Genomic DNA, 72,089 nt, shown 5'->3' on the forward strand with positions numbered 1-72,089 from the left:
TCAAAAGAGAAGGAAGTTTGCACCCGAAAGGAATCAAATCATCCAAGAAGAAGTGCAAAAGCCCCTCAAGACAAGGAAGACCAAGGAAGTGAAGTTCTCGAGATGGCTTGCTAATGTAGTTGTCGTACAGAAGAAGAACAACAACTGGTGAGTATGTGTAGACTACACAGATCTTAACAAGGCTTGTTCTAAGGATCCTTTTCCTCTACCAGAAGTTGAATCCATGATACATGCAACGGCTGGCCAAGAACACTTGACCTTCATGGATGCTTCAGCAGGATTCAACCAAATCCAGATGGAACCATCCGATCAAGAAGATACAATATTTATAACACCAACAGGTATATATTGTTACACTGCAATGCCTTTTGGTCTAAAAAATACAAGTGCAGCATATCAAAGACTGGTAAACCGAATGTTTAAAAACAAGTTGGGGACACCATTGAGGTCTAGATTGACGACCTGGTGGTGAAGTCCATGAAAGTTGAAGATCATATCAAGGATCTCAAAGAAGCCTTCGACATTCTAGACGAATACAACATGAAGTTGAATCCAACTAAATTCCACATTGGGATGACGTTGGGCAAGTACCTTGGGTATATGGTAACTAAAATAGGAATAGAACCAAGCCTGGAGCAGATCAAAGCAATCATCGAGCTGAAATTTCCATCTTCAACAAAAGGCATCCAAAGGCTAACCGGAAGAGTACCCGCACTCAAAAGATTCATTTCAAGATCCTAAAAAAGGTGTAAGCCCTTCTATGATATCATAAAGAAGAATTGGAAGTTTGAATGGACCGAAGAACACAAAGAAGGTTTTTAGGAACTCAAAGGATACTTAAGTTCCACGCCATTGCTGGTGAAGCGTATAGATAGAGAACCACTTCTCCTCTACCTCTCGGTATCCTCAAGTGTGGTAGGTGCTATCCAAGCCAGGGATCTTAGCGGATACGAACATCCTATCTACTATGTAAGTAAAAGTCTTCTGGATCATGAGACCAAGTATTTTCATCTCGAAAAATTAATTCTTCCATTAGTAACTGCTTCTACTAAGTTAAGACATTATTTCGAGACACATACTATACATGTGAAAACTAATTACCTATTAAGAATGTGATGAGAAAACCAGAGATGTTAGAAAGGATGGTAAAATGTGTTGGATAAGGTGTCTATGTCCATAACTTATTTGGTGTATACTTGACCTGACCCGACATGGTCCATTTGGGTTGCACTTCACCCAAACTAATTATGGCTAACTTTATGAGAATTGTATACTTACGATTTATTAATGTATTAGATGTTATAATATATAAATATAAAGCCATGTTATTTAATTAGTTTTAATCTTGAATTAATTATGAATTAATTTAGTGATTAAAAGGAAGACTAATTAAATCATGGGCTATTATATTTATATGGTGTGGGATAATACTCATTTGTTAATGGGCTAAGCTTATATGGAAGTCCATGGATGATCCATGGAGCTTTTAACCCATGGATCCTTGGAAAGGAAAAGACATGGGTTATTAGGGTTTCACATTTACCGTGCACACTATATAAACAAGCTTATGTTGCATGAAATAGCACCCTAGAGTGTGTGTGTAAGGTGTGGCCGATTTCTAAGAGTGTGTATACTCTCTCATAAAGTTTTTCCAAGTTTGTGGTGATTTGTGATTTCCTTTTGAGGCATTCACATTATTGGTGCTTGGCTCTCAAACTCCAAGGAATCAACACTCATCAAAACGTATGTAATTCATCTAGTTCCTTTTATGTTTAAAGGTTCCCCATGCCATGCTAGATAAGTTATAAACCTTGGAAAACAAATTTTGCATATATTTAGACAAACATAGATCCAAGGTTTATTAGGGTTGCATGTACACTTATGATGTGTTAGAATGCTCAAAACCCAACAGTGGTATTAGAGCCTAGGCTTGTTGTTTGATACTTGATGCAAAATAGTGGAAAAAGTCGATTTTTTGCTGTCTGCCTGCTGAACTCGCCGATTCCATGGGGGGACTCGCCGAGTTCATGTGTGAACTCATCCTACTCGCCGAGTAGGTTCGTGCACTAGACGAGTAGGAGCCTCAGAATGCAGATTTTCGACTTTTGTTGCTGGAAATGGACTAGAAACATTACCCTAAACTGTTTTGGTACTTGAAAAATTGTTTTAGTTGGTGTAATGGTTGTTCTAATCCATTTACAATAGCTTATATCAAAATTTCATGCTTTGGATGTGTTCATGTAATCCTTGAAACTTTGATGATCATGTTCATGTTCTTATGAATTTAGAAGATGATAGGAATTATTTGCTGAACTGTTTAGGATTAATTCTTGATCATTTATGTGTTTTAATGGAGACTATAATTTGTCCTCAAGTTATGGATATCCAAAGCTCACTTCTTTTAAATACACATTTAAACACATAAGTTACATAAAGATGAAGAGTCTTCATTTTTATGAACCTTTAATTCATAAGTTATGAAATGAAAAGTTTTGGATAGTTACAAAAGTTGCCCTCAAGTTTTGGAATTTGTAAAGTTTCACACACTTTAATAAACTTTAATTCCAACCCTTAGAGTTTTAATAGTAAAAATTCAACACTTATACTATTTATAACATTAGTGGTTAATTATATATATATATATATATATATATATATATACATACATATATATATATATATATATACGTATGTATATGTATAAGAATAAGTCGTTCTACCTTTAGTAGGCCTGATTCACGAAGCCAGTCTATAAGGGGGTATAAGGTTGTTGGCTATAAAATGGTAGCTTAATGGGTGTCCACTCTCACCCACCACTTCCTTGATTGGTGGAGGGTCGTTAGCCGAACAGTTAGGACAATGACTTTAAATCCTCATTAAAAGTATAATGATTATTATAAAGTAACTAAATATTTTAATTCCCAATCTTAGTTACTTTAGGAAAAAACATGGTTCTAGTCCATGGAATTCACACTTTGTACCTTACCAAGTCGTTGGTGGAGCGTGTGTGGTTAACCGGCACACTAACTTGGACTAGTAAGGATCATGAACGGTGACTTAATGTTTGTCATAGATCAATGGAGTGTGTGTGGTTAACCGGCACATTAATTAGGTGATAATATTAACGGTACCAAGTGAATTAGTATGGTTATTCACACCTTGTTTTGTGATCCTCGGCATCCCAGTCACAAAATTTGAGAGGGCACACTCGCGATTGAAACTGTTGGGTTTTGAGCAATCTAACACTTCCTAAGTGTGCATGCAACGCTAATAAACTTTGGATCTATGTTTGTCTAAATACATGCAAAATAGTAATTTTCCAAGGTTCATAGCCTATCTAACATGGCATGGGGAACATTTCAACATAAAAGAGTTAGAAGAGATTACATACCTTTTTGATGAGTTTGATTCTTAAGGAGTTTGAGGGCCAAGCACCAATAGTGTGAATGCCTCAAATGGAATCACAAATCACCACAAACACTTGGAAAACTTTGAGAGAGTGTATACACACACTAATTTCGGCCACACATAAGCACACACACTAGTTCACTAGTTGCCATTTCATGCACCATAAGCATGCTTATACAGTGTACATGGTTAGGGTGAAACCCTAATAACCCATGACCTATCCTTTTCCGGGGATCCATGGGTTAAAAGCTCCATGGATCATCCATGGACTTCCATCCAAGCCTAGCCCATTAATAAATGAGTGTTAGCCCACACCATATAAAACCAATAGCCCATAATCTAATTAGTCTTCCTTTTAATCTCTAAATTAATTCATCATTAATTTAAGACTAAGACTAATTAAATAACATAACCCAATATTAATATATTATAACTTATAATATATTAATAAACATATGTGTATAACTCTCATAAAATTATCCATAAATTGTTCGGGTGAAATGCAACCCAAATGGACCATGCCGGGTCGGGTCAAGTATATACCAAATAAGTTACGGACTTAGACACCATATCCAACAGACTCCCACTTGGATAAGTCTAATAACTCTATTTGCCTATATAACTTTAGGAAGCAACCAGCAATCGTAGCTCTCGAAAACTCTGTTGAACTATGAAGCACCATTTTAAGACAAGTGATCATTTAATCCTCTGTTCTCATGATATCAGCCGGACAAACACATGGAACTATGTCTTGCTTATTGTCTGGCAGTTGTTTCTCGATTTCTGATTTGTTTGACAAAGAACTTTACTGAACACATCAGTTTATTTCTGACCGGGCCCGGTATATGGGTCAACACAAAATCATCGAGGGGCCCAGATAAGGAACAGATAAACTTCGACTCATATGCTTGTTCTACTAGTTGTTGAATTGCACACAAAGGTACGTTTTATAACATCAAGTTACTGATGCGTTTACGTGCAATCAATGCACAACCAACTCATAGGTAACACCTCATATCTCTAGGTTTGAAGACTTATATGATATTATCATCTCACGATCACTCGAGATAAATTCCATGAAGTGATACAACTGAGCGTGGGTTTATACCAATACTCATAGCTTATGACTACTCATGAATGTTGCAGCAACCATTGCCATGTCTAAACACCTTTATCCATCTACAAACCCAATTCATGACAATCTTGATTCATACCTACTTCCGACGTATGACCGATTTTGGAGGTTTGAATAAATTAATTATTCTGGAAGTCAAAACATGCAAAACTGAAACAATAGTAAATAATTGACAATGATAGAAACACTTTACTCATAAATAAATCACAAATTTTATTCATCATCAAACGTCGATTACATTTTACAAGTTTCAGGAAAACTATCTAATCTATAAAACTAATATCGTCCCTCAGCCCGATGCGCCTAGCATGCTGAAAATGCTTAACCCTCGTCAGTCCCTTCGTAAGGGGATCTGCAGGATTCTCATCCGACGATATCCTCCTTGTCACGAGGAGTCCTTCTTCAATCTTGTGTCTTATGAAGTGATATTTTCTGTCAATGTGTCGGGATCTACCATGATCTCTTGGTTCCTTGGCTAAGGCAACCGCACTATTATTGTCACAGAAAATCTCCATAGGTTCCTTAATAGCTGGTACAACTCCAAGGTCTCCAATGAAGTTCTTTAGCCATATCACCTCCTTCGCTGCTTCACTCGCTGTTATACACTCTGATTCACAAGTCGAATCAGCCACTGTCTCCTGCTTGGAACTTTACCAAGAAATTGCCCCTCCATTTAAAGTAAAGACCCAGCCCGACTGAGAGCAGGAGTTATCCCTATCAGTCTGAAAACCAACATCAGTATACCTTAATACTCTCAAGTCATCACTCCCACCAAGGGTAAGGATCCAATCCTTAGTCCTCCGCAGATACTTGAGAATGTTCTTTACCGCGGTCCAATGAGCCTTGCCAGGGTTCCCCTGATACCTGCTGACCATGCTCAAAGCAAATGCCACATCAGGGCGGGTACAAGTCATAGCATACATGATCGAGCCAACAGCTGAAGCATACGATAATTGGCTCATTTCAGCTATCTCTGCCTCTGTACTCGGACTCTGAGTCTTACTTAGTTTGGCATTGCTTTGGATCGGTAAATCTCCTTTCTTGGAATTCTGCATGTTGAACCTTTTCAACACCTTATCCAAGTAGGTACTCTGACTAAGTCCAATTAGTCTTTTACTCCTTTCTCTTAATATCCTTATCCCTAGAATATAGGCAGCCTCCCCTTGGTCCTTCATAGCAAAGCACTTCCCAAGCTAGGACTTAACCTCCTGCAAGTTTGGGATGTCATTTCCTATAAGTAATATGTCATCCACATACAATACCAAGAAGCTAACTATACTCCCACTAGCTCTGACATACACGCAAGACTCATCTTCACTTCTCGAGAAGCCAAACTCTTTGACCTTCTCATCAAAACAAAGATTCCAGCTACGAGATGCTTGTTTTAATCCATAAATGGATTTCTCAATCTTGCATACTCTATTAGGGTACTCTGCACTGACAAAACCCTCTGGCTGATTCATGTACACATCCTCAACCAACTTTCCAGTAAGGAAAGCGGTTTTGACATCCATTTGCCATATTTCATAATCATGAAATGCTACAATGGCTAGCATAACCCTAATAGACTTAATCTTTGCTACCGACGAGAAGGTTTCATCATAATCAATACCCTGAGTCTGAGTAAAACCCTTCGCAACCAGTCGAGCCTTATAAGTATGCACTTTTCCTTCCATGTCGGTCTTCTTCTTGAAGATCCATTTGCACCCAACTGTTTTACGGCCTGGTACATTGTCAACCAAGTTCCAAACTTGATTGTCATACATGGACTGTATCTCGCTGTCCATAGCCTCCTTCCATTTAGCAGACTCCGGGCCTGCCATGGCTTCCTTAACACTGCTAGGTTTGTCCAAATTTACCAGTGTACTATCGCTGATAAACGTATCACCTTCCGTAGTAATATGAAAGCCATAATAAAACGAAGGTGTGTTCCTAACCCATGTGGAACGCCTCGGAGGTACAGACATGTCAGCTTGCTCAACAGGAGTTTCCTCCTCAGGTTGATTGCTAGTGTCTGAGGTTCCTTCACTAATTGCTTCTTGAATTTCTTCAAGATCAATTTGCCTCCCACTGTCTCCTTGGCTTATAAATTCTCTCTCATGAAAGACCCCTCTTCTTGCTACAAAGACCACATTCTCACTGGGTCTGTAGAAGAGGTAACCGAAGGATTTCTGTGGGTAGCCGATGAAAATACACCTTTCACTTTGGGGTTCGAGCTTATCATGAGCCTCACGCCTCACGAAAGCCTCGCAGCCCCAAATCTTGATGTGGTTCAAATTGGGAACCTTCCCTGTCCACATCTCATGAGGTGTTTTGGTAACCTTCTTTGTAGGGACTAGATTAAGGATATGGGCGGCAGTCTCTAAGGCATACCCCCAAAAAGAGATTGGTAGCAAAACTCGACTCATCATAGAGCGAACCATGTCCAACAGTGTTCGATTACGCCTCTCAGCTACACCATTCAGCTGTGGTGTCCTGGGAGGAGTCAATTGTGAGACAATCCTACACTCCTTAAGATAGTCAAGGAACTTGGTACTAAGATACTCGCCACCTCGATCGGATCGAAGCATCTTAATGTTCCTGCCCAATTGATTTTCTACTTCCTGTTTGAATTCCTTAAACCTTTCAAAGGTTTCTGACTTATGTTTGATTAAGTAGACATACCCATATCTACTAAAATCGTCAATAAAAGTCACATAATACCGATTAGCATCCCTTGTGGCGGTTTTGAATGGCCCACATACATCAGTATGTATTAGGTCCAACAAACCCTCACCCCTTTCACAAGTTCCAGTGAAGGGTGATTTTGTCATCTTTCCAAGTAGAGAAGATTCACAACTATCATCCGATTTAAGGTCGAATGATTCCATAACTCCACTCTTTTGGAGTTGGCCTATGCGTTTCTTGTTTACATGTCCAAGACGACAATGCCACAATGATGCTTTATCTAGGCTAGTAGAAGAATCAATATACAACACATTATTTCCTAAGTTGTCTATAATCGACACAGTTTCATACACACCATCACAAGGTAACGCTTTAAAATAAAACACATTTTTAAAGAAAGCATTAATACCACCACATTCATTATCAAACGAAAAGGTAAAACCTTGTTTGTACAAAGCATGAAAAGAAATAATATTTCTTGCCATTTCAGACGAGTACACACATTTATTCAAATCTAATTTTAACCCATTATTAAGCAACAAAGTATAAACTCCAATCTTGGAACCAGGTGAAGCCTTCCTATTCCCCATGATCAAGTTTATCTTCCCGTGCTCCACATCCTCACTTCTTCTTAGGCCCTGCATATCAGAACATATGTGAATACCACATCCTGTATCAAGCACCCAAGAGTTAGAATATGATGAGTAATTAGACAATATAGTGTAAATACCTGCATGGGTGGGTTTCACTTTCCCATCCTTTAGATCTTGCAAGTACTTAGGGAAATTTCGCTTCCAGTGTGCCTTTTCATGGCGATAGAAACATTGAGCATCCTTGGGAATGGCAGAAGGAGTGACATAACCGATCTTGGTCTTCGATGAGGAGCCTTCAAGAGACTTTCCCTTGGTACCCTTCGAAGGGTGCTTCCTCTTTTTCCCTTTGCCTTGCCCGATAGCCAAAACATGGGTAGATGTTGGAGTAGGAGTAGTAGAGGCAACAACCGCCTTGCCCTTAAGACCGGTTTCCGCGGTCTTCAAGAGTCCTTGAAGCTTGTTGAGGGTAACTTCCTCCTTGTTCATATGATATGTCATACGAAATTGGTCATAACAAGAAGGTAAGGAGTGTAAAATGATGTCAATTGCCAACTCCTCAGGGATGTTCACATTTAGCTTTAGCAAACGGTCCACATACCTTTGCATCTTTTGCATGTGAGTCGTGACAGAATCACCGTCCTTCATGCGGGTAGTTATTATGGAGGATACTATTTCATACCGCTCCTGACGAGCACTCTGATGGTACCTTTCCATCAGGTCTTGGTGCATCTCAAAAGGGTAGAAATCTTCATATGACTTTTGGAGCTTGGCTGTCATCATGGCCATCATGATACATGCCACCTTAGTAGCATCTCTCTCATGTGTCATGAATTCAGCGATCTCCTCAGGAGTGGCAGTAGACTCATCAAGTTCTTTTAACTCCTTATCGAGGACATATTCCTTGTCCTCATAACGAGTAACCATCCTGATGTTCCTAATCCAATCCATGAAGTTGGAACCATCAAAGATGACCCTCCCACAAAGATTAATGAGAGAGAAAGAACCATTTGGGTTAGAGCCTGAAGCATTAGTGTTGGAAGACATCTGAAAGAAGAAGGCAAGTTTAGATTATATATATAGAATCCTTAATAAGACACCCAAATGTAATATTAAGGCTATGATCCAATCACAATATATTATACTTAGAAGAGGGATGTCGTAATCTAAGTAATAATATATTTGAAAGGTAGGTGAATGACGATTCACTAATTTCCATCATGAAAAACAAAATGAATTATTAGGTTTTAATTGGATTTGAAATTCCTAGATTCTTTTGAGATTCATTGAACTTTTCAATGGCATGTTTCAATCTCGATTGTGCCCTTCAAGTTTTGTGACTGGGATGCCGAGGATCACAAAACAAGGTGTGAATAACCATGCTAATTCACTTGGTACCCTTAATATTATCACCTAATCAATGTTCTGGTTAACCACACACGCTCCATTGATCCATGACAAACATTAAGTCACCCTTCGTGATCCTTACTAGTCCAAGTTAGTGTGCCAGTTAACCACACACGCTCCACCAACGACTTGGTAAGGTACAAAGTGTGAATTCCATGGACTAGCACCATGTTCACATTTTTCCTAAAATAACTAAGATTGGGAATTAAAAAGGTTTATTTACTTTATAATAATCATTATACTTTTAATGAGGATTTAAAGTCATTGTCCTACCCGTTCGGCTAACGACCCTCCACCAGTCAAGCAAGCGGTGGGTGAGAGTGGACACCCATTAAGTCGTCATTTTATAGGCAACAACCTTATACCCACCTTATAGACCGGCTTCGTGAATGAGGCCTACTAATGGTAGAACGACTTATTCTTATACATATATATAATAATTAACCATTAATGTTATAAATAGTATAAGGGTTGAATTTTAACTATTAAAACTCTAAGGGTTGGAATTAAAGTTTATTAAAGTGTGTGAAACTTTACAAATTCCAAAACTTGAGGGCAAGTTTTGTAACTATCCAAAACTTTTCATTTCATAACTTATGAATTAAAGGTTCATAAAAATGAAGTCTCTTCATTTTCATGTAACTTATGTGTTTAAATGTGTGTTTTAAAGAAAGTGATCTTTGGATATCCATAACTTGAGAACAAATTATGGACTCCATTAAAACACATAAATGATCAAGAATTAATTCTAAACAATTCAGCAAATAATTCCTATCATCTTCTAAATTCATAAGAACATGAACATGATCATCAAAATTTCAAGAATTATATGAACACATAAAAATTATGGAATTTTGATATATGCTATTGTAAATGGATTAGAACAACCATTACACCAACTAAAACAAGTTTTAAAACACCAAAACAGTTTAGCGTAATCTTTCTAGTCCATTTCCAGCAGCAAAAGTCGAAAATCTGCACTCTGTGGCTCCTACTCGTCGAGTGCATGAACCTACTCGGCGAGTAGGTTGAAGATACACATGAACTCGGCGAGTCCCCCCATGGACTCGGCGAGTTCATCAGGCAGACAGCAAGTTTTTCGACTTTTTCAACTATTTTGCATCAAGTATCAAACAAGCAAGCCTAGGCTCTGATACCACTGTTGGGTTTTGAGCAATCTAACACTTCCTAAGTGTGCCTGCAACCCTAATAAACCTTGGATCTATGTTTGTCTAAATACATGCAAAATAATAATTTTCCAAGGTTCATAACCTATCTAACATGGCATGGGGAACATTTCAACATAAAAGAGTTAGAAGAGATTACATACCTTTTTGAGGAGTTTGATTCTTAAGGAGTTTGAGGGCCAAGCACCAATAGTGTGAATGCATCAAATGGAATCACAAATCACCACAAACACTTGGAAAACTTTGAGAGAGTGTATACACACACTAATTTCGGCCACACATAAGCACACACACTAGTTCACTAGTTGCCATTTCATGCACCATAAGCATGCTTATATAGTGTACGTGGTTAGGGTGAAACCCTAATAACCCATGACCTTTCCTTTTCCAAGGATCCATGGGTTAAAAGCTCCATGGATCATCCATGGACTTCCATCCAAGCCTAGCCCATTAACAAATGAGTGTTAGCCCACACCATATAAAACCAATAGCCCATAATCTAATTAGTCTTCCTTTTAATCTGTAAATTAATTCATCATTAATTTAAGACTAAGACTAATTAAATAACATAACCTCATATTAATATATTATAACTTATAATATTTTAATAAACATATTTGTATAACTCTCATATAATTATCCATAAATTGTTCGGGTGAAATGCAACCCAAATGGACCATGCCGGGTCGGGTCAAGTATATACCAAATAAGTTATGGACATAGACACCATATCCAATAGAAACATGCCATTGAAAAGTTCAATGAATCTCAAAAGATCTAGGAGTTTCAAATCCAATTAAACCTAATAAATTATTTCGTTTTTCATGGTGGAAATTGGTGAATCGTCATTCGCCTAACTTCAAGTATTTTATAGCTTAGATTACAGCATCCCTCTTCCGAGTTATAAAATATTGTGTTGGATCCTAGCCTTAATATTTCATATTAGGTTTTATATTAAGGATTTTGAATCAACTAACTTGATTATCTCCCATTATAGATGTCTGGTTCAAACAACTATGATCTTCCCAAATCTCTTGGAACAACCTTTCCTCTTAAAGATGATGTCCCTCAACATCAAGCTTCTCTTCCTCCACCTCCTCTATTTATTCTCCCTAACCCACAAGTTTAAGGTCACTCAAGCCCTATTGGCAAGCATAGTCTATGTGTGCTCACATCTTGGAGATAAAGTCACATATTGACAAGCCGAGAGAGTTGGGTGTCAAAGTCTTGTGAAAGATGGATGTTCAATCACTTTCTTGGTAACATAGTGAGTCCCTTTGGGACTACTATTTGCTTGGTGTTGCGGAATCAGTAATGATTTGGAACACTAGTAAAGAAAATTTTGTTAGAAGATCAACTTCCCAAACCTTAAATGGACATTGACAATGGTAGTATTGGATATCTAGAAAAGGATTTCTCTTCCCAATGGAAAGGGATCGACCATAGTCAACTCGGTTGACCAAATGGTAAAGAGAAAGGCTAAGTCTGAGATAGTCTCATGTGCCATTACCAAAGCGTCCATATGTTTTATTGCCAAAGGGAGGGACACTGATTGCGAAGCTGCCATATTTACCTCAAAGATCATATGATTGATCAAGTCAAGAAGTTTGACTCTACTTCTGTTAAAGTCCACTGTCTAACTCTATTAAATTCCTATTTGGAGATTCTTATTACATAATGTGAATGGGTCACATGTTGATTGTTTTTAAGAATCAAAGAAAAGATAGGAAGCTTAAAGGAAGTATATGTTGATTCTGATTGCGAAGATGGGTTTCGATCGCACGGTTCGGTGATCAGCATTTTGAGCTATTGCTTGAGAGTTATGATATTACTGAGGAATAGATAACAACAAGGTTTTCATATGGATTATAAGGATAAGTTTTTCCGCAAAGGTTTTAAAATAAAAAAGGGGGGTTTTATTTTATTTATTTTAAAAATATCCTTACAATGGCATTTGTGAAAAATTGTTGCTTATATGTTTCCAGTAATAGCAATATTGGAAAGTGGATTTGATTCTTTCATTTCTGGTAGTGTCTGAATTTACCAAATGAGGAAAGGTTCTTATCACCCAAGTTTCAATTGGACCAAAACTTGGAATCATACAAGCTGTATTGTATGATGGATGAGAATTTTCATCTTTGGAAAATTAAGACTAATTCCTTATGCGAACAATGACAGGACTAAAGGGATCGAGTACACATGCTTGTGCAGTGGTCAAGTCCACCATAAAGATTGATAAGATCGATTTGTCATGATTTACTAAAGATTAGTAAATATGGTTATACTTACAAGTTTAAGTATAATCCTCAAGCATTGGAAAGTTTTCAATGTGTGGCCAAAGGAATGAGAAAGAATCAAATTAGGCAGAAAGAAAAAAGTTTCTCAAATCTGAAAAGATGGGAGAGTACTATAGTATCGTCATTTATGATCATCTTAATGATTAAGATACCATATCACAAATTCATACTCTAAGGACATCTTAGTGCATTGTTATGATTAAGAAGAGGGGTCATGAATTGTTGGAATGGTTAAAATCAAGAAGATGAATCATACTTCGTTCCAAAACAATTCTTAGAGTGATACTCCAGGATTGTAACATTGAGTGACATAAAGTAAGGTTTAAAACACTTATCAAATGTAGTGTAAAATGTTTTCTACTCCTGTACATTTGAAATTGGTAAGTTGTGATGTCTTGGAAAAGACAATGACCAACTAAGACCAATTGTGTGAAGTGTTTATCTTGATAAGAATCCACACTATCCCTTGAATATTTGTTTTGTCAAGGAATGGTCCTTGACTAGGGAAACATAAATGTGAAGAGGATAGTGCGAGTCTTAAAGATCCTAAAAGGATTTCAAGATTTAATCAAGAGTAAAACCTGAGTTTTATCACTAGCACACGACTTAAGGTTTGCAACCTATTAAGTTGACATAATTCTGGTTTCTGTGTCTGTTCCTATTAAGTTGACTATGCATGTGAGTTATGTTAGTTCTAAATTGTGTGCATAACAACTTGGAAGCATTGGTGGGCCTTGTGCTACCAGGTGACAAGAAATAAGGATTTAACAAGTTCAATCCATGTAAGGCTGAATTTGTCACTAACTTTGTCTTGTGATTATGGTTTTGACAAATTCACATGGATATGAACTCATACACCTTAAAATCTAAGTGTCATAAGGTTTCCCTCCGATTCATGAGAATGATGGTGAGGAAAGGCTTTCACTAAGTAGATTTTAAGTAGATAGCAATTGTGTTATTTGGATTTTCAAAAGTCGTTCGTGGAGCGTGTGTGGTTAACCGACACACTAACATGGACTAGTGAGAAATGGAAAAGGTCTGAACAATTGAGACAATGATTACGGCATCCATTTTCATAGTTCTTGGAATTGCTTAGACACACATGTGAGCTATCTACGGAAAGGTGTATGAATCCAAATTTTAGAAGTCCAACCGATTTCTGAATACATGTCAAAGCTAGTGGGAGCATAAGTGTTATGCTAATAATCATCATGGTTGTGGGAGCATGATATTATGATTGTTATTATTGCAAGCTAGCAATGTTAATTATAGAAAAACAAAAGTTTCAATTCGTGAAGTTGCAGGGGTTGAAAAATTGTTTTGCTATAATTAAGGGAGAGGAAATTATACATCAATTCAATTCTAAAAGCTTAGATTGAGATTTTAATCATCTTTAGTCAAGTATATATATATATATATATATATATATATATATTGTGTTATCAAAATTCGTCTATGATTACGGCATCCCTCTTCATAGTTAAATTTTGAAAACATGGCAAATAAAAAATATTGTAGAAAAAGGCTGGTCTAGTATCATGTCTTTATGTGAGACATCATGAATCGTGTCCCATATGCTTCGAATATTTGATCGATTTCATGTGCTATAATATTCATCCTTTCTAAATTTTTCAAATGCTCAGGGCATTTAGAAGGGATAAGTCTAGAACTGGATATGACTAAAGAGATTAAGCAATTGTCGAGGACAATCTGAGGTTTGCCAAAGATTGGTTGCTCATGGACATTTGGAAGTATAGTCTTAGGTTTTGGTGACCTTGTGCATAATCATTAAGGATCAGTGCATATAAGTTTAAAATCTAACAGATTTTTGGTAAATGGTAGGAATTAGGAATTCTTACATTTACAATAAGGATTTGGGATTGTGAAATGAGCATCATTGGAATCATGTTCAATTGATCTATTTCACAAAGTAAAGATCATAGACAAACATAGTGTGCATACTTGGAGTATGGCATAACTATTGCTTAGAAAAACAAATTGTACATGCTAGGAGCATGGAATAACTGTTGTTTTTATTCAAGTATTAAGTTGATTATTTGAAACACTATACAATGAATAATGTGTAATCAATATGGTGATAAGTAAAAGGTGGTTTTATTTATATTCAAAAGGGTTCTGAGACCATATTGGATTTGATTATTATTGTGTTTCACTTTGCATGTTTTGACTTCCAGAATAGCTAGCTTATTCTTTCGAATTACTAAGTTATTTAAACACTCCACATTCGTTCATATGTTGGAAGTAGGTATGCATTAAGACTATCGTGAATCGAGGTTGTAGATGGCTTAATGTGTTTAGACATAGCAATGGTTGCTACAACATTCATGAGTGCTCATAAGTTATGAGTATTGGAATAAACCCACGCTCACTTGTATCACTTCATGGAATTTATCTCGAGTGATCGTGAGACGATAATATCATATAAGTCTTCAAACCTAGAGATATGAGTTGTTACCTATGAGTTGGTTGTGCATTGATTGCACGTAAATGCATTAGTAACTTGATGTTATAAAACTTGCCTTTGTGTACAATTCAACAAGTAGTAGAACAAGCATATGAGTCGAAGTTTATTTGTTCCTTCTAGAAATAGAAGCGATATCTGGGCCCCTCGATGATTTTGTGTTGATCCATGTACCGGGCCCGGTCAGAACTAAATTGATGTGTTCAGTTAAGTTCTTTGTCAAACAAATCGGAAATTGAAAAACAACGGCCAGACAATAAGTAAGATATTATTTCATGTATTTGTCCGGCTGATATCATAAGAACAGAGGACTATATGATCACTTATCTAAAATGGTGCTTCATAGTTCAACAGAGTTTTCGATAGCTACGATTGTTGCATGGTTCCTGAAGTAATATAGGCAAATACAGTTATTAGACTTATCCAAGTGGGAGACTATTGGATAAGGTGTCTAAGTCCATAACATATTTGGTATATACTTGAGCCGACCCGGCATGGTCCATTTGGGTTGCACTTCACCCAAACTAATTATGGATAAATTTATGAGAATTGTATACTTACGATTTATTAATATATTATAAGTTATAGTATATTAATATAAAGTCATGTTATTTAATTAGTTTTAATCTTGAATTAATTATGAATTAATTTAGTGATTAAAAGGAAGACTAATTAAACCATGGGCTATTATACTTATATGGTGTGGGCTAATACTCATTTGTTAATGGGCTAAGCTTATATGGAAGTCCATGGATGATCCATGGAGCTTTTAAGCCATGGATCCTTGGAAAGGAAAAGACATGGGTTATTAGGGTTTCACCCTAACCATGCACACTATATAAACAAGCTTATGTTGCATGAAATAGCACCCTAGATTTTGTGTGTATACTCTCTCATAAAGTTTTTCCAAGTTTGTGGTGATTTGTGATTTCCATTTTAGGCATTCACATTATTGGTGCTTGGCTCTCAAACTCCAAGGAATCAACACTCATCAAAAGGTATGTAATTCATCTAGTTCCTTTTATGTTTAAAAGTTCCCCATGCCATGCTAGATAAGTTATAAACCTTGGATGACAAATTTTGCATGTATTTAGAAAAACATAGATCCAAGGTTTATTAGGGTTGAATTTACACTTAGGAGGTGTTAGAATGCTCAAAACCGAACAAAATGGTCAGTGAAGTTAAGCACGTTTGAAATCAAACATAAGCCAAGATTTGCCACAAAGTTACAAACATTAGTAGACTTTGTGGTTGGCTTTAGTGATGATCTACAAAACGAGGTAGACATTGAATCTAAACAACTCCAAGAAGATGAGCACTTCGGAAAATGGACACTATTCACAATTGGAGCTTCAAACAAAAAAGGAGTTGGGCTAGGGATCATACTAAAATCACCACAGGGGGACATTGTGCCCGAAGAAGTTAGTTGTGAATTCAACGCAACCAACAACAAATTGGAATATGAAGCACTCATCATGGGACTACAATTGGCTTAGGATCTTCAATTATTTGTTGATTCTTTATTATTAACTAATCACTTCAATGGAAGTTATGTAGTGAAAGGTGAAAGATTAGCATTATAGCTTGAGATCATCAAACAATTAGCCTCTAATTTTGAAAACTTTAGCCTAACCCAAGTTCCCAGAGAAGAAAACACATATGTAGATGCATTAGCCGACTTAGGATCCTCCATAAAAATCCCACCAGAAATGAAGATCCCTTTAACCCACAAAATAACTCTAGCTATAGATGCCCTTTTCAACAAACTTGATCATCCTGAAGAACCAATAAGTGTAGCAGCCATTGGAGATCCTGACGCTCAGATCCATCCTCAAAGGGATCCCGACGAACAAGATCCTCGAAGAAGTCCACGATAATGGATCCAACCCATTATAGAGTATCTCCAAAATGGCACAATCCCAACAGAAGAAAAAAGAAAAGGTGCATTTAGAATAAGAGTCTCAAGATTCATAATATTCCAAGGTAAACTCTATAAAAAGTCTATGGCATGTCCATACCTCAGATGCTTGGAAGATCCTGAAGCTGCAAAAGTGTTGAAGGACATACATGAAGGAGACTGTGGCAATCACACTAGGGGCAGATCCTTATGCTCCAAGGTATTGAGAACAGGATACTACTGACCAACCATGAAGAGAGATTCTTTTCTACATGCTCAAAAGTGTGATGCTTGCCAAAGACATAGCAACATCCTACATCAACTGGAAGAACTTCTACATCCTATTATCTTTCCATTGCTACTCATGAAATGGAAAATGGATATAGTAGGAAAATTACCAATAGCTCCAAGAGGAAAAGTATTCATGTTGGTGATGACTGACTACTTGTCAAAGTGGATCGAAGTTGAATCATTCGTTCAGGTTACAGACAAAGAGGTAGTCTCATTTATTAAACGTAATATCTGGACCAGGTTTGGGATCCCTGTTGAAATCATATGCGACAATCGACCCCAATTCATAAGCAAGAGGAAAAGATACTTTTGCAAGAGTTGGGGAATCAAAATGATAATGTCCACTCCTGTTCATCCCCAAGATAATGGTCAAGCAAAATCTAGCAACAAGATAATAGTAAACAACTTGAAGAAAAGGCTAGAAGAAAAGAAATGAAGATGGGCAGAAGCGCTTCCTTTCATTCTATAGGCAGATAGGACTAATTCCAAAGTTGCCACAGGTCAGACCCCCTACTCCTTGGTGTTTGGGACAGATTCAATGATCCCTACCGAAGTAGTGATCCTGACAGTAAGATACTTGCTCCAAAATCAAGAAAACAATGAAAGGATCCTAGCCAAGGATCTTGACATTGTCTCAGATATCGTGCAAAGATACACATTGTTGATCATCAACAAAGGATCACCAAAGCATAAAACAACAACATATAAGTCACAAGATTCCAAATAGGAGACTTGGTATTCAGGAAAACATTGCAAAACACAAAGCATCCTAGTGCATGCAAATTAGCTCCTAAGTAGGAAGGACCATATCTCTTAGATGTTGAAGCAGGAAAAGGAGCATATTGACTAGCAACACTCGAAGGATATATTTTTCCCTGATCGTGGAATGTTATAAATCTCAAAGAATAATATATAATTAAGATCAATTGATCTTCAACAAAACCGGGGTGCACATGTTCTTTACCTTAAACTTTTCATCATTCCATATTTTCCCCTCAAATGCATTACTAACTTAAGCATCAGAGGGATGTTAGCTAGACTAACACCCACCCCTAGCTAACGTTTTCTATGCATAACAATGTACAACTAAGGATCTCTATAAGCAATGATCCTGAAACACAAGGATCCTCACGGTGGAAGATCCTGAAACATAAGGATCGTCACACACAAAGATCTCATCATCTTAACACTTGGGAAATTCCATTATATCAACAATATGATCTTTAAACGATCATATACACAAGCTAGAGACTGATCATATCTCCTATTCTTAAGGATACTTAATCCTCTCTAAGGTTTAATGAGCTAATTTTCCTCTTTCACATGAACTAAGGTTTATACACCTTGCTTGAACGCACGCTATCTAACTATGGGATACGAATAAGGGGATCATTTCATGATGCAGTGGCTTGACAACCCTCTTAACTTTGAACATAAGTTAAGATCCTTAAGGTTTATAACATTTCCAGGTTATCTAAAATTTGGATCTTACCCCAGAAACTACATAAGGTTTATAACATCTTCATGTTATCACATGTTGGGATCTTTCCCAGAAAATACACATGAATAATAACATTTTCATGTTAGAATAAGTAGGGATCTTTCCCATGAAACATTAACATGTTATCAATTGAACTTATGGTGTTACCCAAGAATTTTGTCAAGGTTCATAACCTAAACAGGTTATCCTAACAAGGGAATTCCCCCATATGATCTCAACATTAAGGATCCTCATCATTAAGGATCCTCATCGGTAAGGATCCTCATCACTAAGAATCTTATCATCGGAAGTCAACGGGAATCCTAAGTTCATTATGTTGGATTAGGTGTCTAAGCCCATAAATATTTTGGTATGTACTTCACCCAATTATAAGCATGGTCCTTTTAGGTTACCTTCACCATAAACTGATAGGATGAATTAAGGAGAAAGCGGATTAATTTTGATTTATTAATATATTATATGAATAATATATTAAAAGAGAAATCATATTGTTTAATTAATATTGATCAAGAATTAATTTAGAATTGATTTTGTGGTTAAAAGAGATTAATTAAACTTTGGGTACTAGAAATGAAATTATAAGATAATTGAATTGGGCTGATGGATTACCTTGGAATATAGGTTGGACAAATTCTATGGGAAGCCCATACGGAAATCGTCCAAGGGATATTCTAGAAGGAGTCCATGCGCTGCTTAAGGCTTAAACAGTCATATTAGGGTTTCCAGCTAAAAACCCTAGTAGCCACAAGTATAAATAGACCCCTAACATAAGTATTTCAACGTTATGCTTCCTGGTGTTTCCTAGCCAATTTCCTCCCCTCCCCTAAGTCATCTTGTTGCTAGTAGTGTTTGTGACTCCATTAGAGGTGCAACATTTGAGGCACTAGCCTTTCAAAAGTCAAGATCAAGAAGGATTGTGATTGTCATTGCTACATAATAATCAAGGTAAACTTTCTAACCCTAATCATATGTGTTTTTCCAGATTTGTATGCTAGTCAGTTAGGGTTTATTGCTTTGGTATTCAATGTTGTATGTTTAGTTAGAAAAACCTAGATCAAAGCAATTAGGGTTGCACGAACACCATAGGAATGTTGTTATGCACATAGCACAACACTTTCCTAAGTTGAGATTTATCCTCAGTAAATTCTAAGATTAAAAAACTTATGATGCTTAAGGAAAAACTCGAAGGAAATCATCTTCCATCTTTCCTTGTTCTTATCTTTGAATTTTTCTATGTCAAATTAAGGATCTTAAACTTTTCAGGATCCTAAACCAACTGCTAATTTATAAATTTTCATCACTGTAGAGTCATTTACTATTTTAAATTGATATCTTTAAAGAAATTTTAAAGCACTTAGATTTACGAAAATTAGTTCTTAACAATTTCTTCTATACTTGTTTTATTATAAAAATTATTTGAAACTCTTAAGGATTACAAGTTAGTTATCAAACTTTTAAAGAAACTTTTAAGATTTTAAATTGCTTAACAAAGTCAGTTCTTATTATTTTAAGTTATTACTTTTAGTTGTTTAAATAATTCAATCCTTATCAAATCATTTGATCTATTATTTTCCAAAAGAAGTTTATCTTGAAAATTATTCACTATTTTTAGGATATTAACTACTTAAAAATCCGGTTACTATATTTGACATGCAGATTAAACAGGAAAAGGAAATAAAGACAGATAAAAGGCAAATTCTAACAAGTCATTCAAACATTTGCACACCAACCTACTAAGGCAATAGCTAAATGTCTTATATAATGCAAAAACCACTTAATTTATCTTCTTGCAGACGTAGACTTTAGTCTAATCATCATTGGCCCCATCTTTCTCTCCTCCATCCAATGGCTGCGACGCAAGATCGTTAGTGATAGGAGCAAGCTTGCCAATCAGATGGGCTAATGCCTTAATCCAACCAACCACATTCTAGGATCCCGAATTTTTAAGATCTTTAGCAGGCTTGATCTTATCTTCCCAAACAGCTACGACAACGCTACGATTCACCTCAACAATCACCTCCTAAATCTCCATAGCATGCTCATCCTATTTCTTAGCCTTTTCTTAACTTAAAAGTTCCATTCGCTTTAGAAGATCCTCATTAGCCGCCTTCCACATCTTTTCCTGTTCCTGAAGACCATGTTGAACTCTCTCATGCTAGAGCTTCAAATCAGCAGAGATGTGGTCAGAAACTTGAAAACTATCAAATGACAATAAGAAATAGAAAAAAACAAAGAATGAAAGAAAAAATTAGGGCTTGAGTAAAAGTGGTGAACGTCCTGAGAGCATCCTCAATGCCAAGATTCTCTAAACCAAAATCCACAACTTCATAAGGCTTCCGCTTTCGGGATCCTGAAGCCTTAACTGTAAGGTCTACATGAGATCTCCTAAGAGGAAGAAGAGTGTCACCTTTTTCTTACTTAAACTTAATCATATCGCTGGTCATATCGTCTTCAAGATCTGCCAAACCAAAATGATCCTTCGATCGAGTAGTCTTGGAACCTTCCACAGATCCCTATCAAGTCAGGATCTTTATCAATATAAAAGAAGTATCCAAGAAAAATAATGTTACCAGTAGCCATAGAAGCAGTAGTAGAAGAACCCTCTTAGAGACTAGAATATTCGAACCTGAACGACCATTCAAGTGCATGAAGTGCAAGAAATTCGGAAACCTTGTCCTTGGAATCACTAGTAGTAGGAACAAGCTCCTTAAATTTGAATGTTGCTTCAAAACAAACAAAATAAGGTAAGTAAATTTCAAGATCCTTAAAATCTAAATTCAAATCCTACCCTTTTTAATCCATGTTTTTGGCAGGGAATCCCCATCGGGAATCAAATCACGTCTCACAAAGAACTATTTTTTCCTTCCAAGCACCATCGTATTTTATTTAGATTCCAGAATGATGTGTGGTTTGTTTGTATTAACTCTTAACAGGAAGCAAGATTTACCAAACATAGAATGATCATAAAGGAGAGTCATCTCAGGTAACCCGATGTCCATACTCTTAAAATGATTCAGGCAATCAATCCAAAATAGGATCCTCCTAAGCATACGCATAGCTTGGATATAAGAAATTTGGGTAGTCGAAAAGAAATCATGAACGATATCAGTAAAAAAATAACTAAAACCTAGAGTAAATGGGTATTCGGGAAAGCAAACCAACGTCATAGAAACAAAATGAGGTTGAACGGTGGCCTCAAAAGGTCAAATAACTACATCGGAAGGAAAAGCCCCAATAGCTTTCAACGATTCCATATCCTCATCGTTGAAGGAGCAAACCTCGTCATAAGATAAGATTGCTAGATCACTGAAGTCATCCTTATCGTTGAAGTAGCAATAATACGATGATGACTAAAAAGAGTACAGAAGAAATTATCGGAAGACCAAATTTGTAGCAAAGAAGAGATATGAAAGATGATTTGATTGCTTTTCGGTTACATTGAGATAGATAATACTTATCCATTAAGGGACAATTTTTAAACTCTTCTTTATCTCCTCTTTTTAATTTATTTTTAAGTTATCCCTTTAATATTATCAAAATTAACACCTATATTTTTAGGAATAATTTGGGGGAAATTATTAGGGCCAGGATCCTCAAACCTTATCAGATGTTCAGGGTCCTCAACTAACTCAGGATCCCGACTTTTACCGTTATTATTATTTACTAACATTTAAAACAGTTTTATTTCGTTCTAAATTAACACATGTGTAGAAATCGTCAAGAGAAGACTTATTTTAAACAGAGAGTCATCTCAACTATGCAAAAGACCCGGAATACCAAGTCAAACAATGTTCACAAAGCTGGTCATAGAGGATCCCAAGAATATCGGACATCTTGTTAGCTTGTTTAGACTACAAATTAACACACATATCTCGCACACGAGACACTCTACTTACACTTAGCTTACTCTACGAAAATTTTCACTTGTTCTTACTGAAATACTCTTGGTAATCATCATTTTATATTAATAAAATCATCAAGGCAGGTGATCATTATCACCTCCCAAGGTTTGTGTCGGAGATTCTAGCAAGGATCAAAGGCTTTCCTCGTAAACAATCATATCATTGTCATTAGCTTTCTCTATTGCACAATTCGAACATCACAACCTCTCATTCAATTTTGTTGATTTATACTTGTGTAATTTTTTTACCAAAACAATCATATGATTTTGGATTTTCCTTAGTGATTTTCTAAATCTTATAAGACTAACATGTTGCCTTATAATTGGCATTTTCCCTAGAGATATGCTAAGAACTGTAACATTAACTTGTTTTCTGAAGATGGGATACTCCCCTAAAAATATACAAGGGTTGTAACATTATCTTACAAAACATGAGCTTTCCTGTTTTTTTGTCCTAGATGGCTTTATTTCCAATTGATTCTTAAGGTGGGATCCTTCCCCAGTTCACCATGTTAAGGATCCTCCTTGATGAACTCCTAAATCAAAGATCTTTTCCATATGGAAGCTTGAAGATTTCTCATTAGTCAAATGGTCGCAAATCTTAACGATGACCATGTTCTATCTATTTGACACTTACACTGCGATAAACACCACAACCTCTCATACAATATGGTCGAATTCCATTTGATAAATTTTTTACTAAAATAATAGTATAGTGAGATAACTGATGGGTTTTATACAAAGCAAACAATCCTATGTGTGCATCCAACCCTAAGTTTTGAGGATCTATGTTTTACAATTAGACATACAAGCATTGAACACAAAAACTAGAAACCCTAGGAGGCACATGTAATTTTCGAAATTAACATATAATTAGGGTTAGGGTACATACCTTTTAATTTATATTGTAATAACAATCAAATCCTTGAAGATCTTGAACTTTGGTAGCAAGCGCCACAAGTTTCACACATTTAATGGCTCACAAAGAAATGTAGCAACCAAGGATTACTATGGAGAGAGAAGGTGTTAGAATTTGAGCATTCTAACACTCCTAATTGTACATGCAACCCTAAATACCTTGGATCTATGTTTTCTCTATTATACATGCAAATATGAACTTTCCAAGGTATTACCCTATCTAGCACACAATCTTTGATACTTGAGTGCCTAGTGCTCCAAGTGTGACACATCAAATGGTTCATACAACACCATGAACACTTGGAATAACCTTGAGAATAGACATACTTTGGTTCTCTCTAGTGAAATTGGCCTTGCCCTTTTGTGTACCCACACTAGTGCCCATTTCACCAACCAATGTCATCTTTATATAGTGTGGAGACTAGGGTTAAACCCATGACCCTTCATTTCATATGATCCATGGGTTAAACACTCCACGGACTATCCATGAAAGCTTAGCCCAACCTAAATGAACTTGGCCAATCACACATATATATATATATATCTAAGAGTCCATATTTAATTAGTTCCTTTTGATCACTTAATTAATTATAAATTAATTCTTGATCAATACTAATCAAATAATATGAATATATATTAATATATTAGAACTTATAATATATTAATATAAATCACTAGTATCCTTTTTCCTCATCTTATCTATCCAATTGTCCCGATGCCATGCAACCCAAATGGACCATGCCGGGTCAGGTCAAGCCTTACCAATTATAGTTATGGACTTAGACATTAAACCAACAGTCTCCCACTTGGATAAGTCTAAAACTATTATTGAGTATGACTTCAAAAACCGACTAGCAATCGTAGCTCTCAAAAGCTTCTGTCGAACTCTGACGTGTTAACTGAACTCTGATCTTGTCAATGACTTGTCCATTAGATAAGGGATCATATATTCGTCCATTGTAGATATCATATAGACTCAGACATGGATTATAAATCATTGTCTCTGTCCATTTTTTGTTTCCCGATTTCCGATTTATGATGACTGACTGATTGAACAGATCTAGTTAGTCATGGCTTGGCCAAGAACTCACATGTGTCATCATTAAATCATCGAGGGGCCCACAGATATCGCTTTTATCCTGAAGGTAAAAGGAATGGATAAACATCGACATATATGGGTTGTTCTACTACTTGTTGAATCATACACAAAGGCACGTTTTATAACATCGAGTTACCAATGCGTTTTCGTGCGATCAATATATGATCAAAAACATAGGATCAACACATATCTCTAGGTTTGAAGAATATAAGATATTATCATCTCATGATCACTCATGATAAAATCCATGAAGTGATTCCAATGAACGCGGGTTGAGCCAAATACTCAGAACTTATGAGCACTTATGAGTGTTGTAGCACTACTTTGTCCAACAACTTAGACCTCTATAAGCCAACCCATGACAGTCTTGATTCATATCTACTTCCAACATATGACTGACTGTAGATGGTTTGAATAACTTAGTGAATCAGGAAGAAGGACCTAGTTATTCTTGAAGTCAAAACATGCAAAGTGAAACACAAGAAAAATCGAATCCAATTTGGTCTCAGAAATTATGAATATAAATAAAACATCTTTTATTCATCACCATATTGATTACCCATCATTCATTACATACTGTTTCAAACTATCAACTTTATACTTGAATTAAAACAATAGTTGTCCCATGCTCCAAGCATGTACACTATGTTTTTCTAAACACTAGTCATGTCATACACCAAGTATGCGTACTAAGTTTGTCTATGATCTTTACTTTGTGAAAGAGATCGACTGAACAAAATTTCAATGATTTTCATTTCACACTCCCGATTCCTTACTGCAAATGTAAGGATTCCAAATTCTTGCCATTTACCTAAATCTGTTAGATCCTAAACTTATATGCATTGGTCCTCTTGTAATGATTATGCACAAAGTCACAAATACCTGACAACAAACATTACATAGCCTTCCAAAAAAGTTCAACTCCTTGGAAACATCCTTCTTTCATTAAGTTTCCTAATCTTACATAGATTTATTAAAGATCTTCCACCTTCCGATATTCCCATTTTGACTATCACTTCTGAACAAGAGTTTCCTCTTTTCAGAATATGTCAAGATGGTCCTTCCAAAAATTAACACTATACTTCCAACTGTCCCTGAGCAACCAATCCTTGGTAAACCTTAGATTGTCCTCGACAATTGCTTAATCTTTTTAGTCATATCAAATTCTAGACCTTTTCCCTCTTAATGCCCCAGGTATTTAGAAAGTTTAGAAAGGATGAATATTATAACACATGTAGTTGATCCGATATCCGAAGCATATGGGACACGATTCATGATGTCTCACATAAAGACGTGATACTAGACCAGTCCTTTTGCTACAATATTTCTTTTTTCCAAGTTCTCATAAATAAGATTATGAAAAGGGATTTCGTAATCATAATCTAATTTTAGAACACAAGTAATAGATCCATATAGAATTTCCATATGTTGAGCCATTCCAACACAAAATTCATATATATCCTTGACTAAAGATGATTAAAACGTTAATCTAAGCTTTTAGAAGTGAAATGAAGTACAATTTCCTCTCCCATAATTATAGCAAAACAACTTTTTCCCAATTGAAACCTATTGTTTTTCTATAATTAGCATTGCTAACTTGCAACAATTATCATAATTATCATGCTCCCACTAACATGAGAATTATCAGCATAACACTTATGCTTCCACTAGCTTTGACATGTACTCAGAAATCAACTGGACTTCTAGAAATCAATCATTTATTGACTTTCTTACCAAAGTTCAAACTTCTGATACAGGATGCTTTGATAAAAACTTTATCAAAAAACATACACCTTTCCTTAGATAGCATGCAGCTGGACTTCTAGGAACAGAACGAATACGAATACGAATAGTACTAAGAGTAGGAATATGGATATGAATACGACTGCAAATACGAATACAAATATGAATACGAATACGAATAGTATTAGGAGTACGAATAGGGATACGAATACGACTGCGAATACGAATACGAATACGAATAGTATCAGGAGTAGGAATAGGGATACGAATACGACTGCGAATACGAATATGAATACGAATAGTACTAAGAGTAGGAATAGGGATACGAATACGACTACAAATATGAATACGAATATGAATGCGAATATGCATACAAATAGTATTAGGAGTAGGAATAGGGATACGAATACGACTGCGAATACGAATACGAATGGAATTAGAATTAGGATTACGAATACGAATGCGAATACGAATACAAATAGGACTACAAATATAAATACGAATACAAATATAAAATACGAATATGAATATGATCAAGGATAAGAATACGAATATGAAGGCACACATCTTGGTACATTCAAGTGTAACACAATTAGGATATCAGAATACCTAGCTAATATAACAAGTATAAAAGGTAATCAAACATTACATTGGGATTCAATAAGTAAACTTACTTTTAGGAAAATATAGGATTTTCCTGGGATGACAATTGTAGATAACCAGAATCGTGTAACCTAACAGTTAACCAAACATTAGTTTTAAGAAAATATAGGATTTTCTTGGTATCAATCTTTTCAGAAAAAACAAAGGAAACTCATACCTTTTCAGAAAACAAACATCTTATAAACTCACCAGCTTTATGTTGATTTTCAAACTGCTTGTATACTCAGGTCCATATTAGACAGGTACCCGCGATCTTTTGGAGAAGACGGAGCATACAGAAGACCCGTCTCTACTTTTGTTCATATATATATATATATATATATATATATATATATATATATATATATATATATATATATATATATGTATAACACTTATAACACTTTACTTTTGAACAGATGTAAATTCTAATATGTAATGTAATGTTTGTTTACTTGCTTACTATGTACATTGGATTTGATACTCAACATGGAGTCCGCCCCGGAAATGTTTCCGCCTTCGGTTTTCGGGGTGTGACAGATTGGTATCAGAGCCCTTGTTTATAGTGAACTAGTATACCAAACCTTACATGGTATAAAACTAAAAACACTAAAGGTCCTAAGTGCTCTGAACTAAAAGTATACCTCAAATATAAGTATTTCCAAAAGTATACAAGTATACCCAACCGTCGAAATCCGTAACTGCAAGTAGAACAAAACATAAGTAAATGGGTGTTGTACGTTGCGATTAAACCTGGACAGTTATGTAGTCATGTCTAGAATCAATATAGCCTGGCCAACTATATTCATTCGAGAGACGGCCAAAATGTGCTTGGGAGTGACTATGGTGTACGGCATGCCTAAAACTTACCCAATACCCAAAAAATGAGCCGTCGTTGCAGCAAGACATGAAATACTATTGGAGTATTTCTCGAGCCAAATCCGTTATAGAAATCCTCATCCCAGCGTTGCTCCTCAATCATTCCTTTAGCGATAGTTTATCTGTTTTGAAAATTCATTCCTACTTTATCGCTTAAATAGAATTTTATGCCTGTCGTAAAGAGATGTCCATTGTTTCATATCTCTTGATTCAATTCGGAGGACTTACCATCCTCTCTTTCCTGTTCTTATTAGATCAAGATGCCTCCAAGAAAGAGACCCAGCTCAAAGACCAACAACAATCCTCCTCCACCACCACCTTCTCTTCAAATCGACCTGGTAACCCTTCAGACAGTTTTAACTGCAGCATTTACGACAGCGATGTCGCAAACGAACCCCGGTAGTTCAGGAGGTGGTCCCCAGCCTCAAAACGAGGAAGGTAGCCAGGGACACCGAAAGGAGTGTTCCTATAAAGACTTTATGACCGCGAAACCCACATTCTTCGATGGCACAGGAGGTGTCATTGCTCTAACTTGGTGGTTAGAGAAGATCGAATCTATCTTTGAGATCTGTGCTTGTTCAGAATCTAACAAGGTGAAATTTTCCGCCTGCACTCTCACCAATAAAGCTCTGACTTGGTGGAACGGCCGAGTCAAATCCCTAACTCTACCTGTAGCCAATGTTATGGGTTGGGAAGTTTTGAAGGAACTTCTGCGCACGGAGTATTGCCCTCGGGGTGAAATTCAAAAGCTAGAGCATGAACTCTGGAGCCTGAAGATGAAAGGTTCCGATATCACAGCTTACACTTCAAGGTTTGACGACTTGGCACTTCTTTGTCCGGGGATGGTTACCCCGGAAAGCAAAAAGGTAGAGAGGTTCATCTGGGGGTTGACCCAGCCAACCAAAGGAAACGTTTTAGCTGCAAAGCCAGATACATACGACAGCGCCAAATGCCTAGCGCAAATCTTGATCGACCATAGTGAGGATGTAGAGGAAGCAGCCACCACTCCTGAACCGACAGAAAGAAGTGGTGAGAAAAGAAAGTTTTGGGAGGCGGGGGAGAAATGTCAACCTTCACAGGAGTTCTCGAAGAAACAACAGCTGGTGGCAGTCCACGCTGCCACTACCCCTGTTGTCGTATCTGTCATCGATTTCTCAGCCCAAGCACCTATCACCGGATATGCCGGTGTTCTCCCGTGGTGAAACCAGTGCAGTTACCACCACTACATCCCCGGTCCTTGTCATGTAAACTTTTGCAAAAATTGTGGCCAAGAGGGTCACCTTGCACGGAGTTGCAGAACACCAACAAATCAAACTTCCGTAGCGGGCATCAGTCAGGCCTGTGATAGTTGCGGTAAAGTCGGGCATTATAAGAGAAACTGCCCAAATGCAGCAACAACTGGCAACACTGGAAGAGTCCTAGCTATAGGACAAGGTGAGGCAGCCGCCGATCCCACCGTTGCCTCAGGTATATTCCTCTTCGACAACCCTTCTGCTTGCAACTGTTTTTCAATTCTAGTCCTGAAAGATCAACTGTTACCTATTCATTCGAATCTCTTCATAAACATAGTCCTCAATTAGTAACTGAAACGTCCTCCATCAAGGTAGCCAATAATGATAAATATGGCGTGTTACATTCTGAAACGCGTATCCCAAGGAACATAGAACTTTTCGAAATCCTCATTAGGATTGATCCCATAACCTACGAACTCCGACTACCCTCATGACTTAGTAGCATCCACCCAGTATTCCCCGTCTCTGTTCTTAAGAAGTGTCTACCCGATGAAACCATAGTACTCCTTTTAATGAGACCGAAATCAATGAAAGTCTGAAACTCATGGTAGAATCAATCGAAATCATAGATTAAAAGGTTAAATGTATGAAGCAAGTCGTCTCCCGATAACTGAAAGGTTCCACGAAATGCCAAGCGAGAATCCGAATTCACTTAGAAGCATGATGATCCGATAGAACAAAAGTATTTGTATCCTCTTTCCGATTCCGCAAGTCGCATCTAGAGTTTGAATTTCAGGACGAAATTCCCTCTAACGGGGGGATAATGTGACAACCCGAAGTTCGTTTCCATCGTCGTAACCCGATACGTCATTAAAAATTTTCTAAATTAAGTCATTTATTTTAAGTTTGTTATTATGACTTAATAATTGTCCTAATATGTTAAAAATCCATGGAAACGCTTCAATTTATTAATTTGAAAAATAATTGTTTTATTCCGTCAAGTTATAAAAATAACTTAATCGGGTGCGACCAAAAGCCACGTTTAACGTCTGTATCAGGTAGAATTCCACCGTGTCCCAAACTTAGGACCTATTTAAAGCTCAAAAGACTTCATTTAAAGCCTTTCCTCTCTCTCACTACTCTCTCTCTCTCTCTAACCTCTCTCCTCAAATCCACACTTTAAGTCCAAAAATCATTGAATCCAAGCCCCAAATCATCAAGGTAACTTCCTTAGCTCCTAGTACAACATCTTTAGCCTTCATTTTCGAGTTTAAATCATGAAATAGAATCATGTTCATGAGTTTACGGCTCTAGAACAATCCTAGGCCGTGAACTCATATAAATTGGGTTTTGGAGCCCAAAAACCCTTCCAATTGACCTTTGGAGCATAGATATGACTTAGGGGCTTACCAAAATCGACTTAGAACACCTTGAACCTAATTCTCGGAGAGTAAACATGAGTTTACTGCCCAAGAACATGCTTGGGCCGTAAACTCCATATCATGGGGAGTAAACTCATTTTGAAGTGTTAAAATGCCATTTAAACATACCAATAGCCTTAGGATAAATTCTAGAATCAACCATAAACGAATTAGAAGCCTTAAACTCAGTGAAAACCCCTCCCTTAGGAGTTCACGGCCGTAAACCCCCCAAGGATGGGTTCCTGGGCAGTAAACTCCTAAAACATAGTCAAATGATGCCCTAAATTCCATCCAAGGCTAGTAAAATGAGTTTAAATCACATGTGATTGTCCTAGCACCACCAAAACACATAAGGAATGGGTATGGGGGAGTTTACGGCCGTAAACTCCATTAAATGGTCCATAAGTGATGTAACCTCATTTCTATGCCCTAGATTTGATCCTAGCCAATTTTCCCATGTCATATAAGGCCATTTAGCACCATAAATCCCACACCCATGAGTTCACGGCCGTGAACTCATGTGGAGTTGGTCTTAGGGCCGAAAACTCCATAAGCGGGGTTTGCTCTCGAAGAGTAAACACATTATCCATACCATATGTGTCCTTAAATGTCACCCGGCTCCCTCCAAACACTTGTAATGAAGTGTTTTCGCATCTAGAAGCATATGTCCCTAACAAATAAATAATTTAAGTCCTAATTAGATACAAATGTGTATCTTCTCTTAATACATAGGAATCTTGTGCGTTTGCAAACCCGGAACTGACATTTAGGATCCAAACCGACGCTATTCTCAACCTACGTTCATACCCCTACCCTTTTTCAAATGTTTTTCAAATGTTTTCAGGGGGGGGATACAAGCAAAAGTACAAGGAAATATTGTACACATACTTATTGTTTTCAGTTTAAATGTCTATACTCTGTATGTTTTAATATCAAAAACTGTCTTTATCAAATAGTTCGAATTACGAAGTTTGCTTTCAGACTAATCATAGAATTCTTGATAAAATGTTACAATCTAAATTATATTTCATAATCTACGAAAGCACAATTAGGAACAGAACGAATACGAAAGCACAACTAGGAACAGAACGAATACGAATACGAATAGTACTAAGAGTAGGAATAGGGATACGAATACGACTGCGAATACGAATACGAATACGAATACGAATAGTATTAGGAGTAGGAATAGGGATACGAATACGACTGCGAATACGAATACGAATACGAATAGTACTAAGAGTACGAATAGGGATACGAATACGACTACGAATACAAATACAAATACGAATACGAATACAAATACGAATACGAATAGCATTAGGAGTAGGAATAGGGATACGAATACGACTGCGAATATGAATACGAATACGAATATGAATGGAATTAGAATTAGGATTAGGAGTAGGAATACGAATACAAATGCGAATACGAATACGAATAGGACTACAAATATAAATACGAATACATATATAAAATACGAATATGAATATGATCAAGGATAAGAATACGAATATGAAGACACACATTTAGGGATTGAGGAGTACTACCCGAGGGGTGAGATCCAAAAGCTGGAGGAAGAGCTATGGAGCCTAAATATGAAGGGCTCCAACGTAGTCGCCGACACCGCCAAGTTCTGTGAACTGGTGGCCCTTTGTCTCAACATGATTCCTTCAGAGGGAAAGAAGATCGAGAGATACATATGGGGACTAGTGCCCCCATACCAGGGAAATGTTATGGAATCACACCCCACTACATTTCATAGTGCCAAGCGATTGGCACAGCGGCTCATAGATCACGGGGTTCGTACCCCGGCCGCAACAAATACCCTAGCCATCTCGGAACCTGCAAGAACCGCTGACTCCAAGCAGAAGTTTTGGGATGACAAGAAGAAGGCAAAGGCTGCCAAAAAGCAGCAGGTCGTGGCAGTACATGCTACGATAGCACCTGCTGTTGCTGCTCTGGTAAAGCAGTACGCTGGAAGTTTGCCTAAGTGCAACAAGTGCAACTTCCATCACGTTGGCTCATGCCGGGAGATGCAGTGTCTGAACTGCAACAGGAAGGGGCACACAACCCGTTTCTGTAGAGCTCCGGCGAAGCGAATCAACCAAGCCGCCGGTGCTGGAGTGGGCCAAACCTGCTACGGATGTGGCGAGGTAGGCCACTTCAAGAGAAACTGCCCGAAGGAAGATTTTGTCGGTGGAGCGTCAAGAGTTCTGGCCATAGGCCATGAGGAAGCGGTTGCCGACCCCATAGTGGTCACTGGTACGTTCCTCCTCGATAACTCTTATGCATGCATTTTATTTGATAGTGGAGCGGAGAGGAGTTTCATGAACCAAAAATTTGCTCATTTACTTAAGCAAAAATCACAAGCACTTAATGAACCGTTCATTGTAGAAATGGCTAATGGAAAGACAGAGAGCACTAGCAGTATATTCATAGGGTTTACCCTAACTTTAGATAACCATTCATTTTCTATCGATCTTATGCCGGTCTCAATTAAAAGTTTCGACGTCATTATCGGCATGGACTGGTTAAGTCTTCATCGTGCCGATATCATGTGTTACGAAAAGGTTTTTCACCTTAATCTGTTGTCTGGCGAAACCTTAGTAGTTTATGGCGACAAACCCGACACGAACCTTCATATCATCTCGGGCATCCAAGCTCAGAAATTCTTGCGAATGGGATGTCGTGCGTTCCTTGCTCATGTGGTCGATGTGAGCCAATAAACAAAGGACATTCAGAACATTCCAGTAGTACGCGACTTTCCCGACATCTTTCTAAAAGAACTCCTAGGATTACCTCCGCAACGTCAAGTCGAGTTCCGAATCGACTTAGTTCCTAGGACTAGCCCAGTAGCCAAATCGCCCTATCATCTAGCACCTGCAGAGATGCAAGAACTGTTCGGTCAACTTAACGAACTGCTGAGAAAGGCTTTATAAGACCAAGCTTGTCATCCTGGGGAGCTCCAGTTTTGTTCGTCAAGAAGAAAGACGGATCGTTTCGTATGTGCATCGACTACAGGGAGCTCAACAAGCTGACGGTCAAAAATCGTTATGCGTTGCCTCATATCGACGATTTATTTGACCAACTTCAAGGGGCGAACTTCTTTTCAAAAATTGACTTGAGATCCGGATATCACCAACTACGAGTGCTAGGGGAGGATGTTCCAAAGACAGCCTTCTGAACTCGTTATTGGCACTACGAATTCGTAGTGATGCCGTTCGGATTGATAAACGCACCCGCAGTATTCATGGACTTAATGAATAGGGTATGTCGTCCTTACTTGGATCAGTTCGTCATCGTCTTTGTAACAGCCCGGAATCTCAGGTATTGTTAAATTATGTTTTTGGGGTGATTTAAGAGGGGACTCGGCGAGTTGGGGCCTAGACTCGCCGAGTAGGACCGCAGACCTGGTCGCGGGTTCGCGACTGGACTCGACGAGTCCAGATATGGACTCGGTGAGTCGGCGCTGTTCAGCGGAAACCCTAGCCGTTTGGTTTTGGAACGTATATAATGCACTTATAGGCCGTCATTGCCCGTCTTTAGTCGACTGAGAAGAACCCTAAACGGCTGTGGGCATCTAGAGCAAGATTGAAGGATATTAGGGCTTTGAAGAAATTGTTGTGCAAAGAGGAGAAGAGTGTTGACTAAAGGAACAGCAAGGGATTCGAGTTCTGCGGTTTGGGGACACAGAGAGTGCGTTATTCAGGTAATATTTCAGATCTTTTCTGTTATGTTGATGTGTGCATGGATTTAGGGTTTATGGAACCCATTTGGTGATTAGATGGATTAGTACCTTGTTACCCAAACGATTATAACCCTGTATTAGGACCTTTAGAGGTCCAGGAGGTCCCATGCTTGTGTATTTCGGGACAATACTTATCTCAGGAAGCAGTTTGATCGACTGCATGGCATGGACTCGCCGAGTCCGATGAACAGACTCGGCGAGTAGCTTGGAGATTGACTGGAACTCGTCGAGCTGTTCTTCAGACTCGGCGAGTGGAGTCGGGGTGGCCCCGCGATTCTTCCACGAGGATCTCGTCGAGCCAAGAGGGATACTCGACGAGTAGAAAGGTAACATCAGGGGAAGTTGGGGAGGACGTCTAGAGTCGCCGAGTCGCCATAGCACTCGCCGAGTCCGGTCGAGTTGACCGTTGACCGTTGACCGTTGACCAGAGTTGACCTAAGTCTGACTTCTTAGGGATAGTCACACTTAGAAGATATAAGTGTTAATGAGGGATATGTGATGTTATAGGGAGGTTGTAGCTCGTCGGATTGTGCACGAGTGATTTCAAGATTTGCTAGCTTTCAGCATTCACGAGGTAAGTCTTCTCACTATACTGTACCCAGAAGGGTTTGACTGTGTGACCGGAAGGTCGGATATGATATGTGATATGTATGCTATATGTGGTAAGTTATTTGTTATATGTGCTATGTATGTCATGGGCCGGAAGGCGATTATATTATGGGCCGGAAGGCGATTATATTATGGACCGGAAGGCAATATGTTATGGGCCGGAAGGCGATATGTTGTGTGATGGACCGGAAGGTCGGCGTGGGTAGGACCGGAAGGTTTACCCAGCAGGGACGGAAGTCCCCTGAGACACATGGACCGGAAGGTCAGGGCCTGGAAAGGCGTATGTGCGTAAGTTGTATATTGGGGAACTCACTAAGCATTTATGCTTACAGTTGTTATGTATGTGTTTCAGGTACTAGCGAGGACCGTGGGAAGGCGCCGGCGTGATCGATACACACTGAAGGATGTTTTTATGATCTTGGGATTTAGACAGTTTGTATTTGACTTGACACTTAAATTATTTATGCCTTGTTTTGAATGGAAATACTCTATTTTTAAAATGAAAAATTTGTTTGAAAATTTGCGTTGTTACAATTGGTATCAGAGCCTAGGATTGAGGGATTCGGGTGCACCTTCGGGAGTAACTGAACTCAATCCGAGGATTTGAGGAAACTTTTTAAATAAAGGCATAAACTTTTGTAAATGGTTTTGTGGTAAGCAAGAAAGAAGCAATGTGTACGATCAGTCAGCGCCCGAACGGTAAAGATCCCCAAAATACCTTACAATATTATATGATATGAATTCTTATGCATGCTAGAAGACTAGGTATTCATGATAGGACTAGAGTGGCCTGATTTGTGATGCCTTAGTCTAGGGAAGTTTGCCGATATGAGATGCTTTGCTAGTGTGCGGGTAGATAGTACATATCAGAAGTAGAGTACTCACTATCCGGGGTTTGGGGAGGAAGACTTGGGATGAACGCTGATGCGGTGTGGTCGGTAGTATTGGGCCCGTACTACCGAGGACACCGGGTCAGTGGGAGACCCAAGTAAGAATCCCTGGATATCGGGGACTGAGTAGGGTTGCGTTATCGAGTGCGATTACACTCGATGGAGTCTCTGATAGCTTTATGTTCTATTTCAGAGACATCATGGTTAGACCACGCCACGGAGCGAGTTCGAGCGGTGTGAGTGACGAGGAGATTCGTCAGATGATTCACGAGGAGGTAGTTGCGGCGATCCGGGCTGAGATTCCGGAGATGTTTGGGTCTATTAAGACCACCCTGATGGAGACGTTTGAGGAGCGGTACACCGCATTAACTGAAGCTGCAGGCGCTGCACCTACCGCAGCTGTGGCCGCTGCCAGGCCACAGGGGGGTGACTCGTTGCTGTTCCGGGAGTTCAGCAACACGAAGCCACCTGAGTTCGATGGGACGCAGGATCCGATTGCTGCGATGAGGTGGATCGCGGATATAGAGGGGTGCTTCTACACTTGTTCATGCCCGGAGCACCTGAGGGTACAGTTCGCTTTGAACCAGCTCCGTCTGGGAGCGAAGGATTGGTGGAAGTTCGTGACGGCGAACTTCACTCTGGCAGAGATTACAGCAGTGACATGGGAGGGGTTTACTGCTATGTTCAGGGACGAGTACGTTCCCCCGGTGGAGAGGGAACGATTGGTACAGGAGTTCTTAACCCTCAAGCAGGGTACTGATTCTGTAGCGGTGATCACGTGGAAGTTTCATGAGAGGGCGATGTTCTGCCCCGAGCTGGTATCCACTGATCAGGCTCGGATGAGCCGGTACTTGGGTGTGTTGAGGAGGGATATCCGGGAGTTTGTGTCAAACTCCACCTACCATACTTTTGCTGAGCTTCAGGCAAATGCCAGGAAGCGCGAGATCGAGTTGGAGACACGGGCCAGGGAGGAGGCCGAGTCTCAGCGGGTGGACCGGCGACCGGCTCAGTCCCAGCCGGCAGCCAAGCGGATAAAGTCCGCCGATTCGAGGACAGAAGGTTCGAAGGGCCGCACTTGCGGGAAGTGCGGCAAGAGTCATGATGGGGTATGTCGATCTGGTGCTTGCTACAAGTGTGGCAAGGAGGGGCACATTGCTAGGGAGTGCCCCAAGGGGTTTACGGTTTGCTTTCATTGCAACCAGACAGGCCATAGGAAGGCCGAGTGCCCTCAGCTTCTTCAGGGATCTGCACCTGCTGCCAGAGCTACTGCGACCCGACCGGTGAAGGCCGAGGCCCCGAGGGCTCGGGGGAGAGCCTTTCAGCTGACTGCGGAGGAGGTCCGCGCTGCGCCCGATGTTGTGGTAGGTATGCTGTAATTCATGTATTTATTTTAATGTCGAGACGTTATGCTTATGTTATTATATGCGTAGGTACTTTCCTTGTGAACTCTGTGCCTGCCTTAGTGTTATTTGACTCGGGTGCGAGTAGATCCTTTGTATCTTTAGCCTTTAGTCAGCATATCAGCGTTAGTCGTGAGTCGTTGAGTCAGCCTCTGAGGGTTTCTATAGCTGACGAGAGAGTGATTTGTGCCACGGAGGTTCTCCGGGGATGCGTGTTAGAGATTTTCGGGGTCGAATTCCCGATTGACCTGATTCCTATTGCGATGGGTGATGTCTGTGTCATCGTGGGCATGGACTGGTTGAGCCGATTCGGCGCTGTCATCGACTGTGAGCGTCAGCTGGTGACTATACGACACCATAGTGGGGGAGTTCTTTCGGTGTACGGTGAGGGTACCCGTTCGGGATCAGCTTTTTGTTCGGCCGCTAGGGCGAGGTAGTGTCTACAGCAGGGCTGTAAGGGTTTTGTGGTGTATGTCATGGATACGCGGGAGGTTTCCGAGAAACCGAAGTCAGTTGAGGAGGTCCCTGTGGTGCGTGAGTTTCCAGATGTTTTCCCCGAGGAGCTGCCGGGAGTACCTCCTGTGAGGCAAGTAGAGTTTGGTATCGATCTAGTTCCGGGGGCCGCGCCTATTGCTAAAGTGCCTTATCGTCTTGCACCTCCAGAGATGCAAGAGTTGTCCTCGCAGCTCCAGGAGTTGCTGGGGAAGGGATTCATTCGGCCGAGCAGCTCGCCATGGGGAGCACCTATTCTGTTCGTCAAGAAGAAGGATGGTTCACACCGGATGTGCATTGATTACCGGGAGTTGAACAAGTTGACGGTCAAGAACCGTTATCCGTTGCCAAGGATCGATGATTTATTCGATCAGTTGCAGGGAGCATCTTGGTTTTCCAAGATCGATCTGAGGTCAGGATACCATCAGGTGAGAGTGCGGGACGAGGATGTCCAGAAGACAGCGTTTAGAACGCGATATGGGCATTATGAGTTTGTGGTGATGCCTTTGGGGCTCACCAATGCCCCGGCTGTGTTCATGGATCTCATGAACAGGGTATGCAGACCGATGTTGGATCGGTCAGTGATTGTATTTATCGACGACATTCTGGTGTATTCGAGATCTAGAGAGCAGCATGAGGAGCATTTGAGGGAGGTCCTTGAGGTATTGAGGTCGGAGAAGCTTTATGCAAAGTTCTCCAAATGTGACTTCTGGTTGCGGGAGGTCCAATTTCTAGGACATGTTGTTAATCAGAAAGGGATATTGGTCGATCCGGCCAAGGTTGAGGCGGTGATGAGTTGGGAGGTGCCGAAGTCACCCTCCGAGATCAGGAGCTTCCTTGGGTTGGCAGGGTATTATCGGAGATTCATTAAGGATTTCTCCAAGACCGCAGTGCCGCTCACCAGATTGACCCAGAAGGGTGTGGCATTCTCATGGGGGCCCGAGCAGCAGACCTCCTTTGAGACACTTCGCCAGAGGTTGTGCGAAGCCCCGGTATTAGCTCTCCCGGAAGGGATGGAAGATTTTGTAGTATATTGCGACGCATTGATTTTGGGACTGGGTGCAGTGTTGATGCAGAGGGGTCATGTGATAGCTTATGCGTCAAGGCATTTGAAGCCTCATGAGGCGAGATATCCCACGCATGATTTAGAGTTGGGGGCAGTAGTATTCGCTCTCAAGATTTGGCATCACTACCTGTATGGGGTTCGATGTACGATATACACGGACCATAAGAGCTTGAAATATTTGATGGATCAGCCCAACCTAAATATGCGTCAGAGGAGGTGGTTGGATGTGGTCAAGGATTACGATTGTGAGATCCTCTACCACCCAGGCAAGGCTAATGTGGTAGCCGACGCGTTGAGCCGCAGGGCGGAGAGCACTCCATTGCGAGACGTATGCTTGAGACTGACTGTGACGACTCCAGTATTGGACGCTATTCGTGGGGCACAGGCCGAGGCTGTGCGGCCATAAATGCAGAAGAAAGAGCGGGTTGTGGGGTTAATCTCAGAGTTCGTTAAGGATGGACGAGGGCTTATGACGTATCAGGGTCGGATCTGGGTACCGTTCGTGGGCGGTACGCGTATTACTTTGATGGAAGAGGCTCATAGATCGAAATTCTCGATCCATCCCGGTGCTACGAAGATGTATTTGGATTTGAGGAAAGAGTATTGGTGGCCCTGTATGAAGAGGGACGTGGCATGGTTCGTTGAGAGGTGCTTGACCTGCCGTAGGGTTAAGGCCGAGCACCAGAGACCGCATGGCAAGTTACAGCCATTGGAGATCCTCGAGTGGAAGTGGGAACAGATCACTATGGATTTCATCACCAAATTGCCGAGGACTGCTAGGGGAGTTGACGCAATTTGGGTGATTGTGGATAGGTTGACGAAGAGTGCACACTTCCTTGCCATCAGCGAGAGTTCTTCAGCGGAGAAGTTGGCAGAGATATATGTGAGAGAAGTGGTATCTCGGCATGGAGTGCCGATCTCGATTGTTTCAGACCGTGATGTGCGCTTCACTTCCAGGTTCTGGAAGAAATTCCATGAGGAGCTGGGTACTAAATTGCATTTTAGTACCGCATACCATCCCCAGACAGACGGTCAGATCGACCGGACGATTCAGACGCTGGAGGACATGCCTCGAGCGTGTGTGTTAGACTTCGGGGGTAACTGGGATACATACTTGCCCTTAGCAGAGTTTTCCTACAACAACAGCCATCATTCGAGCATTGGTATGCCACCTTTTGAGCTGTTGTATGGTAGGAGGTGTCGGACCCCCATTTGCTGGGGAGAGGTGGGACAGAGAGTGATGGGTAGCACAGAGATCGTGCTTCAGACGACAGAGCAGATTCAGCAAGTTAGACAGAGGTTATTGACCGCCCAGAGCCGACAGAAGAGTTATGCAGACAGGCGCCGATCCGAGCTTGAATTTCAGGTCGGCGACTTCGTTCTCCTGAAGGTCTCTCCTTGGAAAGGAGTGATTCGATTCAGGAAGAGGGGCAAGGATAGGCCGAGTAGCCTATCGGTTGGAGTTGCCAGCAGAGTTGGGACAGATCCACAACACTTTTCATGTGTCGCAATTGAGGAAGTGCATAGCCGATGAGTCGGCAGTGGTTCCATTGGAGGTTATTCAGGTGGATGCGAGCCTGAATTATGCCGAGAGACCAGTGGCCATCAGGGATCGGAAGACAAAGGTTCTGAGGAACAAGGAGGTACCTCTGGTGTTGGTCCAGTGGCAACACCGGAAAGGTTCGGAAATGAATTGGGAGCCGGAACGTGAGATGCGGGAGCAGCATCCGGAGCTATTTGCAGAGTGAGACTTCGAGGGCGAAGTCTAATCCTAGTGGGGGAGAGTTGTAACAGCCCGGAATCTCAGGTATTGTTAAATTATGTTTTTGGGGTGATTTAAGAGGGGACTCGGCGAGTTGGGGCCTAGACTCGCCGAGTAGGACCGCAGACCTGGTCGCGGGTTCACGACTGGACTCGACGAGTCCAGATATGGACTCGGTGAGTCGGCGCTGTTCAGCGGAAACCCTAGCCATTTGGTTTTGGAACGTATATAATGCACTTATAGGCCGTCATTGCCCGTCTTTAGTCGACTGAGAAGAACCCTAAACGGTTGTGGGCATCTAGAGCAAGATTGAAGGATATTAGGGCTTTGAAGAAATTGTTGTGCAAAGAGGAGAAGAGTTTTGGCTAAAGGAACAGCAAAGGATTCGAGTTCTGCGGTTTGGGGACACAGAGAGTGCGTTATTCAGGTAATATTTCGGATCTTTTCTGTTATGTTGATGTGTGCATGGATTTAGGGTTTATGGAACCCATTTGGTGATTAGATGGATTAGTACCTTGTTACCCAAACGATTATAACCCTGTATTAGGACCTTTAGAGGTCCAGGAGGTCCCATGCTTGTGTATTTCGGGACAATACTTATCTCAGGAAGCAGTTTGATCGACTGCATGGCATGGACTCGCCGAGTCCGATGAACAGACTCGGCGAGTAGCTTGGAGATTGACTGGAACTCGTCGAGCTGTTCTTCAGACTCGGCGAGTGGAGTCGCGGTGGCCCCGCGATTCTTCCACGAGGATCTCGTCGAGCCAAGAGGGATACTCGACGAGTAGAAAGGGAACATCAGGGGAAGTTGGGGAGGACGTCTAGACTCGCCGAGTCGCCATAGCACTCGCCGAGTCCGGTCGAATTGACCGTTGACCGTTGACCGTTGACCAGAGTTGACCTAAGTCTGACTTCTTAGGGATAGTCACACTTAGAAGATATAAGTGTTAATGAGGGATATGTGATGTTATAGGGAGGTTGTAGCTCGTCGGATTGTGCACGAGTGATTTCAGGATTTGCTAGCTTTCAGCATTCACGAGGTGAGTCTTCTCACTATACTGTACCCGGAAGGGTTTGACTGTGTGACCGGAAGGTCGGATATGATATGTGATATGTATGCTATATGTGGTAAGTTATTTGTTATATGTGCTATGTATGTCATGGGCCGGAAGGCGATTATATTATGGGCCGGAAGGCGATTATATTATGGGCCGGAAGGCAACATGTTATGGGCCGGAAGGCGATATGTTGTGTGATGGACCGGAAGGTCGGCGTGGGTAGGACCGGAACGTTTACCCAGCAGGGACGGAAGTCCCCTGAGACACATGGACCGGAAGGTCAGGGCCTGGAAAGGCGTATGTGCGTAAGTTGTATATTGGGGAACTCACTAAGCATTTATGCTTACAGTTGTTATGTATGTGTTTCAGGTACTAGCGAGGACCGTGGGAAGGCGCCGGCGTGATCGATACACACTGAAGGATGTTTTTATGATCTTGGGATTTAGACAGTTTGTATTTGACTTGACACTTAAATTATTTATGCCTTGTTTTGAATGGAAATACTCTATTTTTAAAATGAAAAATTTGTTTGAAAATTTGCGTTGTTACAGTCTTCATCGATGACATACTTATCTACTCTCGAAGTAAGGAGGATCATAGTCAACATCTGTGACAAGTTCTCAAAACATTACGTTCAGAGAAACTCTACGCGAAGTTCTCGAAATGCGAATTTTGGATTCGACGAGTTGAATTCTTAGGGCACGTGGTTAGAGAAGAGGGAATACACGTGGACCCTTCCAAAATCAAAGCCATTGAGAACTGGTCAGCACCGAAGACGCCTACAGAAATTCGTCTATTTCTAGGCCTCGCTGGCTATTATCGCAGGTTCATTAAGAACTTCTCCCGCATAGCAAAACCTCTTACAACACTGACCCAGAACAACGTGGCCTTTGACTAGGAAGAGAAGCAGGAGAGAGCGTTCCAAACGCTCAAACGAGCCTTGTGCACTACACCTATACTATCCCTCCCTGAAAGGATAGAAGACTTCGTAGTCTGTTGCGATGCATCGAATCAAGGGCTCGGATGTGTTCTGATGCAGTGAGGTAAGGTCATCGCCTATGTCTCGAGACAGCTGAAGACATATGAGGTCAACTACACGACCCACGATATTGAACTTGGAGCAGTTGTGTTTGCTCTGAAGATCTGGAGACATTACTTGTATGGAACGAAGAGCACTATCTTTATAGACCACAAGATCTTACAACACATATTCGACCAGAAGGAGCTCAACATGAGACAACGAAGGTGGGTTGAGCTACTCATTGATTATGAATGCAAAATTCGTTATTATCCAAGTAAAGCCAACATACTAGCTGACGCCCTGAGTCAGAAGGAATATTCTAGTCGTCGATTCAAATCATTGACTATGACAATCCATTCACACTTGTCCACACAAATTAAGGCAACTCAGCTTGACGCTTTGAAGCCTGAAAATGTGGCGGGTGAATCCCTAAGAGGGATGGATAAGAGCTTGGAGGCTAAGGGTGGCGGTGCTTATTATTTCATGGACCGGATCAGGACCCTGAAACTTGGAGGTTTCAGAGACTTGGTCATGAACGAGGCGCACAACACTCGTTATTCCGTGCACCCGGGATTAGATAAGATGTATTTGGATCTCAAAAAGCTATATTGGTGGCCTAACATGAAAGCAGAGATTGCTACCTTCGTGAGTAAATGCCTTACTTGCGCAAAGGTCAAGGTCGAATACCAGAATCCCTCCGGTCTACTACAACAGCCTGAGATACCGGAATGGAAGTGGGAGTAGATAACTATGGATTTCATAACCAAGTTGCCGAAGACGACGGGTGGACTTGATTCCATATGGGTCATCGTCGATAGACTGACCAAGTCTGCACACTTCCTGCCGATCAAAGAAACAGACAAGATGGAGAAACTTACAAGAACTTACATTAGGGAGATTGTAAGACTGCACGGTGTTCCCTTATCCATTATCTCGGACAGAGATAGTAGATTCACTTCAAGGTTCTGGCAGTCGTTACAAAGTTCCTTAGGAACTAGGTTGGACATGTGTACATCCTACCATCCACAAACCGACGGGCAAAGTGAGAGAACTATCCAAACCTTGGAAGATATGTTGCAAGCCTATGCGATAGACTTCGGGAAAGCATGGAATACTCATTTACCCCTTGTCGAATTTTCCTACAACAACATTTATCACACGAGCATAAAGGCTGCTCCATTCGAGGCCCTCTATGGCCGAAAGTGTAGATCCCCTCTGTGCTTGGCTGAGGTGGGTGATACCCAGTTAGCTAAAAGACAAGTTCCTGAAAGCACTCTCACAGGTCCGGAAATCATACGGGAAACGACGGAGAAGATCGTTCAGATTCGTGAACGATTGAAAGCCTCCAGAGACCGACAGAAAAGCTACGCTGATAAACGTAGGAAACCGTTGGAATTCCAGGTGGGTGACCGTTTTCTATTGAAGGTCTCATCCTGGAAGGGCTTGATACGCTTCTGAAAGCGTGGAAAGCTAAATCCAAGGTACATTGATCCTTTTGTGATTCTCGCAAGAATCGGCCCAGTAGCTTACAAACTTAACTTACCGCGCGAACTCAGTAACGTACATTCTACCTTCCACGTATCGAACTTGAAAAAGTGTCTGTCCGATGAGACTTTTGTTATTCCACTCGATGAGATCGAGATCAACGAGAGCCTCAACTTCGTGGGGGAACCAGTAGAGATCATGGACCGAGAGGTCAAGCAAACGAAACAAAGTCGTATCCCAATTGTGAAGGTTCGCTGGAACGCCAAGTGGGGACCAAAATTCACTTGGGAGCGTGAGGATCGGATGAAACTGAAATATCCTCGTCTTTTTACTTAGTTATGTGTAACTACTTTATTTACTTAGACTTTAATTTCGGGACGAAATTCCCTTTAACGGGGGGATGATGTGACAACCCGAAATTTTCGTTCGATCAAACCCTAAAAGTCAATCACTTCATATTATAAGTCAATTTCATTTTTATTTGTTTTTAACAAATTTAAAGTTCGTTTGACTATTATAATAATTATTCTTTAAATGAAAGGGTGAAAGATTGTGTCGTCTCGGGTCTTGAAATTTCAAAACCATGAATACCACGTAGCTTAGAAGTTCACGGCCAAACTTTTATGTTTGGGCCGTAAACTACCCCAAAAACCGTAAACTCATGCTTAAGCATGACTTTACTCCTCAAATCACATCACTTCTCATTTTCACCCTAAAGAGTAAATTCAAAACACTCTCAACTATCATCCCGGTATTCACCCGATTTCCCGAAAATGCAAGTACTGCTTGGCTTGATTTATTGTTATATCACAACTTCTAGTGATTATACATCTTTTAATCCATCAAATTTCATGTTTTGATTAGATTTCCAAAACACCAAGAACAAACACTAGAGTTCTTGGACTTTTAGTTCATTTCAAGCTTCCACAAAGTAAGTACTTCTATCCTAGAGTCCTTTAGAGCTTGCTATACATCTTAATATCAAGGAAATGTACCAAGAACAAGGTGTTCATGGTTTTGGGAGGCTCCCAAAACCGTAAATACCAAGTAAGGTGCAAAAGGGTGGCTAAGGGTGCCTAGATGCTTCACAATGCCTTAGGGACTTGTCTAGATCCTTCCTTGATGAGTTTATCACACAAAAAGCACAAAAATATCATATTTATATGTGCTTATGGTTTGGGGATCTCCCAAAACCGTAAGCACCCCAAAAAGGTGTATAAATGTCCCATATTTATTCCTTATGCCTAGAATCTAACCTAGGCTATTACCTTGAAGTGTTTACAACTTGAAAACATCATAAAACCATGTTCCATAGGAGTTTACGGTAGTAAACTCATGGAGAAATGGTACATGGACCGTAAACTCCATTTAGGAGTGTATTGATGCCACACAACACTTCCTAAGGCTTAAAATTGAAGTAGGAATGCTTGGATTGGCTTAGAAAGCTTCAATCAACAAATGGTCACAAAGGGGGTGAGCTTACGACCATAAACCCAAGGGTTTACGACCGTAAACCCTTTTGGTTATGACAACAAAACCGTAAACTCCCTAATGGAGTTCTCCTTGAACCCCAAACACACTAGCCCTTCCCTACAACACTTAGACGCAATCCTTGAGACTTATAACACTTGTATAAGGTGTTTAGCATGTCCTAGGGTGTCTTGACTTGTTTATTAGTTGTTTAAGGACTAATTGGATACATATATGTGATATTATATGTTAACTAGGATCATAGATTGTGTTCAAGACTTCACTTGACACCTAGCAATCCTACATCTTCAGTTCATCCGTACCACTCACTACAGGTGAGTTCATACCCATTAATCAATGGTTTAAATGTTTTTAAATGCTTTTCGGGGGGGAATACAAGTTAAATACTTATAGTTATTACATCAATCACATGTGATTAATAACTACAAATCAAGTGGTTTTTCTTACTGTTCAAACTATTTATCAAACTGTTTTGCTTCAAACTATTTTACAAGCTATTTTACTTATCAAATACTTCTACTTAAGCTATTATATACTTATTATCAAATGCATGCCTATGTATGTATAGTTATATAAGCCATGTTTGAAAGGCCTAGGAAGGCCATCTCGCTTTATTTCCTTTTCCCCGTTGGGATGTGGTCTGGTAAGGTATCGTGTATCCGTCTGAAGGCCGTTTAAATATTAATTATATATCATGTGTACATATATAGTCATAAAGGTTCTTCCAGTCCATTCAATACCCTTGGGTAGCAAGGGTATACTTCCATGTTCATACATACCAGTTACATCACTAGTAAGTTACCATAACGTAGCACAGGAGGATACAAATACTATTACTAGAACAATGAAACATACAACGAGTCAGTTCATTCATGAGTCAGTACATTACTATACATGCTAGATAGGGAGAGAACATATATTATAGCTAGTACACGCAGAACATTACAGTACATATAGGCTGGACAGAGAAAGAGTACACTTTCAATTAGCACATTCATTACATATACATTCATGCAGTTATGTGAACCATTGAGCGGGTCATGGAACTTCCTGCCATGACCGCTTTTGAATCCCGAATCTCCGTAATTGGGGAGCGTATGATTTTGCGTATAGATCTATATTGGATTGAGTATCGTACACCTTGCTGCTCACTACAGTGGGACTTGCAAGTCTATTGGTGCCAAATGTCGTTTCTTATGGCGTGTTACATCGTTGTTTTACTAGAGTTGGTAGCAGGATACAGGTCGATCACATGTTACTTTGAACACCTTTTGTTTTAAGGTAGTTATTACAATGGTAGTCACTTATTACAAATACTACGGTACTATAATATTTTCCCATTACATTCACTTCGTGAATATTCACACGATGCACGGTAATGTAAAAGCTATATTTTTGGTTAATGATAGTCAGAATTGGGAAAACACACACTCTAACAAGAGACATACGCACAGACACTAGATGCCTTGGTAGAAGGCTACAGTTAGTAAGAAACATAGGGTTTTCTAGGAGAGTTCAAACATTTTAAAAAACATTGTACAAAACATCTTACGGAACATCTTACAAATGCTTGCATACAAACACAGACATTAATATACTTATGATCTCACCAACTTTAAGCTGATACTCGCTTTCAAAATAACTTGTATTCTCAGGTCACTAATAGACAGGTTCAGGTGCCAGGCATTTGAGAAGATGGAGTTCGTTCAAGACTCGTCTTTTATTTTGATATGTATATTTTTGGTGTCTATAACTTTGACATAACACACATGTATGAAATTATTTTATTAATGCAATGGATGATGTTGTTGCTTGTTTACTACTATTCATTGTTGTGATACTGTACATGACGTCCTTCGCCCCAGAACGTTTCCGCCGTTCATGGTTTTGGGGTGTGACACTCAGGCCCTGTTGGCCTTTTACCCGATGATCTGAAGTCATGGATCTCTTCCTGGGACCCTATACTATATGCACCTGGCACACACCTCTCTTTCCAGGGTGCTCCTAAATCGATCCCGCATCTGCAACTCATGGAAATCATATCCTTCAGGGTCTGACACCCTGTCGCGTTCAATAGCTCGCTTGCCAATGGCTAAGCTGCAACAACCGGAACATCCTCTGTCCCCAAACTGGGTCACAAACTCTTCCCTGAAGCTTCTTAGATTCTCCAAGACTCTCACTGATTCGAGTATGGATCCTGTGCTTTCAGTAGTACGGGCCCAATACTACCTTCCACACCTATCCATACTTTCCTCAGCAATCCTCCTGAATCCTCCAAGTCACTTCCTCAAACTAGTACACCTAAGTCTCACTGAACCTCACTACTACTCACTGAAATAAATCCTAGGCTTCCCTAGGTTCCCGAACTCACCCAGTCCTCAGCTACTGAAAGATTACCAGTAATGTCAACTAGCCACCTCATGAATATAGCCTGTAACACCGTAAATTTTAAAAATAATTTCTCAGTTTCAAAATCACATAATGTATCACATCACAAATCAAAATCCATAATCAATTCTGTTTTCAAAAACAAATCTCAAGATCTCTACATATAAAAATCTCCATCAGTGTGTGTGTATGTGTCAAGCCGTCGCCTTCCCACGGTCCTCGCTGGTACCGGAGACATCAAACATAACAACTGTAAGCATAGATGCTTAGTGAGTTCCCCAAAATACCACATACTACAAATACGCCACTCGAGGCTAACCCGACCCTCTGGTCAAGATGTCTCAGCGAGACCTTCCAGTCCCACAGCTCGTCGGACCCTCGGGTCCAGTCATAGCTCATTGGGCCCTCTGGCCCAATCTGAATCGTTGGACCCTCCGGTCCGGTCTATATAGTCATACAGCATACAAATAACACATAGCATACAATCTCATAAATAGCACATAATCTCATACATAGCACATAAGACCCTCTGGTCAACTCGTAATACCACTCAAGGTAACGTATAGTGAGAAGACTCACCTCGCGTGTCTCGGTAACTCGTAAAGCTCTCAACCACTAGTGCTCGATCTCCCGAGCTATCGTCCTCCTACAACACAGGTGTATTTTTACTTAATACTACTTGACTCTGGCTGACTAATACCACGAAGTCAAACCAGTCAACACTGGTCAACGGTCAACGGTCAACCCGACTCGTCGAGTCTGGCGTGGACTCGCCGAGTCCCTACAGGAACCCGATTCCCTCTGAATCTCTTCCAACTCACCGAGTCACTCACCCGACTCGGTTACGCAGTCCCTGGTCCGAAGTCTCTGAACAACCCACACCAACTCGCCAAGTCTGGGATTGGACTCGGCGAGTGCACTCCATGCACAACCTCAAATGGCCTTCTAAGGTCAGATCCACTCTAGTAACTCATAGATCTAGTCCCCTTAAGCTTATTGACCACGTAAAGTCCGAGTCTTGGTACTCATTAACCATCAAATAGCTCATTAATGGAGGTTTAGCCTCAAATATATAGATCCCAATCTAAAACCTCCATGGATGCACATAAAGCTTGGGCAAGGAGGTGCTCTGGACCTCTATGGGTCTTGATTCAGAGCCATAACTCGCCAAGGGACCATGATGATCCTAGATCTAGCAACAAATGGTTCAAAAACCCTAAATCTATATGAACATCACAATAACAAAGAAGTATTCGAATGGTACCTCAGATGTGATGTCCTGGACCTTACTTCTTCAAGAATCCACCCCTCTCTTGCTTCCTCTTGGCTAGATCTTCTCTTCCCTTGCTAGACAATAACTCCAAGAATCAACAATGGCTCCTTCCCTCACTTGAATCACTCAAATGTTCTAGGGTTTCACTATGGGGACTAATGAGCGCAAATGACGGCCATAAGGCCCTTTAAATAGGCCACAAACCCGAGAAATTAGGGTTTCATTAAACGACGCAGACTTGCCGAGTCCACTAAGGCGACTCGCCGAGTCCGAGCATCAATCCGGGTGAGAACCCGCGTCTTAACTCGGCGAGTCTACGCACCAACTTGCCGAGTCCCTTCTCAAAACTCAAAATAAAAAGATTAATTAATATACCTGAAATCCCGGATGTTACAATTCTCCCCCATTAGAATCTGACTTCGCCCCCGAAGTCTCATTCCTGAAATAACTCTGGATGCTGCTCCCGCATCTCCCGCTCCGATTCCTAGGTCAACTCGGATCCCTTTCGATGTTGCCTCTGAACCTGTACCAGAGGCACTTCCTTGTTCCTCAGAACCTTGATCTTTCGATCCACAATCGCAACTGGTCTCTCTGTGTATTTTAGGCTCGCATCCACCTGAATATCCTCCAACGACACCACTACCGACTCGTCGGCAATACATTTCCTCAACTGCGAGACATGAAAGGTATCATGGATCTGCCCCAACTCAGTAGGTAGGTCCAACCGGTAGGCTACCCTGCCTACCCTAGCAATTACCCTGAAGGGTCCAATGTACCGGGGTCCCAACTTGCCCCTCTTCCTGAATCGTATCACTCCTTTCCAAGGAGAGACCTTTAGGAGCACAAGATCACCGACCTGAAACTCGAGCTCGGACCGACGCCTGTCCGCATAACTCTTCTGGTGACTCTGCGCAGTCAACAACCTCTGCCTGACCTGCTGAATCTGCTCGGTCGTCTGGAGTACAATCTCCGTGCTACCCATCACCCGCTGCCCCACCTCTCCCCAGCAGATGGGGGTGCGACACCTCCGCCCATACAACAGCTCAAAGGGTGGCATACCAATGCTTGAATGATGGCTATTGTTATATGAAAACTCTGCAAAAGGTAGGTAGGTGTCCCAGCTCCCTCCAAAATCCAGAACACATGCTCGGAGCATATCCTCAAGCGTCTGAATCGTTCGCTCGCTCTGTCCGTCCGTCTGCGGGTGGTATGTGGTACTGAAATGCAATCTCGTACCCAACTCCTCATGAAACTTCTTCCAAAACCTGGAAGTAAAACGCACATCCCGGTCTGAAACAATCGACATCAGAACCCCGTGCCGCGATACCACCTCTCTCACATATAATTCCGCCAATTTCTCCGCAGAAGAGCTCTCGCTGATGGCGCTCTTCGTCAATCTATCCACGATCACCCAAATCGCATCAACTCGTCTCGCAGTCCTTGGCAATTTGGTGATAAAATCCATGGTAATCTGTTCCCACTTCCACTCGGGAATCTCCAACGGTTGCAGCTTACCATGCGGACGCTGGTGCTCGGCCTTAACTTGGCGACAAGTTAGGCACCTCTCGACGAAGACCGCAACATCCCTCTTCATACAGGGCCACCAATACTCCTTCTTTAGGTCCAAATACATCTTGGTAGCCCCAGGATGGATCGAGAACTTCGATCGATGTGCCTCCTCCATCAAAATGGTACGCGTCCCGCCCACAAACGGTACCCAAATCCGACCCTGAAACGTCATAAGTCCCCGACCATCGGTAACGAATTCCAATACCTGACCAACCACCCGCTCCCTCTTTTGATTTTCTGATCTCGCAGCCTCAGCCTGAGCCCCTCGGATGGTGTCCAAAATCGGAGTCGTCACCGTCAACCTCAAACAGATGTCTCGCAATAGGGCACTCTCTGCCCTATGACTCAGGGCATCGGCTACCACATTAGCCTTGCCCGGGTGGTACAGGATCTCTCAATCTTAATCCTTTACCACATCCAACCATCTCCTTTGCCGCATATTCAGATTTGGCTTATCCATCAGGTACTTCAAACTCTTGTGGTCCGTGTATATCATACACCGAACCCCATACAGATAGTGACGCCAGATCTTGAGGGCGAACACCACAGCCCCCAACTCCAAATCGTGGGTGGGATATCTCATCTCATGAGGCTTTAACTGCCTCGATGCATACGCGATCACATGCCCTCTCTGCATCAACACCGCTCCCAACCCCGATATCGATGCGTCACAGTACACCACAAAATCCTCCATCCCTTCCGGCAATGCAAGCACGGGAGCTTCGCACAATCTCTGGCGAAGAGTCTCAAATGAGGTCTGCTGCTCCGGACCCCATGAGAAAGTAACACCCTTCCGGGCTAACTTGGTAAGTGGCACAACAATTTTGGAGAAGTCCCTGATAAATCTCCGATAGTAGCCTGCCAGCCCCAAGAAACTCCGGATCTCCACAGGTGACCTCAGCACTTCCCAACTCATCACGGCCTCGATCTTGGCCGGGTCAACCAATATCCCATTCTGGTTAACGAGATGCCCTAAGAACTGGACCTCCCGCAACCAAAAATCGCACTTGGAGAATTTGGCGAATAGCCTCTCCGACCTTAGAACCCCGAGGAGCTCCCTCAAATGCTCCTCATGCTGCTCTCTGGTCCTCGAATACACCAGGATGTCATCAATGAATACAATGACTGAACGATCCAACATCGGCCTACAAACCCTGTTCATGAGATCCATGAATGTCGCTGGTGCATTGGTGAGCCCGAATGGCATCACCACGAACTCGTAATGCCCGTAACGAGTCCTAAATGCCGTCTTCTGGATATCCTCATCCCGAACTCTCATCTGGTGATATCCCGATCTCAAGTCAATCTTGGAGAACCAAGACGCCCCCTGCAGCTGATCGAATAGATCGTCGATCCTCGGCAACGGATAACGGTTCTTGACCGTCAACTTGTTCAACTCCCGGTAATCAATGCACATCCGGTGTGAACCATCCTTTTTCTTGACAAAAAGGATCGGCGCTCCCTAGGGAGAGCTACTGGGACGGATGAACCCTTTCCCCAACAGCTCTTGCAGCTGTGAGGATAACTCCTGCGTCTCTGGCGGTGCCAGCCGATATGGCGCCTTAGCGATAGGGGCAGCCCCAGGAATCAAATCGATACGAAACTCCACTTGCCTCTCGGGTGGTACGCCCGGCAACTCCTTGGGGAACACGTCCCGGAACTCACGCACTATCGGCACATCATCCACTGAACTTGGCCTCCCAACGGCCTCTCGTACATCCGTCACATAGGCCACGAATCCCTTGCAGCCCTGCTACAAACTCCGCCTCGCTCTGGCAGCCGAACAGAATACCGAACCACCACGAGTCCCCTCACCATAAACTGTCAGCACTCCCCCACTAGGATCTCGGATCGTCACCAACTGACGCTCGCAATCTATGACAGCCCCGAAACGGCTCAACCAATCCATGCCTACTATGACACATACATCCCCCAGAGCAATCGGAATCAAATCAATCGGGAACTCCACCCCAAAGATCTCCAGCACGCATCCACGTATCACCTCAGTAGCACATACCTCACACTCATATGCTATGGAAACCCGCAGAGGTCGACTCAACGCCTCTCTCGGAATACTAATGTGCCGACTAAAAGCTAAAGATATGAAAGACCGACTCGCACCCGAGTCGAATAAAACCAATGCAGGTACAGAACTCACAAGAAAAGTACATACGCATAACATATAGCAATTACAATAGCATAAACTCAACATAAAATAGATAAAGATTACATACCCGCCACGACGTCAGGTGCTGTGCGGACCTCCTCCGCAGTCAGCTGGAAGGCTCTTCCCCTAGCCTTCGGTGCTTCGGCCTTCACTGGCCGGGTCTCGGTAGCTCGAACCACAGGTGCAGATCCGTGCGCTGATCTCTGAAGCTGGGGGCACTCGGCCTTCCGATGGCCGGTCTGGTTGCAATGGAAGCAAACCGAGAAGCCCTTCGGACAGTCCCTCGCAAAATGTCCTTCCTTCCCGCATTTGTAGCATACCCCAGTCTTGCACGGCCCGTCATGGCTCTTGCCGCACTTCCCACAAGTGCGGCCCCTCGAACTGCCTGTCCTTGAATCAGCGGGCTTTGCCCGCTTGGCGGCCGGCTGCGACTGTGCCGGTCGCTGATCACCCCTCTGCAACTCGGTCTCCTCCCTCGCCTGTGTCTCAAGCTCGATATCCCTCTTCCTGGCATTTGCCTGGAGCTCGGCAAATGTCTGATAAGTCGAGTTCGCCTCGAACTCACGGATGTCCCTCCTCAAGATGCTCAGATAACAGCTCATGTGAGCCTGTTCAATGGACACCAACTCTGGGCACAACAGCGCCCACTCATGAAACATCCTCGTAACCACTGTCACTGACTCGGTCCCCTGCTTGAGGCACAGAAACTCCTGAGCTAAACGTTCCCTCTCCAACTAGGGAACATACTCGTCACGAAACATCGCAGTAAACCTCTCCCAGGTCACTGCAGTCAGCTCAGCTGTAGAATAGCTCGCGGTCACGAATTTCCACCAGTCCTTCGCCCCCAAGCGAAGCTGGTTGAGTGCGAATCGCACCCTCAAGTGCTCCAGACACGAGCACGTATAGAAACACCCCTCCATGTCTGAGATCCACCTCATAGCAACGATCGGATCCTGTGTACCATCAAACTTCGGTGGTTTCGTGTTGCTGAACTCTCGGTACAGCAACGAATCACCACCCAGGGGTCTCGCAGCAACAACAGATGCGGTGGCTGCAGCAACAGCAGCATCAGTCAAAGCAGCATAACGCTCGTCAAACGTCTTGATCAGTGTGGTCTTAATAGACCCAAACATCTCCGGAATCTCGGCTCTGATGGCAGCGGCCACCTCCTCATGGATGATACGACGGATCTCCTCATCACTCACCCCACTGCTCTCGGGGTTATGGTGTGTCCCAACCATGATCAACCTCTGAAATACAACATAAGAAATATCAGGAATACTCTTGAGTATACTCACACTCGATAACTCAAACATCCTCTCTCCTGGTACCCCCAAGGATTCTTACTTGGACTGCGCACCAATCCGGTGTCTTCGATAGTACGGGCCCAATACTATCGTCCACACCGAATCGATATACAACCCAAGTCCTCCTCCTAGGATCCCAAATCGTAAACACTCTACTCTCGCTATGCACTGGCTACTCTCAATAGCCCTCCCATGAGCTCCTCACTGCTACCTACTCACTCTCTCAAAGTGTCTCCTAGCAGCAGCGATCTCCTAAGCTAAGGCATCACAAATCAGGCCCACTCTAGTCCTAATAGGAATACCTAGCCTCTCTAACATGCACCACATAATATCTCATAACTCATAACATGTAATGTAAAGGTATTTTGGGGATTCACCGTTCGGGCGCTGGCTGACCGTACACACCTTCCACTCTGCTCGTTTCTCAAATCCTCGGTTTGAATTCAAATACGCCCGAAGGTGCATCCGAATCCCTCAAACCAAGGCTCTGATACCAACTTGTAACACCGTAAATTTTCAAAATAATTTTTCATTTTCAAAATCACATAATGTATCACATCACAAATCAAAATCCATAATCAATTATGTTTTCAAAAACAAATCCCAAGATCTCTACATATAAAAATCTCCATCAGTGTGTGTGTACGTGTCAAGCCGTCGCCTTCCCATGGTCCTCGCTGGTACCTGAGACATCAAACATAACAACTGTAAGCATAAATGATTAGTGAGTTCCCCAAAATACCACATACTACAAATACACCACTCGAGGCTAACTTGACCCTCTGGTCAAGATGTCTCAGCGGGACCTTCCTGTCCCGCAGCTCGTCGGACCCTCTGGTCCAGTCATAGCTCATTGGGCCCTCTGCCCCGATCTGAATCGTTGGACCCTCCGGTCCGGTCTCTATAGTCATACAGCATATAAATAACACATAGCATACAATCTCATAAATAGCACATAATCTCATACATAGCACATAAGACCCTCTGGTCAACTCATAATACCACTCAAGGTAACGTATAGTGAGAAGACTCACCTCGCGTGTCTCGGTAACTGGTAAAGTTCTCAACCACTAGTGCTCGATCTCCCGAGCTATCGTCCTCCTACAACATAGGTGTATTTTTACTTAATACTACTTGACTCTGGCTGACTAATACCACAAAGTCAAACCAGTCAACACAGGTCAACAGTCAACGGTCAACCCGACTCGCCGAGTCTGGCGTGGACTCGCCGAGTCCCTACAGGAACCCGATTCCCTCTGAATCTCTTCCAACTCACCGGGTCACTCACCCGACTCGGTTACACAGTCCCTGGTCTGAAGTCTCTGAACAACCCGCACCAACTCGCCGAGTCTGGGATTGGACTCGGCGAGTGCACTCCATGCACAACCTCAAACGACCTTCTAAGGTCAGATCCACTCTAGTAACTCATAGATCCAATCCCCTTAAGCTTATTGACCATGTAAATTCCGAGTCTTGGTGCTCATTAAGCATCAAATAGCTCATTAATGGAGGTTTAGCCTCAAATATATAGATCCCAATCTAAAACCACCATGGATGCACATAAAGCTTGGGCAAGGAGGTGCTCTGGACCTCTATGGGTCTTGATTCAGAGCCATAACTCGTCAAGGGACCATGATGATGCTAGATCTAGCCACAAATGGGTTCAAAAACCCTAAATCTATATGAGCATCACAATAACAAAGAAGGATTCGAATGGTACCTCAGATGTGTTGTCTTGGACCTTAGTTCTTCAAGAATCCACCCCTCTCTTGCTTCCTCTTGGCTAGATCTTCTCTTCCCTTGCTAGACAATAACTCAAAGAATCAACAATGGCTCCTTCCCTCACTTGAATCACTCAAATGTTCTAAGGTTTCACTCTGGGGACTAATGAGCGCAAATGACGGCCATGAGGCCCTTTAAATAGGCCACAAACCCGAGAAATTAGGGTTTGATTAAACGACGCAGACTCGCCGAGTCCACTAAGGCGACTCGCCGAGTCCGAGCATCAATCCGGATGAGAACCTGCGTCTTAACTCGGCGAGTCTACACACCAACTCGCCGAGTCCCTTCTCAAAACTCAAAATAAAAAGATTAATTAATATACCTGAAATCCCGGATGTTACATAGCCACATGCAACAGAGATCAGATAATCCTTCAAGTAACAGACTCATCCCTATAACGGTAAGAATCAAACGAGAGCTGCGTAATAGGGTCAAATTTATCACTCTGAGATTATCTAGCCTGTTCCACATGTGACTTAGCATATTCACGTAATAGTTAGATCACATTACTAAAAGTCCCACAAAGCACAAAACAAGCAACATTCAGACAATGTAAACTCTAACAATCATGTTCCAATCAAATCATTCTATCCTCTAATTAGGAATTTGTACATGCAATTCAAAGGTTCATACAATCAGGCATAACCTAAACATGCTATCCTATCACTGACTGATCAGTACTAGCATGCAAGTCTACAAACACATATAATAGGCATATAAGGCATCCTCCTAGATCCTTAGCCCTAATCTAGCATCCAGTTCTCATAATCATATCATATCATAACATCACATGTATGGGTATCTTGGGGAAAACTAACTAAAGCTCGGCTGATTGCACACATCACACACTTTGTTCTTCTGAAAGTTCTTTTTCTCTTTTCAGATTCTTTTCAAACTCCTTTTTATAAAATGGTTTTTCTTTTGAAAATTTTCATACCAAGCCCTTAGTTTGAGTTCAGACACACCCGAGAGTATGTCCGAATCCCTCAAACCAAGGCTCTGATACCAACTTGAAACATTCCAAAAATACAAGCCAAAAATTTCATTTTTAATTATGTCATTATAAAACCAACAGTGTAATAAAACATCTGTAATATTACATCATGTCAAAAGCAAAGTAGAACTAACCAAACACGTTATGATAAAACAATATCAGAGTGTAATCCCAAAAATATCATGTGCAGAAAACCATAGTGTGATGCGCTGCGATCAAGCCGACTCCTTTCCTTTAAACACGAAGTACCTAAAATCAATACTGAAAACCATAAGCACGAAGCTTAGTGAGTTCCCCCATCATACCACATACCGTATAAACACATAATGCCTAGCATATCTGGGTGCTGGCCTCCCCTTCGGTCTTCTTCAACCGGATAACTGCCTAGCATATCTAGGTGCTGGCCTCCCCTTCGGTCTCTTTCAACCAGATAACTGCCTAGCATATTTGGGTGCTGGCCTCCGCTTTGGTCTCTTTCAACCGGATAACTGCCTAGCATATCTGAGTGTTGGCCTCCCCTTCGGTCACTTTCAACCGGATAACGGCCTAGCATATATGGGTGCTGGCCTCCCCTTCGGTATCTTTCAACCGGTAATCAGGGACTACTTCACCCCTACTTCTACAACATAATAACATAGCATAACATACATGAATATAGTGTTAGGCATATATGGGTGCCCGACCTACCCCTTCGGTATCTTTCAACCGGTATCCATGGACTATTTCACCCCCTACTACTACCACATAATATCATATCACATGTATCATAATCTGTCTAGCACATAAACATAACAGGTAGTAGCAAACATAGACAATTATCACAAAGACAATCATCTAACAACTCCTACTGGTGGGCCAACATTGTGGCCGTATACCCACCCCTAGTGGAAGGTAACTCACCTCACACTACTGAAGTCCCGAAGACACAATCCCACACTGGCTGAAGTCCCGCAGACTTGACCCCAGCTGTTGGCTGATAGATTCCCGAACTGTCAACACCAAAATAACACCCAATTAATAATTTGGTCCCAATACATAACCATAAGTACATTCTTTGGTTAATTACTACATTACCCCTATCTTGGCTTATTCAAGCCCAAGGCCCAAACCATAGTCCCAAAGTCAATTAGGAATCAAAGCTCATCATATGGCCTAATTTTCCAAATTGGGCCCAAGCCTATACATAACCTTATTCTAAGGCCCAACATCATATGTAATCATTAAGGCCCAGACTATGGCCCATCTATGGCCCAATTTTCCAAATTGGGCCTAACTCCTCAAAGCCCATTAATTATTCTAGTCCAATTGCTTGACTTTGGATGGCCCAATAATAATCCAATCATCAAGGCCCAATATAAAGGCCCAACAATAAACCCAGGTGAAATTAAGGTTTCACATAAAATGATGATTAGGGTTAAGTGTTTCTCACTTAACCCATTACGGACTTAATCCACTAAGGACTTAATCCATTAAGTCCAATATTGCTTATATTAATTTTTTTGCCAATGATTATTATTTAATATTCCAAATTATTAAATAATTCCCGAATGTTCCGATTAATTCCCCAAATTAGGATTTCATGGCATTAGGGTTTTCCAAACCATAATTAGGGTTTCCAACCCAAAGACTAGCCCATTTATTAACTTGTTGGGCTTCTAGGTCATTTAGGGCTTTATTGGGCCTATCAAGCCCATAAGAATGTCATCAAGCCCATTAGGGTTTTATTAGGGTCCATTAGAGTCCATTAAGTTTTATTAGGCCCATTTGAGCTTCCTTGGGCCCACTAGGGTTTCAAGCACCACAAACAAACCAACACAACGAGGCAAGCACACCGCCACCCGACACGGTGGCTGCTGGCGGCAAGAGGCGGCAGCCACCACCCTAAGGTGGTGGTTTTCAATTTCCTTTCATTATTACATTTTACAATACACTTATCAATTCTTAAAACGAACCACCAACCAACAACCTTTGCTCAGAAAACGAACCCAACACCCACCTATAGTGGGTGGCAACGACGGCAACACCCTAACGGCAGTAGTGGCGTGATATCGATGGTGATAGGCAGCATTTGCGATAACAGTCACCACTTCACGGTGGTGGCGAGTCTCCCTGATTCCTGCCCAACAGCTTGCGTCCATAAATCACCAAGTCGTCGCAAGCTCGACCTGTTACGTACTCTGGTCACAGCCACTTCTCGTGGTGGTGTAAGGTAGTCGGGAAATAGCACCAGCCACAATAGAAAAATGCCCGACGACGAGATGGTCTTCAACAAGAACGACAGCGACTCGACTTCAGAAAATGGAACATCGTCGTGGTGAGGCTTCGGTGGTCGGAGAAAAGGTAGGAGAAGAATGGCGAGCACAATAAGGAGCGAACCACCGGCATCCGACGTTCCTCACCCATGCATCCGCGTCCAAGGCTCCAACTCCAGTGGTACTCTTCTAGCTGTTCACGATGTTCGATGGTGGCGGTACGATAACTGGTGGCGCCTGAGGTGGAAAGGGGGGTATAAGGGTGGCAGATGTTAAAAGAGTTAGGGTTAGGGTTTAGGTAACCAATACTTAGCTTATATACCCGCTATCATGTATTCTTATTGCCATGATGGCAAAAATAGTCCCCCTCTATAAAATTATTTCCATCTATGATCCAAAATTTACCATTTGACCCCTGCCAATTAAATCCTTTGCAATTGAAGTCCGAATTTTACCCTTTTAGCCCTCAGCATTATAATTTTTTACAAATTAGGTTTAATATTCAATAAAAACCCCTTAGCCCCCAAAATCTTCTCAAATGAAGTCCCAAAAATTACCACTTAGTCCCTACCTTTATAAATATTTACGAATCCGATCTGAAACTTACACTTTCAGCCCCCGACTTCTAAAATTATGACAATTAGCTCCTCAGAATCATCCTTTTATATATATTTATTTGTTTTAGGGCTACCATTTGTTCATTATTTTGTTTATTTATTTAATAAATAAATCGGGTGTTAAAACTACAAAGTTCTCTGATCCCTCTGTTAAGGCCAGAATTGGTGCATTGCATAGTTTGTTTTTCAGGATTTTGAAAGCTTCTTCGTTTTTCTCTTCCCAGATAAATTTTCTGTCCTTCTGGGTCAAAGATGTTAATGGTTGAGCAATATTGGAGAAATTCTCAATGAAGCGTCTGTAGTACCCAGCTAATCCTAGAAACTATCATATTTCTGTCGGGGTTTTGGGGGCTTCCCACTTCTTGATTGCCTCGATGTTAGCTGGATCTACATGAATTCCTCTTTCACCGACCACATGACCAAGGAAATGTACTTCCCGAATCCAAAGTTCACACTTAGTGAACTTGGCATAGAATTTCTGCTCCTTCAATAGCTCCAACATTAGCTTCAGATGTCTCTCATGATCTTCCTTTTTTGGCGAGTAAATAAGTATGTCATCGATGAATATGATTACAAACTTGTCTAGGTATAGTCTACAGACCCTGTTCATCAAATCCATGAAAACAGTTGGCGCGTCCATTAGTCCAAAATGCATGACTAAGAACTCATAATGTCCATAACGGGTTCTAAATGTTGTTTTATGAATATCTCCTTCGTGATCTCTAAGTTGATGATATCCTGATTAGAGTTCGATCTTTGAGAAGTATGAAGCGCCTTGTAGTTGATTGAACAAGTCATCAATTAGAGGAAGAGGATATCGATTCTTGATTGTCAACTTGTTCAGTTCTCTGTAATCAATACGCATTCGGAATGACCCATCTTTCTTTTTGACAAATAACACGGGGTCTCCCCAAGGTGAAGAACTTGGTTGTATAAACCCCTTGTCTAGAAGATCTTGAAGTTGTCCGGATAGTTCTTGCATCTCGGATGGTGTGAGGCGATATGGTGCTTTTGCTACTGGTGCCACTCCGGGAATTAAGTCGATCCGAAATTCGACCTGCCTATGAGGGGGTAGACCGGGTAATTCCTCCGGAAACACTTTGGGATAGTCTTGAACCACCGGGATCTCTTTGAGTTGCTTAGATTCAGGTTCTCTTTCTACTACATGGGCCATGAATGCAATACAATCCTTCTTCAGGTACTTGTGAATCTTCATGCTTGACACAATGTTTATATTTCTTCTTGGCTTCTCACCGTGTAAGATAAGGGTTTCGTCATTGGGGAGAGGTACCCTAATGACTTTCTCATAACAACCAATGTCCGCTCTATTCTTGGATAACCAATCTATTCCTACTATTACATCAAAACTACCTAGCTCTATGGGAATTAGGTCAATGCTAAAGAGTTTATTAGCTAAGTTCAAAGTACAACCTGGAATTATTTCAATAGCCCTAATTTCATACCCATCAGCAACTTCAATAGCATAAGTATTCCTCATCTTTCTTGATTTCAAGTTGATTAATGGTCTAAATGCTAAAGAAACGAAACTCCTATCTGCTCCCGCATCCAATATTACTGATGCAAAATGATTGTTCAGGAGAAACGTACCTGTTATCACTTCAGGGTTCTGACGAGCTTCTTCTGCACCAATCACAAAGGCTACACCTCTTGACCGCCCACCTTGATTTCCTTGGAAATTTTGCCTAGCTTGGCCTTGCTCATTGCTACCAGGCCCCATGTTTATTTTGGGACAAGCGTTACGGAGGTAATTAGTACTCCCGCACTCGTAACATGCCCTTTTTCCATCCTTATTCAGCTTACAATACTTCGGGTAATAGCATGTCTGATTACAGTTTTGGCACACAGGGCAAGCTCCCTTGTGATGGAAGTTACACTTATTGCACTTCGGGTGTGGTCCTGTGTTATGCTTTCGCTCCTGCATTTCCATGACTTTCTGTTCCTGAGTTTTCACTGGTTCTTGCTCCTGGGCTCTTACCATAAAGTTTCTTGAGACTTTCTGCTTCCTCCCTGACTTGCCTCCATACTTCTTCTCTCCTTGATCTATTGGCTTCCTCTTGCTACCAGAGTTTTCCTTTGTCAATGCTCCCGTTCTTATCACATCATTGGTTAGTCGATTTGCTAGACTTACTGCACTTTGAATGTTATTTGGGTTTGCTAAATTAACCATTCCCTGAATGTCTGGTGCCAGACCCTAGATGTAACGATCTATCCGTTTCTCCTCAGGAGTAACCATGTGAGGTACCAGTTTTGCTAGTTCATGAAATCGGACTGTGCACTTCTCTACTTACGTTCTAACCATAGAATGGTTCCAAAACTCAGATTCAAGCTTCTGAATTTCATCCTTTGGGCAATACTCCTCTATCAGCAGCTTCTTTAGGTCTTCCCAAGTTAGCTGATATGTCGTTGCACGGCCTCAGGTTTGCACTAGAGTATTCCACCAGGTCAATGCCCTATCGTAGAGTACACAAGTTGCATACTCAACTTTGTTGCGCTCGAGGCATTTGCTAATGTGAAGGAACGACTCCATGCTGTCAATCCATTTCAGCAACCTGGCCGCAACTTCCTTTCCATGGAATTCCTTAGGTTTACAGGCCATAAAGGACTTATAGTTGCATTATCTTTCATTGTTTCCCCGGTTTCCTCCACTACATCCTTGTTTAGCATTAAGTCTCGCAGTTACTTGAGTAACAATGTTTGGGATTACTGCCATGAGTTGTTGTGCTACAATTTGAGCAACATCGGATGTTTCGTTTTGTGGGCGCCCGTGCTTAGGCCTTCCTGACATGGTTCTAAGACACAAGAGAAGAAATACGTATAAATATATAAAGTAATGTATAATATTTAGTTCACTGCTAATTTTTAAAACCATAAGTGTTGTCAAATTAATGGTTTGCATTAATACTATGCATATATATTTGAGAAAGGAAAGAAAAAGAAAACTCTTTTTATTCAACCATTGACTGAGTAAATTCTAGGGTTTGACCTCATAGTAAAAGTTTCCGAACATAAAAATATCTTTTTTTTTCATAACCATACAAAGTAGTTTTAATACCAAGACGATACATCAATCCCAAAATAATGTTTTAAATGTTTTTCCCAAAAAGTCACCCTACATGGGTTTTCAATACATGATAAGATAAAATACTAAAATCAGAACCAAATATAAATCGTTATCCCAACAAGAAACATCCACAGCACAATTAGTACTAGCCCTCCAAACACATAATATGTCGTCATCGCACGACCTGCCACTCGTCTAGCAGCACTAGCAGTATCAGTAGCCTCCATCGAATGCTGAAGCAGGATTTACATCCCTGTCATCACATCATCCAAAACCTCCTGATGCCCAGCTATCACAGTGAGACTGTGACGTAGGTCTGCTGCCATCCACTGCATTATTCGGGATTCTCCCAGGGTCATACGTGACTGCCTGACAGGTATCCCATTGACTCGCTATGGTGGGGGTGCTCTCGGTCCTGCAATGTTGGGTCCTACCCTACTGGGTCTTGCCGTGCCAAGTCATGTTGTACTGGTTTCTATCCTTGTCAGGATAGGAACACTCTTCCTTTCCGTCCTACGAATACGAAGCCCATAAAGTGGTGGTTGTGGCAACATCGATGCAGGCGATGCCTCGCGTTACTGACTCGCGGCGTTGTCGTTGCTAATCTCCACCGAGTCTCCCGTTTCTTCCGAGGTGTCTTCTTCCACCGAGGCAGGGGGATCACATCGAGGGATAACAGTGACATAGCCGGACTCACCAGCTAAGGCGGTAGCGCGAGAGGATGACGATGTCGACATAGTGGACTGAGACATAGTTTCAATGAGATTTGAATTAAATGACAATGCATGCCTATAATATGCAATGCTTTCACACACCAAAATTAACCTTTTTGAATTTTCGAAATAAAGTTTTCTCAAAATTTTGGTTGAACATATTCCCATTATAATTAGCTCAAGCTTTGTATAAATCTTTCCTTAATTAAACATAGGTGATCAGGCTATGTTTAATTGAGGTCCAACAATAAAATTCCCGACCTAATTATATTAGTAATATGTTTGATGTAAAAAGAATATTTATAATTTTTGGTTATAGGTTGTGTTTTCTTAGATGAAAATTGATGTTCTCTATAAGTTTAGCTCTGATACCATTTTTGTCACACCCCGCTAAAGCGGAAACGCAAGATATGACAGCGATAAAGGTTTCATTGCCAAAGATAAAAATACATCACCATAGCAATATTTAAAAGTTTCCATCCCATAGTTTAAACAAAAACAAAGTACAAGTTTTCCAAAATGACATTGTTCAAAATATAACTTCATAAAATAACTTCCACACGATGCAGTATGCTTTATGATGATGGATCTTTATATCCACTTACTAATTATTTCCTAGAAAAGCATGTAAAACGAGTGTCAACTATGAAAATAGTTGGTGAGTTCACAAGTTTATAAAATCAAGATTTGGTATAAGATATTCCATCAATACAAGTACCTTTCTTTAATGAGAAACCAAGTTCATTGCTATAATGAGAAACAAAGTTGATTGCTATAATTGATAAACAAGTTTATTGCCATAATAAATAACAAGTTTGTATGTGTATGAGCAAACAATGAGTTCTCAACCAAGCCTATGACTGAAGCCCTATCAAGATCTATGCTTATCGTTCCGTAGATTATATGGTATCATGCACTCCAGCAATCGGGCAAGTGAGGAGTTGTCAATTCCTAATAGCGCTATCCACAATGACCATTGGCTCAAAGAGTTAATGGTTAGAGAAAAGTATAAGGGAAGGGCCTTAAGACGATAAGTTATCATGTTCCGTGTTGCATAGACATACATAGAGAGATATAGCAATAAAATAGCACTCATGTTTGATACAAATCAATTTAAATACAACGAACAAATAATAGTTTTCCGGGACATGCTTTTCCACCCCAAAACATAAAAGATGGAAAAAAAAGGGGAGTGCGTGAATACTAACAATGTTTCAAGTAGGTACAAGTGGTGCCTCGGAATACACCAACGCCTTCCTACCGGGATCCTGCGACATCAAACACACACTAGTGAGTTTCCATGTCGAAATCTAATGCTAATATACTAAACTCTACATATAGAGAAATGTCAATTTTTTTTGTTCTAATATTGGGTTTATATTAACTGGTTACCATTTTTCTGAAATTATGAAATTTTATAACTCATGTGGTTAAGAAAATTTTGGATATTAATTTTCCATATTTTTTTGTAATTTTAATTGAGGGTATTTCAACACATTTTAAGGTGTTTTAAACTCCTAAAAATGTAAAATACTATAAAAAAAGTTCCCTAAAACTGTCGACTCTTGTATTTTCATTCTAAATACAGTAGATGTTCTCCAAAAAATTTCCCTTGAATTTTTGATGTGATTAACTATTTCTCCAAATTTTTAAGCCTTCATAACAATATAAATTCATGAAAAATAGTATCCAAGGGATACAAATTCCCAAAAATTTTATAATACTTCCACTAGACATACTTAAGCTGGTAAAAATATAAAAATGGATTTCTAAATTGTTTAACCCAATTTTATGATTTTTGTGCATTTATTATATTAAAAAATGAAATAAATAGAAAAAACTTTCCAAAACTACCCAAACTTTTTATATTACTGTTATGAAACATTATTAAGCTGGAAAAAATATAAAAATGGATTTCTAAGCTTTTTAACTCGGTTTTATGATTTTTGTGCATTTATTATAATAAAAAAGAAATAAATAGCAAACAATTTCCAAATTTATCCAAACTTTTTATATTACTTGTATTAAGAATTATTAAGCTAGGAAAATATAAAAATGGATTTCTAAACTGTTTAACCCGATTTAATGATTTTTGTGCAATTATTATAATAAGAAATGGGTTTAAGTGTATTTAATCTTGGAAAAATAGGAAACAAATAGCATACAGTATCGAAAAATCATAAAAAATTTTATGTAGCATACTATGTATTATAAGGTGTTTTGGTAAATGTTCGTGAATTTTAGATGAGCAGAACTATTTTATTTGTGTTTGGTTCATTATAAATGCAAAAATCGAAGACAAATAGGAATGCTTTATGAAAAATTCTCAAAATACTATTCTGGCTCTTGTACCTCTAGTAGAATCTACAAAAATTATCACATATAATTTTCACATTTTCTAATGTGGTTTTATAATTTATTGGAGATATACAAAAAGAAAATCAAAAGTCATACTAAACTGCAACAAAAATCGATGAAGCATAATGAGGTGGCATCATTTACGTTAGGGGTCATCCACGAATTTATCTAGGATTTATAGACCTCAGAAAGTATTTTATATGATTTAAGCCCTTGTTTTCTTGTAACAATTTTAATAAATTAAGGAAATGATAAAGACTCTTGGAATTTTCCAGATATTCATATCATCTTACTGTGAATCTGGTGAAATTTTATTTCGAACTGAAAAGGATTCTTAGATTTTTATATAAATAAAATCATTTACATGCACTATTAACAATGTACATTGATCATCAAGCTCTTTAGCTTGGTGTTCATCACATGCATCACGGTTTGAAGACCATGCATGGACATATGTTGGTCATAGTGATGTTTTCAAAGGAAATACTTGAATGCATAAGGTATATGAACCTTTAAAACTTGTAAAAATTTGTATTTTAGGGTTTGACATAGGTTTTGGTCCTTGGATTTCACCATTAAACCACATGCATGTTGTTTTTGGGTGAAACCCTACCACCATCATCATCAAGCTCGACATTCATGGATATGTTCATGAATGTTCATAAAGAATGGTTGGAAGAATGAGAAGTACAAGAAAAACCTTTAAAATAACAAAAGAAAAGTGAGGGAAGATGAAGGATTTTCGTGATTACCTTGAAGAACAACCTTAGAAGATGAAGATTTGAAGGTTGAGAGGTGTTCTTGGCTGGAGAATTTTGTGGGTTTGGAGAGAGAAAGAGAGAGTTTGAGTGTTGTAAAGAGAGGAGTGAGAGAGAGAGAGAGAGAGAGAGAATAAAGGGGAAGTTGAAGTGTAAGAATAAGTTTAATGATTAAAGATTTTGGGAAGAGAGAGCATGGGAGAGAGGGTGATGGATTTTATGAGTATAAGAGAGGCCCTCTCTCTCCTAATTCAAATTAAATAAATTTCCCTTCAATTTTTATGAAACCTAAATTTTTATAAAAATGTTTCTTTAAGTAATTCTTGATTTATTTAAGAATTTTTGTTTTTAGCTCATAAAATATGATTTGTGTTTGATAATTAAATCTTTATATCTTTTATTATATCCCATAACTTAATTATTTAAATTTAAATATAATTAGGTTCACAACAAATCTTATAGAGTTTTTAGGTTTTAAATTTTATAAATTCGGATATTTGGGCTCTTTAGGATTTTTGGAAACTTTTGTTAGATATTCACCATCACAATGAAATGAAATTAGAAGATTTTAATTTATTTTTAAGGTTTTATACTCTTTTTCAATTGTAACAAATGTTTGGAGTTTATTCTAATTCGGGTATTGGCATTTCCTACAGCAGCTAGACAACTTACTAGAATCGTAAGAGTCAAGTATATTAGTCCAAGATTTTAGTTGGATCCTAGTTTATGCAAGATTTTGACCTAGTTTATACTACTAGGCCATGGAATATTGTGCATATATGGTTTTTATAAAAAGATGCATGAGTCCGAGAATGACCTGAATTTGACAGTTGTTACAAGAATACACTTAGAGGATGAATTGTGAAAAGGTCTCTTAATCATTAAGATGATCATATAACATGATACTAAAGTACTCTCCCATCTTTTCAGATTTGAGAAAGTTTTATCCTTCTGCCTAATTTGATTATTCTCATTCGTTCTGCCATACATCGAAAATTTTCCAATGTATCCGAATTACACTTAAACTTGTAAGTGTAACCATATTTACTAAACTTTAGTAATTCATGACGAATAGTCTTATCAATCTTTTATGGTTGACTTGACCAGTGCACAAGAATGTGCACTCGATCCCTTAGCCCTTCACTTGACTCACATATACATGTGAACAAGGAACTAGTCTTAATTTTCAAAGCTGGAAGTTCTCATTCAACATATTGTACAACTTGTATGATTTCCAAGTTTATATCCAACTGAAACCTTAGGTGATGAGAATCTATCCTTATTTGGTAAATTTAGACACTACCACAAACGAAAGAATCAAATTAACATTTCCATTATTGCTAGAAACATATAAAGATCAATTTTCAATAAAAGTCATTGCAAGGAGATATAAACTAAAATAAAATCAAATTTTTATTTATTTATAAAATGCAGAAAAAACTTTTCCTTACAATGCAACTTTAAATGAAAACTATGCTATTACATGTTTCTTAGCAATCTATCATAACTTCTAAGAGTAGCTCAAGAATCTGATCTTCAATCAAGCGATAGAAATCCATCTTTGCGATCAGATTCAACATACTATTTTTTTTAAGTTTCCTTCACTTTTCTTTTTTGATTCCTAAAACATCAACATGTAACCCAGTCGCATCATGTAATGAGAACCTCGGAATAGAAAATTAATCGAGTTAGATAGAGGACTTTACCTAAAGTAGAGTCAAACTTATTGACTTTACTAGCCTTATGATCTTTCAGGTAAATTTGGCAGCTTCGCAACCAATTCCCTTTCCTTTTGGCAATAGAACCATATGGACCCTTTGGGAATGGTACATGGAACAATCTCCGACTTAGCCTTTCTCTTTACCATTTGGTCAACTGAGTTGACTATGTCCAATCCTTTTCAATTGGGAAGAGAAAGCTTTTACTGGGTATCCAATGCAACCATTGTCAATGTCCATTAAAGGTTTGGGAAGTTGATCTACTAATCAAATTTTCTTTACCAAAGCTCCAAATCATTGCTGATTCAGCAGTACCAAACAAATAGATAAGATCATTAAGGGTCATGTCATAGTCTATTTCATAGTAGTCCCAAAGGTAACTTGCTATGTGACTTAGAAAGTGTATGAACATCCAACTTTCTTAAGACTTGGATACCCAACTCTCCCGGCTTGTCAATATGTGCCTTCATCTCCAAGATGCGATCACACATAGACCTTGGTTGCCAATATGGCTTGAGTGCCCTTGAACTTGTGGGTTAGGGAGGATAATTGGAGGAGGTGGAGGAAGTGAAGTTCTAAGAGATTTGGGAAGATCATAGATGTCTGAACTAGACATCTTTTGGGAGATATTCAAGATAGTTGATTTAAATTCCTTAATATAACACCCAATATGAAATATTAAGGCTAGGACCCAACACAATACTTTTATAACTTGGAAGAGGGATGTCGTAATCCAAGCTATAAAATATTTAAAGGTAGGTGAATGACGATTCACCAATTTCCACCATGAAACGAAATAATTTATTTAGGTTTTACTTGGAGTTGAAACTCCTAGATCTTTTGATATTCATTCAAATGTTTAATGACATGTTTCAATCTCAAGTGTGCCCTTCAGGTTTTGTGACTAGGATGCCGAGGATTAAAAAACAAGGTGTGAAGTAACCATGCAAATTACTTGGTACTCTTAAGTGTTTACCCCTCAATCGATGTGTCGGTTAACCACACACGCTCCATCGATACCATGATAAACATTAAGTTATCCTTTGCCTACCTTGTTAAATACGAGTTAGTGTGTCGGTTAACCACACACGCTCCACTAACCGACTTAAATAAAGTGCAAAGCGTAATTTCATGGATTAACACCTTATTCACATTTTCCTAAAGTAACTAAGATTGGGAATTATAAAAAGAACATTTAGTTACTTTATATTTATCATTAATACTTTTAATGAAGGGAGAATTATAGTCCTTGTTCTACCCATTCAACTAATGTCCCTGTACCAGTCAAGGAAGCGGTGGGTGAGAGTGGACACCCATTAAACTGCCATTTTATAGGCAGTAACCTTATACCCCCCTTATAGACCGACTTCGTGAATGAGGCCTACTAATGGTAAGATGACTTGCTCTTATACATATATATATATATATATATATATATATATATATATATATATTATTAACTTATAATATTATAAAGTATAAGGATTGAATTTTAACTTTTAAAATTCTAAGGGCTTAACTTGGAATTAAAGTATTCACAAGCGAAAAACTTTTCAAATTCCAAAACTTGAGGGCAAGTTTTGAAACTATTCAAAAGTCTTGAATTTTCATAACTTATGAGTTTAATTAAAGTTTTAAAAAAACTTTTAATGAAGAGACTCTTGGACATCCATAACTTGAGCACAAGTTATAGAGCCATAAAAAACTATTTATAAGAAAAGACTCTTCATTTTTTGTAACCTAAGGCACTTTTATAAGTTTTAAGATTCATAAATGTGACTTTTCATATAACTTGAGGACAAGTTACAAAAAAACATTTTATGAACTACCTATAGATTAATTAGGATTGAAAACAACTAAAACACAAATTTTTCCCATTAATCTAAACTAACTCATAAATCAAGGAAACATAAAAAAAAAAACCTTTGGTAATCCATAAATTGACCACAAATTATGGACTCCATTAAAATACATTTAGATCAAGAATCAACTCGTCGAGTGCATGAACCAACTCGGCGAGTTGGATGAGTTTTGTCTTGGACTCGTTGAGTCCCCTGCCCAGACAGCACAAATCTTCGATTTTTTCAGCAATTGAAGCAACTATAACAAGAAAACAAAACCAGGATCTCATACCACTATTAGAATTTGAGCATTCTATCACTCCTAAGTGTACCTACAACTGTAAATACCTTGGATCTATGTTTTCTCTATTATACATCCAAATATGAACTTTCCAAGGTATTACCCTATCTAGCATACAATCTTTGATACTTGGGTAATAATATAGATAGAATACATACCTTTTTGATGTAACTTGTCTTCATGAAGCTTGAGTGTCGAGTGCCCCAAGTGTGACACCTCAAACGGTTCACACAACACCATGAACAGTTGGAATAACCTTGAGAATAAGGATACTTTGGTTCTCTCTAGTGAAATTGGCCTTGCCCTTTTGTGTACACACACTAGTGCCCCTTTCACCAACCAAGGACATCTTTATATAGTGTTGAGACTATGGTTAAACCCATGACCCTTCATTTCATATGATCCATGGGTTAAACACTCCATGGACTATACATGAAAGCTTATCCCAACCTAAATGAACTTGGCCCATCACACATATATATCTAAGAGTCCATAATTAATTAGTTCCTTTTGATCACTTAATTAATTATAAATTAATTCTTGATCAATACTAATTAAATAATATGATTATATATTAATATATTAGAAATTATAATATATTAATATAAATCACTAGTATCCTTTTTCCTCATCTTGACTATCCAATTGTCCCAATGACATGCAACCCAAATGGACCATGTTGGGTCGGGTCAAGTCTTACCCATTATAGTTATGGACTTAGTCATTAATCCAACAGAAGGGAACTGGAAAATTCGGCCCTAGCCTCTCTTGGAGTGCCCTTAGACGAAATCCAACCCTATAAGGGTTTATATAGGTGATAAGGAAGGTTTAGGATAAGGCAGGTGTATCTTAGATAGCTCTAATCCCTTAACTTCCTCCATAAGGCTTCCAAGGCACCCTTAGAGCCAAGGAAACCCTAGGACACTCTAGATTTCGTTCCATCCTCTAAGGGAGGTTCTAGAATGCTCAATGATAAACTTTTGAACATTGTCACCTTTAGTCCATGTAGTTTCAATTAATTCCTTTACTCCCAAAATAAATTCTAAATTAATTTCTAATTAAATATTAATTAAACAATATGATTTCTAATTAATATATTATATCCATAATACATTAATAAATTAATTTATTAACCAAGTAATAAATTATTAAATCATTCTTCTCTCTCCAATAATAATCCTATTCAATTGCCAGGTTTGAAGGCAACCCAAAAGGACATTGCTACTATCAATTCAAGTACATACCAA

Source organism: Lactuca serriola, chromosome 2, assembly GCF_051521515.1.
Source record: "Lactuca serriola cultivar US96UC23 chromosome 2, Lser_US96UC23_V15, whole genome shotgun sequence".
Taxonomy (NCBI): domain Eukaryota; kingdom Viridiplantae; phylum Streptophyta; class Magnoliopsida; order Asterales; family Asteraceae; genus Lactuca; species Lactuca serriola.